Source organism: Henckelia pumila, chromosome 1, assembly GCF_033568475.1.
Source record: "Henckelia pumila isolate YLH828 chromosome 1, ASM3356847v2, whole genome shotgun sequence".
Lineage (NCBI taxonomy): Eukaryota > Viridiplantae > Streptophyta > Magnoliopsida > Lamiales > Gesneriaceae > Henckelia > Henckelia pumila.
Genome location: NC_133120.1, coordinates 76,859,717 through 76,931,805, shown reverse-complemented (window position 1 = coordinate 76,931,805; position 72,089 = coordinate 76,859,717). Strand labels below are relative to the sequence as shown.

Below are 72,089 nucleotides of genomic sequence, written 5' to 3'. Positions count from 1 at the left end.
CTTTATGGGTGTCGCATCAGCTCTGCATCAGAAAATAAAATTCCCGGTGGGTAATGAGGTCGGCGAAGTACAAGGTGATCAAGTTATTGCTCGCAATTGTTATTTGGAGAAAGTCAGAATAGAACAAAAGGTGGCCAGAACGGATAACGTTGGCCGACCTGGACTCTCTAACGTGGAACAAGTTAGCTTGATAGAAGACACATCCGTCACTACTGAAAAAGAAGTCGAGGAAATCATGATCTCTCCTCCTTTTGGGATGATAAAGGTTGCTCGCACCCTTGAAGCACAGCTGAAAAAACCCTTATTGGAATGCTTGGAAAAAAATAAAGATGTTTTTGCGTGGTCAGTTGCAGACCTGGTAGGGGTACTTCGGGAGGTAGCAGAGCATAAGCTCAATGTAATAAGGGACTGTCGTCAAATTATTCAAAAGAAGCGTCACTTTGGTCCTAAAAAAGATGCGGTAATAAAAGAGCAAGTAGACGAGTTACTCAGGGCTGGACACATTGAGGAAATCCATTTCCCGACCTGGTTATCTAACATAGTCCTAGTGCCAAAGTCTACGGGAAAATGACGCATGTGTGTAGATTTTCGAGATCTAAATAAAGCATGCCCTAAAGATTGCTACCCCTACCTAGAATCGATCAGCTGGTCGATTCAACTTCAGGACATGAGTTACTCAGCTTCTTGGATGCTTATCAAGGATATCATCAGATCCCTTTAGCAAAGGAAGACAAAGACAAGGTGAGTTTTGTGACCTCCACAGGAACTTATTGTTATGTGGTCATGCCGTTTGGGCTCAAAAATGCTGAGGCTACATATCAAAGACTGATGGATAAAATATTCAAGCACCAAATTTGCAAAAACATTGAAGTTTATGTGGATGACATCCTGGTCAAAACCCGAACTACTGACCAGTTCATTGCCGAACTAACTCAAACCTTTGAGACGCTAAAAAATTATCAACTGAAGTTAAACCCTAACAAGTGCACTTTTGGAGTCAGGACTGGCAAGTTCTTGGGTTACATGGTTACAAGAAGGGAAATCGAGGATAACCCTGAAAAAGTCCAGGCTACCATTTCTATGAGTTCTCCCAAGAATATACAGGAAGTACAGAGATTAACAGGAAGAATTACAGCATTAACCCGGTTTATAAGTAGATCGGCAGACAAAAGCCTCCCTTTCTTTAAAGCACTACGAAATACAAAAATTTTGAATGGAATGATGAAAGCGAAAAGGCTTTTCAGGATTTGAAAGCCTGCTTGAAGCAATTGCTCGTATTGAATAAGCCTACTCAAGGGGAAGAATTGTTCCTCTATCTGGTTGTTACTCCTCGAGCAACCAGTTCGGTCCTGGTCAAGAAAGAAGGAATAAATCATCAGCTAGTTTACTTTGTGATTCATGCCTTGAAGGGCGCCGAGCTCAATTACTTAACTCAGAAAAAACTTGCTCTAGCTTTGGTCATCACAACAAGAAAATTAAGACCTTATTTTCTCTCACATCCTATCACCGTATTCACAAATAGTGCTTTGGGAAAAATTGCAGCCAACCCGGACGTATCGGGCAGACTTGTCAGGTGGATTACAGAGTTGAGTGAATATGACATCAAATTTGAACCTCGAACAGCCATCAAAGCCCAAGCCCTAGCTGATTTCCTGGTAGAGACAGTTCAGTTAGAGCAAGAAGAGCTATGAAATTTTTTTGTAGACGGATCATCATGTCAATCCGGGAGCGGAGCGGGAATCGTGATCATATCTCCTTGTGGGGAAGAAACAAATATATCAATCAGATTGGGTTTTAGAGCCTCTAACAATGAAGCATAATATGAGGCATTATTACTTGGACTCAAGGCATCACGAAACTTGGGTATCTTCCAAGCTATTCTATATTCCGATTCCAAATTAGCCATTCAACAGAGCAATGGAAAGTTCGAGATTAAAGATGAGAAAATGTTGAAGTATACCAAAGCATTAGACAAAGCTCAGGCAGGTGTGGCACTCAAAGTCCACATCAGTGGCCCACATCAGTTGAACTCAAAGCCCAGGCAGGACTGGCACTCAAAGTCCACATCAGTGGCCCACATCAGTGGAACTCAAAGCCCAGGCAGGTCTGGCACTCAAAGTCCACATCAGTGAAACTCAAAGCCCAGGCAGGTCTGGCACTCAAAATCCACATCAGTGGAACTCAAAGCCCAGACAGGTCTGGTACTCAAAGTCCACATCAGTGGCCCACATCAGTGGAACTCAAAGCCCAGGCAGGTCTGGCACTTAAAGTCCACATAAGTGGCCCACATCAGTGGAACTCAAAGCCCAGACAGGTCTGTCACTCAAATTCCACATCAGTAGAACTCAAAGACCAGGCAGGTCTGACACTCAAAGTCCATGTCAGTGGCCCACATCAGTGGAACTCAGAGCCCAAACAGATCTGACACTCAAAGTCCACTTCAGTGGCCCACATCAGTGGAACTCAAAGCCCAGGCAGGTCTGGCACTCAAAGTCCACATCAGTTGAACTCAAAGCCTAGGTAGGTCTGGCACACAAAGTCCACATCAGTGGAACTCAATGCTCAGGCAGGTCTGGCACTCAAAAACCCACGTAGATGGTACTTAAAAATCCAAGTTTGGTTCGATCTCAAGGATGGGAGTAAGGCTTAAATAGCTTTATTTTGTGACTCAACTCTTCGTCGGACAGTCCGGGTACATGTAGGTCGGGCCCTCAATGATTTATACTTGATTGGTAGTCGGCCAATCCGGGTACATGTAGGTCGGGCCCTCAAGGATTTATACTTAATAAATTTTGTGGTTTGACTGTCATTCGCATTCATAATAGTAAATGCATGTTAGAATATGTATCATCGTAGAAACTCGATCCGGGTAAAAATATTCATTCAAGGAAAACAGTAACAAGAAATGTATCATCCCGACCTGGGCAACAACCAAAATCAATTACCACGCAGGGTCTATAATACGGATCATGTTTTCAAACATATTGTTCCTAAAACAAAAACAAAAAATAATCAAGGGGCGGAGGCATCATGCGGCGTGGAGCCCTGGTCGGGATTTGTTGTCTTCTCCTGATCGATCTCCTCCGAATCCTCATCGGGCATGTCATCAAGAGCCTTGGTACAGTCCAGGAAAAGGGCGGGGTACTCGGTCTCTGAGTACCCGTTAGCCCTGAACTGGGCTAGGCACCCCTTAAAACCCTCATCAAAGAAGGTAGCCGTCTTCTTAGCTACTGAGTTAGCAAAATCCGTGGAGTTCAGGAACTCCTTTTTCCCGACCTCCTTCGCAGCCTCTAGGTATTTGGTTAGGGCCCGCACTTGGCTCTATAACTCAATTTTTTCCACCTCCAGCTTGGAAATTTTAGTATTATCAGTTTCCAGGGCAGTACGGCACGACTCAACCTCCGCCTTCATCCCGGCCTGTTCTTCTTCGTATTCCTTCTTCATCTCACGGGTCTTCCGCGTGAGTTCAAAAATCCAAGCTACAAAGGCCTCCTGGTTCATGGTATGTTCCTCCCGGGCTTTGAAAGCTCGGCTGGTGATCTCCCCTCCCCAGGCTAGAGCCTGTGATAATATACAAGGATAAATACCAACTCGGTGTTCAAGTTAGGAATTGAAAAATAACAACATACATGCAGGAAAGCCAAAGCAAAGTTATGTTCAGCTTCCAGGTTGGGCATAACTTGTAGGATTTTTACGTCAGATTGGGAGATCAAGTTTTTCATTATGCCCAGGCTCCCTTGGGGGTCGGGCTGCGAAAAGAAGGACATATCGGGCATCCCGGGCTAGAACGCCATACCCCGAGGCACGGTGTCCGATAGAGATTCAAACTCCTCTATCGGGCCTTTTCCATGAGCTCGGGAGGGTAAAGTTGAAGGCTGTGGCGGGAGCTCGGGAGCCACAGTACGCCCTTGCTCTTTGGATTTAGAGGATTTCTTCTTGGAGTACTGGGCAGTGGTATCTTGCTCGGGGTGAGAGCTGACCTCCGCATCTTCAGGCTTCTTCCTTTTTAGGTTCTTTAACGCAGTTCTGAAATTGGCAGGCATGGTGGCAGATTTGATCCTGTCGTCTAAACAAACACATACAATAAATAAAATGCACAAGATCAAAGTAGTCTAGATAAAGGGTACCACGGGTACAGGGGTACTACCTACATCCCCTTCGATCTCTACTCCTTTCCCACTAAAGCCGTAATGGCAGAGAAAATCATCCCCGATCAGGTTCTCGATGTCAAAAACTTGAACGGACATGGTGTTGAGAAAGTTGGTAAAGTTATGGGATGGTAGAGCTGGGGGATCATGGGTGGTGAAGTTCATTGCCCAATTATTTCGGCACTCCCAGGACTTGTTAGGTTTAACAAAGAAATACCTACTGGTTCAACCCTTGTGTGAGCTTGGTTTTCCCTTCAAAAAAGGGTATTCGGGTCACATGGAAATGTAAAAATGGCCTGGGACAGTTTTATTAATCTGAAGAAATTGGATAAAATTTCCTATGTCTAATGGAATTTTGAAAAAGCAGAATAGGACAGCTAGGGATAAGATCGAACTAAAAGAGTTCGGGGACAATTGACTTGGACACACGCAAAAAATTGACACAGTTGTGATACACATCTTGGGATAGGAAACCTTAAACCCATTGTTACTTGATCTATCTAAAACTTAAAAATTCAAGGGGAGGCTTGTGAGCTCGGTCTTTCCGACGTGGGATTAGGAGGTCATAACCCTCGGGCATCCCCGATCTCTCTCTATTACTAGGATCCACGTCAGGGCTCAGATGAGAGGCCAAGACCTCATACCATTGTTTAGCCTTAGCAGATAAACGAGCCTCATCAAATCTGAGTCTATGAAGTCGTCTCAATTTTTCTTCACGAGTTTTTGAAAGATCTAGGTTGGTTTCGAAACTAGAGGAATCGGAGGGTTCGGGAACCTTAGGGGGAGATGAATGTGCTTCAATAAAGTCTAATATCTCCTTAAAGGGAAGTTTCATCAGGGTAAGACATATTAAGTTAACCTATGCAAAGGAGGTGAAACTTACAGATGGAAGGGCTGCGGTTGGGTAGCTCGGGATTGACACAAACAGGACGGGAGCAGCAGTCCGGGTCGGACGAGCTCTCAAAATTTTGACAGCGTAACCGTACAAGAGTGAAAGGTGAAAAACGAAATTTTTACTGACCTATTTATAGAGGAAGTGAATTGATATAGATCGTTGATTGTTACCTCGATCTACGGCTTGGGATGGGACAAGTCAAGGCCATCTCGCCTCGGGAGGTAAACCGTCAGAAGGCATCTAGGCCGTTCGTTGAAAGCACATCACACGGATCCTGATCTGGGCCGTCCAAAATAAGCACATAGCACGGATTCAAATCTGGACTGTCCAAAAGGAAGTACGAGGAGTTCGGGGTCTGGTCTGCATTATTAGTCTAAATTCGTTCTTCTTTTAGACCAGTTTGGGAGGTACTATTGTTACCCCGAGAAAATATTTTAACCCGAGCCCGTTTATAATGGGTCTACCCGACATGGCCCAACATGTTAAGATCCATCCCAGTTTGGGCCGTGTTGGACTTTGACCAGGGCTGGTCATTATGGGCCAACCTGGGTTGTTTCTAATGGGTCGCAGGTATCCTTTTCTAGTTCAAGTAGAACTCTGATATATATGAGATAAGCTTAAATCTTTTAAAATATTCACAAGATAGAGATAAAATTAAGAAGGATTCAATGGATGAAGAGTCCTAGTACATGACATGTTATAATTCGACTAGGTAACTTATTATATTTTTTCCTATAAATACAGGCATTGTTATGGTAATGTTCATTCGTTACTCACCATTCATTATTCATCAACACTCACTCTCACTTTTACATTCACGCACTCATATTTTCTTGTTTTTGCATTCATCATACTCTCTGCCTTCAAGACACTGACTTAGGCATCGGTGGATCACGCCGAAAATACCTTCGGCGTCCCCCTGACCTAGCTGTTGCTTGTGCAGAGTTCATTGGTACCCGACCCGACCTGCTTCATAAAGAAGTTGGAGGATCCATTCTACCAGATCGAACCCGAGGTAAAAAATCAACATCATCATATTCTAAAAAATATTAATAAGCTAATGCATCATTCATTTTTTTTTTAAAATCTAACATGTTTCATCTCTGTCGATGACGTGTAGCTCATTTGGTATCAAGGTCTCAAGTATGGGATGAGATTTCGAGTTCGAGACCCAATTTTGACAATTTTCCCCCAACTAAAAAAAACACATTTCATCCATATGTTCTAAAAACTCGGATACATTCAAGACTCAATTGTGACAATCTTCTCCGCCACTCAAAAAATAAAAAATAAAAATTAATCCATATGTTATAAAAAAAAATTGGTACATTTACCCCATCTAATATTATGCTTGATTTTTTGAAAAAATAGGCGTCTAACATGCTATGAATTTTACATAATGTATTTTTTATCTTTTCACAAGAAATGTTGATGTAATTAGCCCAATATAGTATAGATAATACAAATACACAAAATGTAATAACGTAAAAACATTTGAAAATTCATCATCGATTATTGAAAAATCTTATAAATTTTTGTATCCATCCATGCTAACACAAATCTTTTTAACAATGTGAAATCATGCATTTTTTAAATTTGTGTTTTATTTCCGAAAAATTATAGAAAATATATCTGGTGCGATTTCGAATTCCAGGAGTTTAAGAAGTTGTACGTACCCTAATATTAGTTTATGAAGTTGAAATTAAATTATTTAGTCATGTTCACTCTGGTAAGTTATAATAAGAGTGAATTGTGAATAAATCCCTAAACCCAAACCTAACTTTTTTATAAATCCCTACAATAAAAATTCTTTCTTAAAACTCTCTAGGACCACCAAACTTGGTCAAATCCTATGTTTAATTCTTGTACACAATTTATGCATTTATGTACTTCATTTATGCTATTTTTGTGCTCAATTATGGTACTTGAATCATCCGCAAAATTGGTATCAAAGCCTTAGGTTAATTATTCAGACTTTATATTATTCGTTAATTCATACTTTTCTTTGTTGAGGAGAAGATTTTCTACAAAAGATGACTTCAAACGAAGGTTTGAATCAAGAGAATTTTATTCATATAAAATCCTATAAACAAGTTAATCTACTCATAATAGATTACTTACAATAGGTTGTGATTAATGCTCTTAATTTTGAAGGGAGTAAGAAAGATGATCTCTAACTCTAAATTTTTAGAGATTACCCCAGATTCCTCTAAAATCTCCAGAGATCTTAGAGAAATTCAAAAGACGGTACAATATTACAGCAATCAGCTGTATGAAATACCTCGGCAAATTGAAGAAATCCTTAAGAAACAAGAAGAAATTCTTGGAACTCTAAAGGAGATTCAAAATAAAATCATAAATCTAGAACACACTTCTGGTTCTAGAAAAGGAAATACAGGAGGAAGGTTACCACTCTCATTTGGTACTGAACTTTTGTTACATCAGAAAGGTAAAACCAAAATGGTTCAAAAACCTTTAACTGATGATGAAAGGATGATTAATCTTATAAAAGCAGTATCAGAGAAAAACACTATCTGATAACTACTTTAGAAAGATTAAATCTCGAGGATCTACAAGATCTTGCAGATTCTTTTGCGAATCTCAAAGTAGTAGATCTAAAATTGAATTCCCCTGAGGGTGAACAACCCATAGGGAATCCCCCAAGATATGTGGTTAAAACAGAAAAACCACATAGTGAGTTTTAGGTTGGAGAAAATTCACATCCAGCAGGAACCAGAACAAGAAGGAGTAAAATCTCACTCCATCAAACTCCTTACGGAAAAACTGTTTTAGATCCAATACATCCTTACGGGGTTATGTTAAACCTTGATGTTTTTGGACTTCAAAAACAGAGAAGATCTTATAGATGATTGGACGTCAGCTATGAGAATTGCAGCAGGGACATTAGATCTCAATAAAGAATGATTCATTAAACTTCTAGAAATGAGTCTAATGGGATCTGTCAAGATTGCATGGGAGATGACTATGCCAGATACGAAGGAATCAATCTTAGCAGGAGAATCCCTCAGCGAGATTGGAGAAAGAATGACCACCCTATTTAAAGCACAATTCATAGGGTAGACTATTTCAATAATCAAGATACAGAGAAAAAGAGAAGATATACTCAAGCTCTGTATAGCCTCGAGTTACATGATATCTGTTTAGTTGATGAATATATTATGTTATTCACCAAATACAGATGGAATTCAGGAGTCGATGAAAAATGTAGCTATTCAGCTATTTTTGGCAAAAATGCCAAGTCCCTGGAGAGAAACGTTGATTAAAGAATACGTTCCAGGTCATCTTGATACATTGGCAAGACGTGTGTCCTTTTTGAAAGGAAAATTGGCAGAATGGTGCCATATGGCAGCATTACAGAAGAACTACAAGAAAATAAGGGGTATAGATAAACGTACACCTTTATGTTGTAGAGAAAATGATCTTCCAACGATCATTGGAAACAGATCACAGGGATTTAAAAGGAAGAAATTTAGAAATAATCCCTATAATAAAAGAATGAGAAGTTCTTGGAAACCAAGAACATTTTGGTCCAAACAAAAGGCCAAATCTTATAGATCAGGAAGAAGAAGAAGTGGACCTACAAGAACATCCCTAGTAACAAGCTCATCACAAAGCAGGAGAAGAACACCATCAAGAAGAACTTTCAGAAGAACTCATACAAGAGCAAGTGAAAGTTTCAAGGATTGCAACTGCTGGACATGTGGAGCAAGAGGACATATATTTACAAATTGTCCAGAAAACGAGAAAAAAGGAGTTAAACTCTTTGAAGCAACACCAGATATGGATGATGCGGTCTTCTTTCAAGATCTAGTCCAATTATATCAATTTGAGGATATCCCCTCAGATGAAAGCATACGAAGAAGAGATATTGTTTAGTCAAGAAGATTCTGAGGATGAATCAGAATCAGAATCAGAATAAAGAAGAAGTGTTTCGGCAGGAAACACATGAAAGTTTGGCTGGATTTTTTAGCCAAACCACGATATCTCATAATATGGTCCAAAGGATTATGAGAGAAAATCCAACGTTACAAAAGTACCAGGGATTTTCGGCAGGACAAGTAGAAAGAGTCTTAGGCAACCTAGGGCTTAGAAAAAGAAGACATAATTTGATTTACAAAGTATCCAGAAGGGAAATGGCAATCCCCATGAAGTTAACAAGTAATCAAATAGAGATGCAGTTAATTCCTTTTGAAGAAATAAGAGAGGAATTGCAAAAGTTGAAAAGTGAGGTAGCAAGGACGATGTCTTGAATTCATATTGGAGCAATCCAAATAATGATTAAGGCAACTTTTAAAGAAGGAATAGATTCACCTATAGATATTGTAGTATGCGATAAAAGAATGGGGAATATTCAAGATGTTGTTCTGGGTACTATCTCAGGAAATCTTTGTGCAGGAAAAATTGTAGGAGTTATTTATCCAAAAATAGCCTACAATTTAGCTGACAGGGACTTTAGTCGAGCCTTGACATTTCATCAAAATTTCAAGGAAAAAAGATTAATGAAGGAAGGTAATAGGCCATATTCTATTACATATCAAATTTCATATGCTCTTTCTAATACTCACCATTCTAAAGTATTTATTAGAAATGAGTTCATTGAAATTCCAGAGATCTTTGGGAAAGTTGCTCATGCGATATACCTAGAAAGAATCGAGTTTCCTTTAATTCAGGAAACAGACATTCAAATTCAAGACAGATCGGTTCTATACAGAGACCTTAAAATAGAACCTCGAAGGTTATCTTTTCAAGGAAACCGAATGACAAGTATGAGATGGGACAAATCTCATATTCAAGAAATTCCACCAGAAGAAAAAGAGTTTTCTATAATAGGAAAACTTAGATATCCAGAAGGATGGAAAGAAGTAAAAATAGTATTCAAAATTACAAGTCATCGGAACCAGTTCCCTTGTAACTCGATTTACTATTTGGAACAACAGGAAAAAGAAAATTACCAAGGATTGATAAATATTGGAGAATTGGAATTTCAAATCTATGGAATTCCAGGAAAAGAAGTGGATCAGCTCATTCTTGGCCTAGAGTTTCTGGAGGACCATAAACCATGGAAACGCCTTGAAAAAGGAATAGAGTTCATGGCAAAAGAAAAGACTTGGAGGATTCAATAAGAATTCTACGAAATGGAAAACCAAGAGAATTGGATAAGGGACAATCCCTTAATCAGATTCGAAAACTCTGTTTACAAACAGAGGAAGAAGCAATTGTTGAAATTAGTAAGTCATGAACATGATTTACTAGAACGCATTGAAGAGGTAGAAAGGAGTAACCATACTCTACCTTCTGAAGCCTTAGGAAGACTAAAGGCAAATAGTCTTAATCGGATTACTGAGTTACAACACATGCTGTTAAAAATGGCAGGGCCATTTAGTAATCCCTTTAAAAAATGACAACAAGTTCATTCTCCATATACATTCCGATAGAGATGTTGTATGAATAATATAAGGCTGAATACTTTGCAGCTTATATTGATTCGGGAGCAGGAATTTGTACAGCAAAAAGAGGAGTCTTCCCTAAAGAATGTGAAGAAGAATTACCAAAAATTGTTGGACGATATTTCTCTAGAAGAATTTTAATTCTTTGTAAAGGAATAAAACAAGCAGAGATCCTTATGGGAGGAGCAGGTCAGACACCTTGGTACAAGATAAAGACACCACCAATCTATTTCCATGATACAGGAGCTGATATCCTGTTGGAAAATAACTTCTTACAAATGTTTAAGAAGTACACACAAGACAATGAGTCAAAAAGGCCTATGTTCACTACAATTTGTGATCATAAAATTATCGTTCAAAGACTCAAGGTTGCTTTTTATCGACAATTGCCGATAATTTTTCGCATTCAGCGTGGTGATAAAGGACAACTTTTTCACCAAAAATGAAAGATCCAAGAAAGTTTGGAGAAACCATGTTGAAAATTACAACAGAACAAAAACTCCAAACAGAGGATATGGAGCTTCTCAAGGTAACTCTAAATCACAGAGATATAGAGTTAGAAAATAAAGTATCCCTTGAAGATGTCAAAAAAAGGCTCAAAAAAAGTTATAACGAACATCCTTTGGCATGGTGGGATAGAAATCAACTCAAAGCCAGTCTTACTCTAAAGGAAGGCAAAGAGTATGAATTCATCAGATATAAGCCTATCCCGATGAACTTAACAGATCAAAGGGATATGAGAATGATTATCAAGGAACATTTTGACCTTGGTCTAATCAAAGAAGGAGTTTCACCATATATCAGCCCAGGATTTCTGGTCAGAAATCATGGTGAAATAAAAAGAGGAAAACCCAGGTTAGTTATTAATTACCAAGGTATTAATAAAATCCTGGAGTTTGATGGGTACTTCATACCCAGTAGAGAACATCTAATTAGCTGTGTACGAAATGCTAGAGTGTTCTCAAAATTTGATTGTAAGTCTGGATTCTACCAGATAAGAATGGAAGAAGGCAGTAAGAAATTCACAACCTTCTCTACTCCACAAGGACACTATATTTGGGAAGTTATGCCTATGGGATTGGCTAATGCACCCCAGATATTTCAAAGAAAGATGGATAAATTTTTTAAGGATTATTTCAACTTTATGTTTGTTTATATTGATGATATTCTTATAGCATCAAAAAACATCGATGAACATGTTAAACATTTAGATATTTTCTCTAAAATTTTCAAACAAGAGGGATTGGTCTTATTTGAAAAGAAAGCAGTCATAACAACAAGGAAAATTGAATTTCTTGGTATTGAGATTGATAAATTCGGAATAATTCTACAACCCCATATTGTGAAAAAGGTAAAGAATTTTCCAGATAAACTCAAAGACGTAAAACAACTCCAGAGTTTTCTTGGAGTAGTTAATTTTGCAGGGATGTTCATTAACAACCTAGCAATGTACAGAAAGGTGTTCAGTCCTTTGTTAAAAAAGGATGCTAAGTTTATATGGACCGATGACCATACTAAAGGGATAAACCAATTAAAGGAGATATGTAAGAATCTCCCAAAAATGGCTATACCTGTAGATGAAGATGATCTGGTGTTATTCACGGATGCCAGTGACGAATGGTGGGCAACAGTCCTTACCAAGATCACCCCAGATGAAGAAATACCATGCAGATACTGTAGCGGTCTTTTTTCAGAATCAGAGGTCATCAGATGACATATCAACGAGAAGGAATTTTATGCAGTTAAAAGGGCTTTCGAAAAATGACCATTATTTTTACTTGCTAAAAAATTCACACTCAAGGTTGATAACACCCAGGTAAAAGCTTTCCTAAGAAATAAGATTGAATCTAAACCTAAGAAAGCTAGGTTATTAAGATGGCAAGCATTATGTCAAAATTATATTTTTGATATTGTTATTATTAAATCTCATGAAAATATTCTTGCAGATTTCTTAACAAGAGATGGAAGGCAGTGACGTGGATTCCATCATGAAAATGCAGAGGCATCTCAGGGAACACCTTGGGTTGCTTCAAACCGAGTTCAACCAGTTAGCCATTAATGCTGAAATGGCCGGCAGGTTACAACAAGCTGATCAGATCAAAGTATCTAATCGAATTACAGGATGTATGCAGACTCAAACACAACTTTGGGCTGCTATTCAAGGGCCAATTGTGAAGGCTATAGAGAAACCATTAGTTTCTCATAAACAAGATATGCTAAAACCACTGGTTTTACAAAAACAAAAAATACAACCACTGGTTGTGAAACAAGATATTGAGGGATCTAAAACTCAAGAAACAAGTGTGAATCTATCATCAGTCTTTGATGATTTGGATGAAGCAACAATTGATGAGGATAACTCATCAAGTCAACCCTCCGCCTCTGGAGTAAAAGAGGAAGAGATCAATCTTAGGCCCAACACAGACAAGGGCAAATCTAAGATCGATACTAACCCAGCTATTATTCCTCCATTTCAGGTTTATCAACAGAGGTGGGAGAAATTAAGTACAAGAAGTGAAATTAACCCTAACACTTGCAGGATTGATGTAGCAAGGATATATCCAAGGGCTTGGCTAAAAAACAATGTCAATCCTAAGGATGTAAAGCTTTAGTATGAATTTGAGGCTTTGGTCTCAGTTTATACAACGTCACCAAGCTTTCCGGAGATATCACAGTTATCAAAATGGATTCAGAAAGCAGTCCAAGAAACATGGGCAAATAACGACCATTTGTCCAGAAGAGATGTGCTTGAATTATATTTCTTTAGTGCAGCTCCAGAACCAACCGGGAAAGGATCACACGAGACCTTTCATTTCATCAAGCTGAGGAGACCTGACATGAATAATCAAAAATTCATCAAGGATCCCCTATATGAAGAAATACCATTAATGTCCACTTTTGGAGAAGATGAAATTTCAACCAGAAGGGCATGGGGTATTTGGGTTTGTCTCACCGAGATGGACAATGTCAAGTTTTCGTTCAAATTTTATCAGAATTATGTGAACGGATCATTCCTGTTAAACACAATGACATGAAAAACTACGACTTTTGCGGAAGAACTCTTCGAAAAGAAGAGAAATTTTTTGTGAAACAACAAGCTACCGGGGAGTAAAGAGACTCGCCGCAAATTTTGTAACATGGCTCATATCGGAAGATGGTCAGAAAACATCTGCCCAGAGTGTCCAAACCTGAAGGAGCCAGAATTCGAAAAAAACTTCAGACCCCGAACGGATCGAAAAGAATTTTCCGAGACAAGCAAAGATGGACAGGGACCACCAAAGATGCGTTTTTTCAGGGAACCATTGCAAAAGTAGAAGATGCCCCGACAACAATAAAAAAGGCATGTGAGGAAGATAGAGCCAAAAGAAAAAGGACAGCATGTGACTCCTTCACCAAAAGATGCCATCAATAATGGCATAACAGGATAAGGTGGATAACGGGTAACTCATCCACTAGCTAAAGATGCCATTAATAATGGCATAAAAGGACAATACAAAATAGCTGTAAGATTCCCTGAAGCTTCTCGGCGAAACGAGTGGAACCTCGGCTATAAATACAAGCGTTCAAGGAAGATGAAGACATCGAGCATTCCCTTCAGTTTTCTTACAAATAAATTGTTGTAATATTTCTCTTTCTATTGTAATAAGTTTTATGTTTATGTATTTCAAGAACAAAGCTACTATGAGTAGCTAAACAAGTTGTCTTCTCCTCTTCAAAGGAGTTGATTTATGTAATAATATTATGTCTGAATAATTTTTCTAAAGTCTCTTGTTCTTTCATGCTCATATTTTATAATTAAATTCATATACCATACGCCTTAAGGTAGAAAACGAATTAAGGTTGTGCTGGGTGTCGTTAAAGGAGCTTGTGCAGAAACCATCTGTTGCGACTGCGTGGTTGGAGTGTGAGGAGCACTTCGTAAAACTCGGCAGGTATGACCCGACGACACTATGGTCAAAGAGGTATTTGAATTTAATTCATCTTACGGAAGCATGTTGGACCCTAATCCATAGTATATCGGCTGGAAACCTTGTGTAACCGATAGTTCTGCTTGGCCTGAACGAGTTCAATAGGTAAAACAATGCAACGTACAAAGGATTAAATGCTAAACACTTTGTTAAGACAAATTTGGGGATCATTAGGGAGTTGAAACAAAAAAATTTGAGTGTAGGGAGTTAAGAGAAAGAAATGTTTGGGTTTGGGGATTTTAAAATAATTTGCCCTAATAATAACTTAAGTTAACTATTTTTAAATTTCGGTAAAACGAATATGTATACAAATTCATTGCAATAAAAGGCCCAGGACGTGACGTAAATATTTTACCAACATTAAAACATATGATATAAAGCCATACTTATAAATAATTATGGATAATGATGTTCATTAATTAATAGTATGTGATGCAATAAATGTTATTATTTTCAAGTGTGGTGGATTTGGATATTGATTATACCCATAGTATTGGGTACACATATATATGGTTAAAAAATAGATTTGAACTTAACTCAACCCCAAAAGCTAGCTCAAATGGGGTTGTCCTTGTCTATATCATGAACTATATCCAACCGATGTGATACATAAATATTAATGGGTGGCTCAACTATGGACAACCTAATTATGAGCAGTCCATCATATAACGACGGACATGATCTCTGATATCATGTTAAAAAATGGATTTTGATCTAACTCAGTCCCAAAAACTAGCTAAAAGGGCATAGTTGGGTCATCCGTAATTAGTATCTTTACGCTCCAAATGTTCATTCTTGAGTGTGTGAAGGATGTGTTGAAATATGTCTCACATTGATTGGATAAAGACAACCCTCTCCCCTTGAGCTAGTTTTTGGGGTTAAGTCAAATTTCATTTATTAACATATATGATGATCACTAAAAAAACAGGATAGGTACCTCCCACAAGTGGTAGAACACGAGTAACCTACTTGATGGGTTACACCTAAAAATTTCACTAGGTCTGGGCCCAATCATAAAGGTCCACTACAAATATTTTTGAGACTCAAGCTTATTTAAGTATTATTTATATTTAATTTAAGCAGACCCTGAATTCTACAAAAGCCCATAAGAGGCTCAAGCCCGTGAAAACTTTTCGAATATCTATAAATAGCTCAAGTCACCTCATTATTAAGGTACACACTTTCTTTAACACTATAACGTTCTACTCTCGATTATTATTCCTTGAGTAATCACTGACTTGAGTGTCGGAGTATCTTCGTCGAAAACTCTCCCGGCTCCTCTGACTTTGTTTTGTGACATAGGAACAACCCATTGAAGATCTCGACTGAGAACATACAAGGAACTGTTGGTACTCCGGATTTTTGCGAAAGCAACTTATCGGGTACAAACATTTTTTGGCTGCATCACTGCTAATTCTACCATTTTGGAAACACCTAAAATCACAAAAAATAGCATTATGAAGGGGCGTAGGCGAACTTCGTCATATCTTCTCCGATGCTTAAGTCAAGTTCAAGTTACCAAATGTCAAATGAGCACTTTTTTTAGCAAGTCATAGGGGCTTGTCCCTATGTTGGGAACCAAGCTCTCCCCATTTAATGTAGTAAAGCCTCATGTGTGATCTTTTTTTTCCGGAGGAGATGGAGAACACTGTATAGCCAACCTCGTGAACATTATGATATTTATACGAAACAAAACAAAAAAACAAAAAAACAAAAACAAAAACAAAAAAAATCACCCACTTTGGGTGCATGATATAGACATTCAAGGATCGTCTAGGAGGTATATAGGTCGGCAGCGCTGCACAAGACATGGGAGCTAGACGCAGGATGAGAAATAGGCCAAGACGTGAGAGCTCTGTACAAGGCATGTGAGCTAGGACAATGCACGAGAGCTAGACCAAGGCACGGGAGCTAAGGAGCTCGTGCGTACGGATAACACTACAAAATGACAATACATTCATTATTAATTGATCTTGCAGTAATCTATATATATATATATATATATATATATATTCTTATAAAAGTGTGGATATTGAAAAGTGTTTTTCAATTGTGTATTGACGGATTTAGCCTTCTACAAAAACTTTTATATTTACATTATTCACCCACTAAATTACCCATATTTTTCTCAACTAACTATTCCCACTAATATAATTACTTGTCATTAAAATATAAAAAATCAATATTATAAAAGTGTGGATATTGGAGAGTGTTTTTCAATTGTGTATTGACGGATTTAGCCTTCTACAAAAACTTCTATAGTTACATTATTCACCCACTAAATTACCCACATTTTTTTCAACTAAAAAGTGTGGATATTGGAGAGTGTTTTCCAATTGTGTATTGACGGATTTAGCCTTCTACAAAAACTTCTATAGTTACATTATTCACCCACTAAATTATCCACATTTTTCTCAACTAACTATTCCCACTAATATAATTACTTGTCATTAAAACATAAAAAATCAATATTATAAAAGTGTGGATATTGGAGAGTGTTTTTTAATTGTGTAATGACGGATTTAGCCTTCTACAAAAACTTCTATAGTTACATTATTCACCCACCAAATTACCCACATTTTTCTCAACTAACTATTCCCACTAATATAATTACTTGTCATTAAAACATAAAAAACAATATTCTTTATAAAATTTTCCAGTAATATAACTACTTATCATTAAAAAATCAATATTTTTATAAATTTTCCCACTAATATAATTACTTATCATTAATCATTAAAAAATCAAAAAATCAATATTGTTTATAAAATGAAAAAAATAATTAAAAATAAAAATTAAAAAATAAATATGACACAGTATGAATATAATTAATCGTCATTAGAATACGAAAAATCAAGAAAGGTTACCAATACATAATTTTCCATTAGAACACTATAATTTCAACAATTAGAAATAAATCATACGTATATGACGTAAAAATTTGAAAATTACTTTAAACTAAATTTCAAAACAATGAACCATTGACAAACGTTAGAATTAAATATAAATTTTTTGAAATCTAAAAGACATGAGAATTTATATCACCTCTTTCTCAAATTATCATGTATTCACACAATTATTAGCTCTCTTCGGAATAAATTCTTTTAAACCAAAGTATTTACTATATTCGGATAATATTTTTTAAAGAAAATCTTACATACATGAGATAAGTGATCTTGATTAATTACCATATTATTTACTATGTTCCAATCACATCTTTTAAAAAAAAATTAAATTTTTTTGATACCAAAGTATTTACTATATTCGGATTATATTTTTTAAAGAAAATCTTACATACATGAAATAAGTGATCATGATTAATTACCATATTATTTACTATGTTCCGATCACATATTTTAAAATTTTCTCAAATTAATTTAATTCATTATTTAAATTGGATTCCAAGAAAATTGTTAAAGATAGAAAAGTAAAGTTGAGTTATATTTAGACTCACTTCTTTCTAAATGACCCACATCTTTCTCAACTTCCTCACCCCCTTTTTCTCAACTTCACAAATTATTTTTCCAATATAATTTAAATATTGTTGCTCACCCAATAAAATTTGAATTACTATATTTTCTTTATCAGTTTAACATATATTAATTATTTTAAATATGTAAGAATAATCATTGTAGAAATTTTTTTTTGGGAATGCACTAAAATGGATACTAATTTATGCTAAATTTTAGTGTATTCATTATGTTTCTTATTATTAGTATTTTATTAAAATTCTACTACTGTCACTACTATAAATAATTTTTAAATCTTTATTATATATTATATAAAAAAATCAGAGTTTCATCAAATATTATTTCGTATTTATTCATATTTTTAATTATTATTTTTATTTTCATTCTAAATATGTCATATTAAATTAACATTTTGCTCTTTTTTTTACCAACAAAAAATTAAACATATCAAGTGTAAATAGATAATAGAAATGTTGTTTATAAACATTTAATTATTACTCATACATCTCTATTATATTTTTACTTTTATATGTATATCATTACACACATTATGACTATTTTTCCCACCAAATTATTCACCCCATTTTTCTCAACTTTCCAAAATTATTAACCCACTTTTTTCTCAACTTACCATAATTAATTTATTTACTTCAATTTAATATGAAAATATATATTACGTGTCCATTTCTTTAAATTCACTTACATATGACATCATTTATTTTGAATTTACAATCATATTATATACATATAAAATCAAGAGAACTTAGCAGTAGATCACTATAAATTATCCTGCCTCTCAAATTTAAAAAAAAAACTATTAATTATTCATTATTAATTAATCATTATTGAACTTATAATGCACAAAAAAAAAAAAAAAAGAATTACGTGTTCATTTCTTTAAATTCACTTACATATGACATCATATTTTGAATTTACAATCATATTATATGTTGAATCCGACATTTTGGTGATAACAAACAACAACTCATTGTATAGGAATGTGCTGCCAATCTTTTGTATTTCAGGAATCTACTACAACTCCTACCGCAACCGTCTAAACCCTTCAAGTTATCTACCGAAAGCTTGTCAACCGCCTTTGTCTCTCGACCGGTTGCAGTCACAAGCCTATCGACTGGTTATTCAAACCAGCAGAGGATAAATCTATCTACCGGTAGAATGCCAACTGCTTATCAAGATATCTCAAGATAAATACTTGAGACAAGACGTTCATTGCAAGATCTTTTATCAAAAGAAGAATCGGCGTATCAGAAGATCTATTGACTCTTGCATCGAGACAACAGGTTGCACTAAAATGGCAAAAACGCAGAATGGCTACAGATAAAGCATTCGACCGTTTATACCAGTTTTGGACCCTGGAAGTTGTCTGCATTTAAAGAAGTGTACGATCTTCATGCAGAATCATCAATGCATTTATGAAGCATTAAATGTGCATTCAATGCAGTATCAGAACGTTCAAAATAAAGACGTTGATGATTGACCTATATAAAGGGAAGATTGCTCAAGAAGTGACAAGAAGAAGTCAAGCAACACGAAAAATCTCAATCAACTCAATCACTTGAATACTATCAGAAGTCATCATCTGATATACTGAGGCAATACTTGAGCACACTTACAAGATCATTCACTTGCTGCTCAAATAAACCCTTGCCTACAGTTTACATATCTGATCTTCAAGGATCATCCTAGGGTTTCCAAGCCTCTCGACTGCTCTGCAGTTTGAGAAGCTCAACCGGACTGTATTCATTATTGAAGAGACTTGAAGCTACTCTGAAAGCTTCCACCAGTCTGATAAGAACTGAGAATCTTATTTGTGTAAATCTAGGAGTTTCGGATTAGGCATTGGATAAGTCCTAAGTCTGAAGTGGGTGTATTGCAAGACGTTGTAATAACCAAAGTATTCTAGTGAATTCCTTCCTAAGTGGAAGAAGGGGAGACGTAGAAGGATTAAGCCTTCGAACTTCCATAAATCGTGCCTTAGTCTTTACTGCATATTTATCTTATATATTGCTCATACATCGTGTTATAACTTGCCTTTGCATCACTAAAACCTCTGAACTATTTCCGCACTATTTAAGTTGTTCAAACCGTTTTAGAAGTTGAAAAAACAGATTAAGTGAACTAAACTTCACTTGATCATTTTGAAAAGAAAGAAAATAAGTTTCAGAGTGTATTCACCCCCCCTCTACCCTCTGAACCGATCCCAACAAGTGGTATCAGAGAGGGTTCCTTTCTCAACTGCTGATCTAAAGTTTTAAAATCATGACTTCTTTCAACAAAATTCCTATGTTTTCTAAAGAAGATTATGATGACTGGAAAATTCGCATGCAGGCACATCTCGCAGCACAGGACGATGACATGCTATATGTCATAACAGACGGTCCTATCAAAATCATGAAGGTCAACCCAGCTCTAACCGATGGTGCAGGACAAATGATTGAGAAACCAAGAGCTGAGTGGACTACTGAGGACAAAAAGAAGGCCAATCTTGACAATGTGGCCCGGGACATCCTATACAAAATACTGGATAAGAACATGTTCAGCAAAATCAAGTCATGCTCCACAGCAAAGGAGATTTGGGAGAAGCTCACTCAGCTGTGTGAAGGAAATGACCAGACCAAGGAAAACAAGCTCACCATGGCCATTCAAAAATATGACAATGCCAAAATGAAGCCAGGGGAAACCATGGCTGAATTTGATGAACGATTCAGTAGTATCATTTGTGATCTTATTGCTTTAGGAAAAACTTATACTAACCGTGAAATTGCTGTGAAAGTTATGAGAGCTTTGCCCAAAGAATGGGAGATCAAGACAGTGGCCATGAGGGAGTCAAAAGACTTAAGCAAGGTTGAACTGCATGATCTCTTTGCAGATCTCAAAGCCTACGAGTTCGAGCTCAACATGAGGACAGAAGATGAACCATCTACCTCTCAACCAACCAAGGCCTTAACCTCAACGGTGATACGTCCACCGGTCGAGGAAGCTCCAAAGAGATCAGCTGAGCAAATCAGCAACGAAGCCATGACACTCTTTGTCAAGAAATTTGGTAGATTTATGCGTAAAAACAATTCTAAATTTAAAAATTATCATAAATCGGACCATACAGACGATGGTCCTACTTGTTTTAACTGTGGCAAGCCAGGCCACTTCATTGCAGATTGCACCAAGCCTAAGAGCAATGATCAGAAGCAATTCTTCGAAAGAAGAAGGGGCAAGGAGGACAAGAGGACGTTTAGAAAAGGAAGAGACCAAAGGGTTCCAGTAGCAGACGAAAGCAAAAGCAAGTGGGCTGAGTCTGACTCTGACAACCCCAATACCGGAAGCTCTTCAGATGACAGGGATGATGAAAAGGTGGAATGCCTTATGGCTGACATCGAAGAAGAAGCTGAGGAGGTATTTGACTTTGGTTCACCTGAATTTACTCACAGTGATCTAGTTACTGCTTTACACGAAATGGCTAATGAATACAAATCATTATCCAAGGAATTCGAGGAGGTAAAGGCAGAAAGAGCTGACCTAAAAGATAAGTCAAGCGAATCAAGCTGCATGCAGCGAAAAGAGCTTGATGGTCTTAAGGTCAAGCTAAGTCTGCTGGCTACTGAGAATGACACCTTGAAAAGAGTGTTCCAAGCAACCTTGACTGAGAACAAAAAACTACTTGAAACAATTAAGGCTTGGAATAAATCTTCTGTAACCATTGACAAGATTCAAGAAATCCAAAGACCGGCACATGACAAAACCGGTCTAGGGTTTGGAACAAATGAACAGTCTATGGAATCTTGTATTCAGTCAAGCCTGGACAAAGGCAATCTTAACAAAATAAGATTTGTCAGGTCCAGCACGATATATGAACATGATGAGTGCAGCTTTGACAAAAATCAGAAAGTATCTAACGAACGAAGCTCTAAGCATAGAGGGCTGGGATATGTGGATCCCCAGATCTCTAATCAAAGAGGAACTTGGATTAAACCAAAACCTAATGAAAGAAGAAAGGGAAACCAATCTAATTTCAAAAGGCCATGGAATGAGTCTAACTACTCTAAGAGAAGATGGTCAAAGGAGAAGCCTTACCAGTACTTTAATTGCAGGCCAGTTCAAAAGAGGTACAGGCTAACTGATAAAGATCAAAAAGGCAAGCAGCACACAGCAACCTCACAAGCACACACATTTACTGCTTATCGACCGCACAGATTTCTGGACACACACACGGGCAAACCTGTAAGGGTGTTCCAGGTGTGGGTCCCAAAAGGGCTAATCCGACCTGGACCCTACTAGATATGGGTACCAAAAGTTCTTCACTTTTTGCAGGTACTAAAAGTCCAAACGGGCGAGAAGACCACTTCTATCAAGGACACTACCTGGTACTTAGATAGTGGTTGCTCACGGCACATGACAGGGAATCCAGAACTTCTAACAGAAGTTGTGCTGTGCAAAGGACCAAAGATCAGCTTTGGAGACAACTCCAAAGGTAAAACCGTGGGTAAGGGTAAGATTATCTATGGTAACATCATTATTAAAGATGTGTTGCTTGTTGACAAACTGTGCTATAATTTGATAAGTATTAGTCAACTATGTGACAATGATCATTCGGTCGAGTTTCACAAACACACTTGCATCATAAAAAATGACAAAGGTGAGACTCTTATGACCGGTGTAAGAGACCTAAACACCTACAAGGTAAACTGGTCTTGCTCACATATTTCTTCACCTACTTGTCTTACTGCTCATCATGATAAACATTGGTTGTGGCATAAGCGGTTAAATCATCTAAATTTTAAGTCCATCTCTAACTTGAGGAAGCATGATTTGGTTTCTGGTCTGCCTGAAGGAGATTTTATAAAAGACAAAGTTTGTCCTGCTTGTCAACTAGGAAAGCAGGTGAGAGCAACCTTTAAAAATAAAGGGTGTATGTCTTCTTTCAAATGCTTAGATTTACTTCACATGGACCTATTTGGTCCTATACCAGTAAGAAGCATAGGGGGAATGAGATATGCTCTTGTTGTTATAGATGACTTTTCTCGATTTACTTGGGTCATCTTTCTCTCTTCAAAAGATCAAACTGCACCTCACCTGATTAAGCTTTTTAAACGCTTGCAAAATGAACAATCTACTGTGATAGATAGAATCAGGAGTGATAGAGGGACTGAATTTTTAAACATCACTCTTATGACTTATCTAGATGATCAGGGAATCAAGCATGAGTTGTCAGCTGCTAGATCCCCACAGCAAAATGGGGTGGCTGAAAGAAGGAATCGTACTTTAAAAGAAGCAGCCAGAACTATGATTGCTGATTCAAATGTTTCTCAAAGGCTTGGGCAGAATCAGTTAACACAGCTTGCTATACTCAAAACAGATCTATGATTAATAAACGATTTAACAAAACTCCATATGAGATCTGGAATGGCACAAAACCTGATATTTCATACTTCAAAATTTTTGGGTGCAAATGCTTTATCCACAACAATGGCAAAAATCATTTGACAGCTTTCGATGCCAAAGCAGACGAAGGAACTTTTATTGGTTACTCAGCCGTTAGCATAGCTTATCGAGTGTTCAATCAAAGATCACTAACGGTCGAGGAAACCATTCATGTTGTTTTTGATGAATCTACTCTTTGTACAGAACAAACTCAAGGGAACATAAATGATCTGAGTCATAGACTGGAAAACACAAATCTACAGGAAGAGAGTGACAGTGATCCATATCCTCCAAAAAAGGATGATCCAGTTCCCTCTACCATGTGTGATCAAACAAGGCCAGAAGAGGATCCACCGGTTGATAACGATCCTCCTGCCAATGATGATCCAGTAAACGAGGACGTTCGTCAACCAATTGATGACAACCCTTTAGGGAATTATTTTAGGTGGAACAAAGATCATCCACCTGGGTTGGTCATAGGTGACCCTTCTGCTCCTCGAAAAACACGTGGTCAAATGATTAATGAATTCTTGCATGCAGCTTTTATATCTCAGGTAGAGCCCAAGAAGATAGATGAAGCTCTATCAGATGCCAGCTGGATTGAAGCTATGCAAGAAGAGTTGAATCAATTCACCCGCAACAATGTTTGGCATCTAGTTCCTCGACCGGAAAATCAAAATGTGATTGGAACTAGATGGGTGTTTCGTAACAAGCTCGATGAACATGGCACTGTTGTGCGTAACAAAGCTCGGCTTGTTGCACAAGGATTCAGACAAGAAGAAGGCATAGACTTTGAGGAATCCTTCGCGCCAGTTGCAAGACTAGAAGCAATCCGCATCTTTCTTGCCTATGCAGCTTTCAAGGACTTTAAAGTTTATCAAATGGATGTCAAGTCTGCATTCCTCAATGGTCTACTTCAAGAAGAGGTGTACGTTGAACAACCACCAGGTTTTGTCAATCCTACTCATCCTCAATATATCTATAAACTTGACAAAGCCCTCTATGGATTAAAACAAGCACCGCGTGCATGGTATGATACATTACTAAAATTTTTACTGGAACATGATTTCCAAATTGGAACGGTCGATAAGACCTTGTTTAAATTTGTAAAAGGTGATCATGTGTTACTAGTACAAATTTATGTTGATGACATTATATTTGGGTCAACTAACCCCAAGTTGTGCTCAAAGTTCTCTAAGATGATGCAGGAGAAATTTGAAATGAGCATGATGGGCGAGCTAAATTTCTTTCTTGGATTGCAAGTGAAGCAACTTGAAACTGGAATATTTATCAATCAATCCAAGTATGCCAAGGAATTGGTAAAGAAGTTTGGAATGGAACAGTGCTCAACTGTATCTACCCCTATGAGTACATCAATCAAGCTTGATAAAGATGAAGGGGGAATCCCGGTCGAGGTAACAATGTATCGAGGCCTTATTGGCTCATTGCTTTATTTGACTGCCAGTCGACCGGATATCATGTATTCAGTTTGTTTATGTGCTAGATTTCAAGCAGCACCTAAGCAATCTCATTTCATTGCCACCAAACGAATAATTAAATATATTAAAGGAACTACTAATGTGGGTCTTTGGTATCCCAAAGATTCAAATCTTAATCTTATTGGCTATTCAGATGCAGATTATGCAGGTTGTAGAATTGATCGCAAAAGTACAAGTGGCACATGTCAATTCCTTGGAGATAGACTAATTTCGTGGTCAAGTAAGAAGCAGACATCAATTGCTACCTCGACCGCCGAAGCAGAATACCTTGCTGCTGGCAGCTGTTGTGCTCAAATACTCTGGATTCAACAGCAGCTTAATGATTATGGAATCCGGTCGAGTGAAGCTCCAATCTACTGTGACAATACAAGTGCCATAGTCATCACTCACAATCCAGTGATGCACTCTAAGACAAAGCACATTGATGTCAGGCATCACTTTATCCGAGATCATGTCTTAAAGAAGAAAATCAGGCTGGAATACATCTCTACCGATCAGCAAGCAGCAGACATATTCACCAAGCCTTTACCGGATGCTAAGTTTTCATATTTTCGAAATATTCTTGGCTTAGTAGATCTAAGTTAGTATGCATGCTTTTAGGGGGAATGATTGCTAGTATGACTTTAATAGCTTAGCTGTTACATTGCCATAAATGTTGGCATATCATCCGCTCTGACAGGCTCCGTACTAACAGTTTTGTGCTTTGAACCAAATGACATTAATTGGGCGCGGTGATTATACTCTTCAAAACTTTTTGAATTTCAAAAATACTTTTCATGACATCACCATATGGCCCATAGGTTCCTATATATACTTCTTTACACTCGTATATCACCCTTTCACCGTTGCTAAAGCTTTCATATTGCATTAAAAGTTCTATCGTATTACTATCAAGCTTTTGCTTACTCTCTGCTCGAGTTCTTATCTACAGCTATCATGTCGATCCAGAAGACTTGCCTTGCAATCAACTTTGATTCCGTTATTGAGGCAAACAATGCAGGAATCACTGAGGTCTTCACCATGCTTGAAGCCTCTGGACTGAAGAAGTTTTTGGGAAGCAGCGCCATCTGCGATCTGCCTATATTGAAGGAGTTCTTTGCAACCGCTCAAATCGAGCATGGGACTGTCAAATGCTTGATCCGGACAGAGTCCTACTCCTTCAATCAAAAGTTATTCGCCAGCACATTTGATCTGCCCTCCAGGGGTTTGACAAAATGCGCGGATCTTCCCGATGGTAACTGCTCATACTGGTTGAAGGAATTCTCAACCATTGATGCTCCGATCAAACTGCCGGCTCAGAAGACATCTCTTAAAGCTCCATTCAGGCTATTGACCAACATCGTGGCCAAGAATCTTCTTGCCAAGGCTGGATCGTACGACAAGGTGACGATGGAGAAATTCCAATACATGGCTTGTATCGCCTCCAAAATCAACATCAACTGGTCAGACATATTGTTTACTACTTTATGTGAAATGATCAGGGGAAAAGGGCAATCCGAGGGATTTGCTCTGCAAATTTGCCACACCTTGAGCGTCCTTGGAGTAGACTTCTCCAAGACTGAGCCTCTGCATCCCACCAAATGGCTCAACAAGTCTACAATCTTCAAGTTTCTGAACAAGAAAGAGGTTGCGGTCGACACTCTGCCTTCAACCGCAAGTGTTGTTGCTGTCACTCAACCGCTTTCAATAGTCCCGGTAGCGGCCAAACCAGCCCATACCAAGAAATCTGCCAAGCGTCAACTTATCATAGAGTCTGACTCTGAAGAAGAATCATGTGAGAACGTTCCACTGATTCAAGCCTTCAGCAAGTCATCTCCATCTGTCTCCAAAGCAGCTGTGCCATCCACGCCTGCAGGAGAGAAGAAGAGGCAGCACAAGAGGTTAAAGTCTCTTTCTGGACTTGCTCCTACCATTCCAACACCAATTCTGCCAACGGTCGAGACTACTACCACTACTGCTACTACTGCTCCACGTCCTACCAAGGGTGTGATAATCAGGGAAGGTGCCTCATCAACTCCAAAGGTCACTCTCGCTGATCCCAAGGACAAAGGGAAAGGTGTGATGATCTACTCACCTAAGGCTCAACCAGCAGCTACTGTAGAGCTCAACTTGATCATATCTCACGTTCTCCGCACTGTCAAGCGTCACCTACAGCGCTTTGACAGATGGCATCATTCCCGTACTCACCTGACGCTTGCTCAAATATTTCCTAAGTGGAAAGCTCTGAACGTTATTGAGCAGAAGATGCTTCTTTTTGCTGACACTGAAGACATCGTGGAGGCTCTGGGAAGAAGACAGCTCATCGACTTGAAGCTTCGAGGAAGCCTGATATCTCTGTTGATTACTGAGCGTGTCAATAACTTCAAATCCAAGAGTCCTACCGCCGCCGATGACTTTGTGATTTTGACTGGACTACAGAATAGTCTACGTCAAATCACTCAACTACTTCAGCACTTCCAAGCTCTTAACAACGTAAAGACGACAGCTTCAGCAGCTTGTATACAGGCTTATGGACTGGAAGCACAGGTGATGATGAAGACTTTTCTTACCCAAGATCAGGGTGAAGAAGACGTCTCTGCTATTACTCTTTCAGATGGGATTTTGACCGGTCTCATCACTGCTGACCTGTTTCAATCATCCGCTCTAAGATCGAGTGTGGCAGCATCTTCATCGGTCGACCTCGCCTCAACCGCAGTCCAAGCAGTAATTCAACCGGAAGCAGCTGTGACTGCTCACTCATCTCCAGCGGCGACCGCTCACACCTCTCCCAGTCGTCTAAAAGATTTTTTAGAAGTGATTGAACAAGAAATTCCTGTCACCTCTGTGACAGAGGTTCCTTGCAGCAGTGAAGCAGTAGTGCCCCCAACCGAGATACCAAGCACTATTGTATCACTTGCACCTCCCGAACAGCCAGTGACTGATGCTGACCCAGCACTTCAACCGTCTCCATCTACTGAAAAATTTGTGGAAGATCTCCTAATGGATGAACCGAGTGCTGATCCTGCTACTCCACCAACCATCTTGGTTGCAGTAGAGACCCCTACATCTCCAACTGTACCACTATTGGAAGGTACATCAGCTAGCTCACCAGCCAGATCACCAGCACCACATCATCTTGAGTCTGGCCCGGCTTCACCAAGGAATGACACACAGAGTCAAATGCTTCAGACTGATGACTCATATATTGAAGCCATGGCAGCAACTCTGGATCACACATTGATAAATAGGCTTCATGAGCTCATGCAAACAGTTCGATCCTTTTCACAAGACATCACAAACACATCCTCATGGGTTGACAATTCACGCAAGACGATGATTCGGCATTTTGAGACCGTGTCTAGAGACCTTGCTCATCTGTCCAAAGAGATCACTGCCCATCATCGCACTCAAATCAAAACGCTCTCTACCGTCTCCGAACAAGTTGTCAGATCCGAAAACCGCCTTCATAGGCAGTTGAATGATCGGATGGACACTATGCAAGCTACTCTAATTGCTCAACTAGATGCAAAAATTGATACTATGCAAGCCTGCCTTGGCACTCAACTCACTGAGATCATCCTTCGACTCAACCAAGGTGATGCCAAAAAGGGGGAAGAAGAGCAACGAAGAGCAGCAGAGGTAAGAAGACGTGAAGAAGAATCCAGAAGAAAGGAAGAAACCGATAGAAGAAGAAGAAGAGAAGGCGATAGGTCAGGAGGAGCCAGTTGGTTCAAAAGATGAACAACTTGTCTCTTCTTTACTTATCGCAGCTGTATCTCATTTTGTTTTTCTTCAGTAGGTGTAATAAGAATGCTTATTGTAATTAATGAAATTCATTCTCTCAATGAAGTTCATTTTAATGCTTTCATATTGTTTTCGGAGCACTTAAGTTTTGTCATCACCAAAAAGGGGGAAATTGTTGAATCCGACATTTTGGTGATAACAAACAACAACTCATTGTATAGGAATGTGCTGCCAATCTTTTGTATTTCAGGAATCTACTACAACTCCTACCGCAACCGTCTAAACCCTTCAAGTTATCTACCGGAAGCTTGTCAACCGCCTTTGTCTCTCGACCGGTTGCAGTCACAAGCCTATAGACTGGTTATTCAAACCAGCAGAGGATAAATCTATCTACCGGTAGAATGTCAACTGCTTATCAAGATATCTCAAGACAAATACTTGAGACAAGACGTTCATTGCAAGATCTTTTATCAAAAGAAGAACCGGCGTATCAGAAGATCTATTGACTCTTGCATCGAGACAACAGGTTGCACTAAAATGGCAAAAACGCAGAATGGCTACAAATAAAGCATTCGACCGTTTATACCAGTTTTGGACCCTGGAAGTTGTCTGCATTTAAAGAAGTGTACGATCTTCATGCAGAATCATCAATGCATTTATGAAGCATTAAATGTGCATTCAATGCAGCATCAGAAAGTTCAAAATAAAGACGTTGATGATTGACCTATATAAAGGGAAGATTGCTCAAGAAATGACAAGAAGAAGTCAAGCAACACGAAAAATCTCAATCAACTCAATCACTTGAATACTATCAGAAGTCCTCATCTGATATACTGAGGCAATACTTGAGCACACTTACAAGATCATTCACTTGCTGCTCAAATAAACCCTTGCCTACAGTTTACATATCTGATCTTCAAGGATCATCCTAGGGTTTCCAAGCCTCTCGACTGCACTGCAGTTTGAGAAGCTCAACCGGACTGTATTCATTATTGAAGAGACTTGAAGCTACTCTGAAAGCTTCCACCAGTCTGATAAGAACTGAGAATCTTATCTGTGTAAATCTAGGAGTTTCGGATTAGGCATTGGATAAGTCCTAAGTCTGAAGTGGGTGTATTGCAAGACGTTGTAATAACCAAAATATTCTAGTGAATTCCTTCCTAAGTGGAAGAAGGGGAGACGTAGAAGAATTAAGCCTTCGAACTTCCATAAATCGTGCCTTAGTCTTTACTGCATATTTATCTTATATATTGCTCATACATCGTGTTATAACTTGTCTTTGCATCACTAAAACCTCTGAACTATCTCCGCACTATTTAAGTTGTTCAAACCGTTTTAGAAGTTGAGAAAACAGATTAAGTGAACTAAACTTCACTTGATCATTTTGAAAAGAAAGAAAATAAGTTTCAGAGTGTATTCACCCCCCCTCTACCCTCTGAACCGATCCCAACATTATATACATATAAATCAAGAGAACTTAGCAGTAGATCACTATAAATTCTCCTGTCATTTAGATTTTAAAAAATCTATTAATTATTCATTATTAATTAATCATTATTGAACTTATAATGTTTTAATTGTTTTAATGTATAATCCATTAAAAATCAAGAGAACTTGCAAGTAGAATTTATAAAAGTGTGGATGGGGGACATTATTTTTCAATTGTGTTTTGACAAAATTAGTCTTATATCCACAATTATATGTTTAAATATTAAGCATAATATGAGTATTGTTAGCTTGGCCCTCCAACTACTTACCACATGTTTCTCAACTTACCGTTGCCACTAATTAGTTGGAAATTATAATGCTCTAATTGATAAATAATTAACTATTGATAAAATGGAAAAAAAAAATTATCATTAAGCACAATATGGGTATTTATATATATATATATATATATATATATATATATATATATATATATACCTACAAAAGTGTTGATATACATTGTTTTTTAATTGTGTTTTGACAAAATTAGTCTTATATCCACAATTATATGTTTAAATATTAAGCACAATATGGGTATTGTTAGCTTGGCCCACCAACTACTTACCACATTTTCGTCAAACTTACCATTGCCACTAATTACTTGGAAATTATACTGCTCTAATGGATAAATAATTAACTAATGATAAAATAAAAAAAATTAATAATTAATAAAACTATTGCGATATTTTCAATGGTTTATTCTATTTTCACATTTTATAATTTATTATATCATATTAATTTGAGTGATATAATTATCCTAACTTAATTTTACCCACCATTATATATAGTTAATTTAATTTAGAATTTATTAAATGGAGTTCGTAAAATGCATCATGATTGTAGTTAGAAGAATACCATCTAATTAATTATATTATATAATCATTATCTAATCTAAAATTATAAAATCTGAAAATCAAGAAAAAAAACCTAAACTATAGGGATACTTTATATGGTTTATTCTATTTTTGCATTTATAATTTATTATATCATATAAATTTGAGATTTAATTGTGCTATCATAATTGTACCCAACAAAATATATAGTTAGTTTAATATAGAATTTATTAAATAGAGTTTGTAAAATGACATCATGATTAAAATTAGAAGAATACCATCTAATTATATTATGTAATCATTATCTAAATTTATACAATTTGAAAATCAAGAAAAAAATCTTAATTCTTAGTCAATTTTTTTTATTAATATTCTAATTCATTTGTAAAATTATACAATTTGAAAATCAAGAAAACAATCTTAATTCTTAGTCAATTTTTTTATTAAAATTCTAATTCATTTGTAATAAACCAAGTATCACGGTATACTAAAAGTTAAATTAAATTAAAGTAATAAAAAGATCGTTCAATATCAAATAGTTTCTATCTAAATAACATTAAGAACCAATAATTATGAAAAATTAAAAATAATTTATTTATCTCTTCCATATAAATATACCAAAGAAATTAACAAGATCGTAGATAATTTAACTTAATGTTATATGTTCAACTTCTTTGATAGACACACTTTATTAGTTAGTTATGAATATTATAGTTTGATACATATTAATGTGAGCATTAGTTTTTATAATTTATCTATCTAAATTGTTGATTTATTCTATTTTTTCACTCTTTTTTTATTGTATGATGTATGAGTGGATAAATTTTTTTAAAATATTTGTTTCAATCTATATTGTTCTGTATGTGTTATGTTTATTATATTATCATTTGCTAATAACACGCGCTTTAAAGATTGAATTTTTTAACTATATATATTTTTAATTCACATTATATTTAATTTGTGTAATTAACGTGCATCACACCTTTTTTTTTCTAGTTTAACAAAATGTTTGAAAAGTAGCCAAGTTAAATGTAAATATCGACCATTTAAAAATGGTAAGATAATAATGCCCAAAAAACAAAAACAAAAAACAGCAAAGAAAACACAATATGGTCAATTGCTATGTTGCATCAGCAACACAAGAATTAATCATTATACATAATAAATGTAATAAAAGTTTTTAATTAATCGCCCGAAACGAACTGCACGTCTGCACCGTACTATTTTTCCTTCCCCCCCTAAAATCGCGATTAAAAATAGTAATCACAAACTGTACCGCATAAATGGTTCGATTATTTTTTTTGTCAAGAACCGCACCAAACCGCACCGCCTAAACTGCTTACCATAGTTTTTTTGCCTAAGGTTATGATAATTTGTAAATAATATACTCAATTAAAGATATCGTCATGATTCAATATACATCAACTTTCTTGTAAAGTATTCCTCCTACAAAGAAAACTCATCTTCTTCTTAATATTCTTCAAATTAGTTTTTTTTTATTTGTTAGAGTATTTATTTGTTCACAAATGTTTTTTTTGAAGTATGAAAGTAAAATAAAAATGACAAGATATTGTAAATATCATTTTGTTGTGAGTGTCATGTTGTGTTCAACTATTAACTTAGTTTTGAATCTTGATTATGTTTCATCTGTTTTATTTATTTTTACCATTAAAGTTATATTTAGCACTTGAATAACACTATATTGTTTTGCTTTCGAATCAATTTGGATATATGTTCTAATATTTTTCATTAAAAAAATCGCAAACCGACTGCAACTATCAGAAATCGCTCATTAATTTTACATGTAAAATCACGATTATTTTTTCAAAATACTAACCAACTGCATATGACAATTCGGTTTGAATTTTTTTTAAAAAAAATCGCAAAATCGTACTGTGATCAACCTTACATATATAATAGAGCTCGATACAACGATGACTTGTTAGAAGAGATGTTTCATGACTAACTTGTTTGAACATTAACAATTAACAAATGAAAAATCTCTCAAAATCTATGGTGTCAATCAAGCTAATGGACTTTAATCCTAGTTGAAGAATACATGACTTGTAACTTAGCTGGTATGAAACGTTTCGAATTTAGACCAAATATTGTGTTCGACACGAGTGTTTGCAAGAGTTTCTAATTCTTTTAAAGTGGTGTTTTGTAAGATTATAAAGAGGTAGGTAATAAACAAAAGTTGTGAGTGTTTGGAATAAAAGTTCAAAACTAGCTAATACAAGCTAAACTTTGATTGTTTGGAAAAAAAATTTGATTCAAAGCTTAATTTTTAATAAAATGACAACAATATCCTTTCCCTAACCTATAAAACACTTGTCACTTTTAATTATCTAAACTTTGGTGCTCACACTATCAACTATGTATCTTTACTACATTATAATAGCTAAACTCATTAGAGAAATTATATTTGATCATTTTAATAAATTTTTAAATTTACTCTTATTATTCTTTCAACATATTCAATAATTAAGAGGCAAAAAAGTAATATATCATTCAAAAACTTCCCACATCATCTCCCCATTATCTCATTATCCTAATTTATAATTACCACTATCTCTTTAGCCATTATCCTAATTTATAAATAAATTTAAATTTATAAAATTATATTGTGTGCACATGCAACATATATGCTTCGGTGTACTAGTTTATATAATTATTGTTACATTTTGAATATTTGCGTGTGAAAATTAATTATATAATATAAGTTCTTGAAAATTTATTTGATATTAATAAAAAGAATTAAAATCAAATCAAATGACAAAAATCGTATAAATGCATAAAATATATTTTAAAAAAATTGGAAATGAAAATTTGAAAAAATTCAGATATTTTTTAAAAATAAAATATGCTTGTGATAAAATATGATTTGAATTTTATGAATTCCATTTAAAACTCTTAAAAACTCATATATAAATAAAATTAAAAATTAAAAAAATTCCAAAATAATATTTATAAAAAAGGAAGTGAAAAAAATATGGTAAGAACAAATGAGGACAATTATGAAATATGATAAGTTTTTGGGAGTTGATATTTACACTCCATTTTTTGTTATTTGCACTTCACTTCATGTGCAAAATATGTTTCAAATTTATTCACAAATGGAGTGCAAATAACAAAAAATGGAGTGTAAATATCAATTCCTTAAGTTTTTTTGAAGGATATAAATGTCAAAATTATATTTAAAAAAGTTAACAAAAAAATATCACAACTTTGCTTCTAAATTTTGATTAAAAATTATAAAAGTTGAAGCAAAAGCAGGTATGAACAAACATCTTATACACTTCCACCATACGATAATATAGGAAGTGCTTCCTTTTAGCTTTCCAAAACAATATTTTAATATTTGTAAGAAAAATATCCTCTCCCCCAACTCAAATTTTTTTTAAAAAAAGCTATATATATAGTTGAAAAAAAATGAAGTTGCACTTAATTTATTGTTAAATAAAATGTTTGAGTTATTTGCACAAACCACCCCTGTAAAATATTAAAAATGCACGTTTATTTCCTGTGAAATTTTAATCGGCATCTTCAACCCTGAACTTTTAAAAAATTAGCACACTCGCCCCTTCAGATGAGTGATTGTTGCGCGCGCCCCTCATGCGACTGGACAAAGATTTGATATTTTTTTTGCACCAAATACCCCTGTGAAATATTAAAAATGCACATTTGATCCATGTGAAAATAATTTTTAAATCTATTCAACCCATAATACACAATTTTTATTAAAATCTAATTATAAAATATTTAACAAACATTTTTCGTTTAATTAATTTTATTTTTAATTTTAAATTTATTATGATTATATAATTGTTTTTTTAAAAAATATTATTATTTTATCTTGTTATCATTATTTTATTAAACTTTCTTCTTGTTTCCAACTTTTCCATTAAAAATGCATTCATAAACGAGATTTAAATACCTAAAAGTACCAAAATATTAAATCAAAATGATAAGTGAATGATAAGTACCAAACATTTTTAATTTTATTTATTTTTAATTTTTAATTAATTTATTTTTTAAAAAAACTATTATTTTATCTCGTTATCATTATTTTATCAAATCACTTCGTGTTTTCAACTTCTCCATTAAACATAATTCATAAATAGGGATTTAAATATCTAAAAATACCAAAATATTGAACCAAATGATAAGTTAATGAATGTTATTTTTTCGATTTATAATTATATAAGCATGTTATTTTTGTATTATTTATTACAAATTGTGCAATGCATATTCTCGAAAAATTTAAATTTTGGTTCAATAATATATAGTTCTAAATCGAAAAAACAATATGTTTGAACTTATCAGTTTAGTTCAATATTTTGGTACTTGAAATTATTTAAATACTTGTTTATGAATGCATGTTTAATTTAAAAGTTGAAAATACGATGTGAATTTAATAAAATAATGATAACAGAATAAAGTAATAATATTTTTTAGAAAATAATTAATTAATGATAATACATTTAAAATAAAAAATAATAAAACAAAAAATGTTTTCTAAATATTTATAATTGGATTTTATTAAAAATTGTGTATTATGAGTTGAATAGATTTAAAAATTATTTTCACAGGGGTTAAATATGCATTTTTAATATTTCACAGGGGTATTTGGTGCAAAAAAATATCAAAATATTTGCCAGTCGCATGAGGGGCGCATGCGCAACAATCACTCATCTGAAGGGGCGAGTGTGCTAATTTGTTAAAAGGTCAGAGTTGAAGATGCATATTAAAATTTCACAGAAAAGGAGTGTGCATTTTCAATATTTCACAGGGGTGGTTGGTGACTTGGTGCAAATAACTCTAAAATGTTTGTTTCAAAATTGAACCACACGAAGAAATTGGGCGGCCAAAAGTAGTTCAAACACCTTCTACATGTTAAACCAGAAGTTGTAGCTAGTAATCCTGCGGTTAGTATATATCTTTGATGAATTATCCAGAGTCGATAAAATACAATATATATACACGGAGAACTTTTCAGTTGTCCAACAATATTTTTTTACCTCGTCCTCGACCACTAAAACCCGGTACCGAATTTTATTTTTTTTTAATTTTTCGCATAACTAAAATACGGTACCGGGTTTTAATGGTCGAAGACGAGTTGGACATCATTGGTTGAACAACTGAAAATTTCTATATATACATATACACACACACACACACACATATATATATAGAGTTTTATTATGCTGCCCAACAATTATTCCCAACTCCGTGCCCACCAGGTACAAGTCAACTCACTTATTATACTGATCAACTCACTTATTGTACATGGTGGGCACGGAGTTGGACATAGTTGTTGGACAACATAATAAAACTTTTTATATATACTAGTAAAAAATGCACACACTTTGTGTGTGTAGAAAAAGTTTTTTTTTTTAAAAAAACAAATCATGGAGTTAGTGGGAAGTTTTTAGTAAAATAATGGTTAGAAAAGGGTAATTTTGGAATAAATTATTTTGGTGTCCCCAAGGTAGTTACTCTAACCTACACATATTTTATAATATAGAATAGATATATATATATATATATATATATATATATATATGCATACACACACACACACTAAAACATAATGGTTAAGGTAAAATAATGAATTTAATGTTTTTTGAACTTATTATGATCTAGTACTGAGCATATAAATATATAATAACAAGCTCGTCGTATTTTTGCCATTGAGAGAGAGGTGATTTTTTTTGGAAGTAGAAGGTGATGTTTTTTTTTTGAAACAAAAGTAGGAGATGTTTATTTTATAGAATGTTGCTCTTTTATACGTGGCTGGATTTTTTTTAAAGAATTATAAGTACATTGATTATTATCAAGATCCTTGAATCAATTAAGATTTCAGATTTCATTGCATTCATATTTCGTTTTTTTCCATCATGCCACGTTTCTTGTAACATTCCGTGTTACTAATAATTAGTTGCCACGTGTATTTAATTTCAATTATTTTTTTAATTACATCATAATTATAAATTTGTTACACCAATAAAAACTCTATACGTGACAATGTTAAAAACATATTACAAGAAATCAAGAAATGTTTTAGAGGATTTTACAGAGACACAAGTACATTACATTGAAATTAAAAAAAAACTACTCTAAATACACTTTTTAAAAAAAATCCCTTTTTAATTAAAATATATTTGAGACAATATTTCCATTCAAAGATAATATCCTAGCTCTTCTACCGAACCCTCTAATGGGCCTCCAATATATCGGGTCTAATCGAATATCGAATTGGGTCTACCCGATAACCCGATTTCAAAGTGGTTATATTTTGAACATTGGTCAGTTTGACCCGCGCGCTATCTGCCGCGTCTATATATAGTCCATTGCGAATCAAATATTTAGGGCTCTCTCGGTCGCCAACTCCTTCGCGCGGCCGCCTCCGCCGTCTCCACTGGCCTCGGGTAGCTGATTTCCTCTCAATAAGCATCATTTTTTATATTTTATTCTCCGGAAATTCTGACACGACTCTGAACGGGGAATTCATTTTTTTGTTGTTTTTACATTTCAGCTCGAGGTAGCTGGGAACAAGAGTGATTCATGGCTCTTCGTTTCGAGGTAGCTGTTATATTTATAGGAATTCTCTGTGCAGGATTTGTCGAGAGTCCAGTTAATCTTGGTTTTGGGCTGTCATAATATGGATTAAAGCAATAACATAACATGCAGTGGGGGGAAACTAGGAAGATTATGTTCTACTTTCACACAGGCGTAGTTTGCCCAATTTGCTGATAGGCAATATCAATGCAGAATGGATTATCTTTTTTTGCAAATCAGTCGACTTTAGCAAATCGGTCGACATGGAATGTCTACCATCTGCCATTGTGATTCAGTGAGAGAAATGAAATTTTACCTCAAAAACTTGAAATATTATTCCCATTTTTGTCAGGCCTAACATTTTAATTGCTAGTTAAATATAAAATGTCCGGGGATTTATAGGTCCTCTATGGAATTTTATTCTAAAGACAGGTATGCATCCACAATCCCTAACATGGTTTTGTCCTTGATTGCCAAAATAGATTAGAAAAAAAAAAACTTTATGATGAAATAAACAGAGAAACAAGTATATGTGCCTTGAGTTCATATCTGAAAATTTCCTGTGTTTTTCATTAGAAGCACCTAGTACATTTTTCCCTCAAAATGGGTTCTGTGAAAGAAGAAACGAGCTGTCGATTTTCACCTACATGTGTTTTATTCGTTTGAATTTATTTGTACTTTAGCTACTTTAGTATGGCGAAACCTAGTTGAATTTTTACTAAGATTTGGAGCTTACTGCACTCTGCGTTATTTTACAGAAGCTCCTTTGTTTCATTGTCCTCTGAAAATCAAATTCAACCTGATTTTGAATTCAATGGAAGTTCAAATATTCAATCGATATATGAATGCAAAACATCATGCAATGTTTTATATGCATGAGAAGATATCGTAATAATACTCTTATCAATATTTGTTGTCAATATAAGTTAACTTCGACCCCAGAACATGCATAGACCGACGGTAGGAAAGAATTGGGTTAAATACTTCAATTTCACGTTACAGCTATATTCAAGCTTAAGGAAAAATACAGAGCTTGTGCCATATTTCACATTTCATATATAGCGTCAACAACCAATGTTCTACAAAGCGTAAAAAAATGCGGATTAAGCGCGAAGAGTGAAGAAAAAGTTTCATTGCGAAAAAACTATCAACCCTTTTTGTTAATTGGAGAAAACACAGAAAAGCGTTAGTTTTTTAAATGAAATTTCAAGTTAGCTTTTAGCCTTAGTTTGGAAGTTGGAAGAGAAAAGAAAGGAAGGGGAAAAAAGGAAGGGAGGTGAAAAGTTTCCCAGCGCACAATTTGTGATTTTGAATGCGAAAGCGATGGCCCACATGTATTGTATGCCCGAATTGGTGTGCGCTATGTCGGAAAGAGATGGAGACTCAAGACCACATGCTTCTTTGTTGTCCTATCATGAGTTGTTTGTGGGCTAGAGCATTGGAGGAAATGAGATTAGTCTGGGTAGTTCCAAGATCCACGCAAGAACTATTCACCACAGATCTTGGACATCTTCTTGGCAAGAGGGGTAGAATTTTTTGGACAGTGGTAGTAAACGGCATTTGTTGGCTAGTTTGGTTGGAGCGGGATAGGAGAATTTTGACAATCTTGAAGAGTCGATAGACGAGTGCTGGAATAAGATCAAGATTTGAACATCTACTTGGATTGGAACCATTTAGATTTTTAGAATGTCTCAGTATCAAATTTATTAAGAGATTGGACTTTTGTATGTTGTTGATAATGTTAATCCTTTTATCTTGCTCGGATTGCTTGTCCGTTTCTTGTAATTAACAGTTCTTATGTATTAATAAATTATCGTTTCTTATAAAAAAAATCGTGATTTTGAAACTTTTATGTGTTTGAGAATTTGAAAATTTATGCATCTATTCTTAATTTTTGTATGTTTATGCGTTATTTGATTAGTTGATTGACTTGAGATAATTAAAATTATAATAAAAGCTAAAAATGTTTTTTCACTTTTAATCTCATACTAAACTTGCTTAAGCTCCTAAAACTATGAGCTTGACCGTGACGTTTCGCGTTTTTTAGAACCTTGTCAATATGAAAAAATCACATAAGCTAGTCCGTGGTGGAAAAACAGCTCATTATGACCATTAGTTCTCAATAAATTTTCATTTCTATATGCCACTTCTAATTCAATTCACTTCGATGAATGATTATATGGAATTGTTTCACCTGTATTTCTGAATTCTTGTTTTTTCACTCAGTTAGAGTACTTGTCTTATGTTTATCATACTAGATTCTTGGGAGATTCAATCGTGCTCGTGCTGCTCGGCTGACACTTCCTCATTTTGTTTCTCAAACACCTTTATTTATGCCCGTGGGTACACAAGGTTGGAAATCTAGCATTCATTTATCGCTTAGCTTATTTGTAGAAGCCACCCATAAAATATTAATTATGGATGTATCCATGGGTGATTAAGATGCTACGCCGTCTTGTATTTGCATTATAAATGTGGAAAGCGATAATCTATTTTGTTGCACTAAATCATGTACTTTGTCCTGGATTGTAGAGAAATGTTATACTGAAATTCTGAAATGGTATTTCTAAGTTTCACATTTACCACGTCCAGCATTTTTAACTGAATATAGGGTGCTCTGAGTATTGCCATGTCTGACGTGGAGCCTACATTATTTTAGATTGCTCTTGTATTATCTACCAGTAAATACCCCTAATTTTTTGATGTGGTGACTTGGATCTTCTTGCTTATAGGGACGATTAAAGGGTTAACGACTAGTCAGCTTGAGGAAATTGGATGCCAAATAATTCTGGGAAACACTTACCATTTGGCTCTCCGTCCCACCTCTGAGCTCATTGATGAGTTGGGCGGGCTTCATAAATTTATGAACTGGCCTAGGGCATTGCTTACTGACTCTGGTGGCTTTCAAATGGTAACCCGTTGCTGTTAATATTTTTCATGTCTTTTTATGTTACCTACTTACCTTACCCCTACCTTTTCTGAGGTCAACCACCCAGCCCCAAGTTTGTTATTTTGAAATTTGAATAGTGCTTGCATGTGTCCTCTGGGAATATTACTAAACAAATCCTATGATGCTTAAAATCTTCCACCAATTTCTAAAACTTTTAAGCGCCTTCTAATTCTAACTTACAAGTTTTCACTGTAATATTTGCAGAAACAGTTGCTTTAAAATTTTATATATTATAATGATTTCTAGTGACATTCTAATGAAGCAATTCATGGTTGTCGGATCTACTATCCGATTTCACTCCATGGCATGTATGATCAAGAACATTTTGGTTCTTATAACTTATTTGAAATATTTTATAAAATGTTAGGAACTATCTAGATGTAAGCGTTTGTTAAACATTTTTAGAAATTTTTTTTAGCATGTTTAAAATTAAGCTGTTAACTTTGAGTTAAAATAAGATGATTTCAAACTTATGTTTTAAGATCATGTATGGTTTATTCGAAATTACCAAAATAACCTCAATATTTGTCCACGTGTATCCAATTATTCTCCTATCTTTTTTCCCGCGCCATGTTTTGTTTCTTTCTTTTTCTGATAATTTTTCATTCATTTTTTTAAGAGTTTAATTTTAACATCATATGTAATATTTTATAAACCACTAAAGCATTTATAATCTCTAAAAGTTTATATGATGTTAAAGATAATCTTAGCTAAACATGCTCTAAAAACTTTATAAGTTACCTTTTATTCCTGTAAGCGAGATATTTTGTTCGTAATGTCTTCTTGAGGCATCACCTTATGTCGAATGCAAGTGGTCTTAAGGAAAGTAAGAGTGCGTTTGATTAAAAAAGCCAACTGAAGAAAAATCATTTTTTTTAAAAATGTTTTTCTTAAAAAATGAAATGCTTGGTTAAAAAAGTTGTTTTAAAAATCATTTAAAAAAGTGTTGTTTTAAAAGCTAGAATTTCTGGCGTTTTGGCTCCTGCTTCTACTTGTATTTAAAGTTTTAAGGAAAAACAATTTTCAACATTTATCCAAACGCCAAACTGTTTCTGCTTTTTCAATAAAAACACTTAAAAAAGCTGAGTTTATTTAGAGGGTGTTTGACTGAGCTTATTAAAAACAGTTTATAAGCTCTATAAGCTGTTTTAGGAGCTTATAAGCTGTCAGGTCTTATTTTAAAAATAAGTTGTTAAAGTGTTTGGATGAACTTATTTTAAACAACTTAAAGATGTTGACGTGTTTGGTATTATAAGATATTTTTATTGTCGAAATTACCAAAATGGGTAAAATACTATGAAAGTAATTTAAATAGTAATATACATAAATTTTTTTTAAATTTATCATAAATGTTAAATATATATTAAAAAATAAAACTATTTTTAATTTTAATTTAGAAAAAAATTTGAGAAATTATGTACAAAAAATGGAAGATGGCGTGGTGAGAATTTAATAAAATATATAGGGATAATATGGAGAAGTAAAATATCAAAATAAGATTTTTTTTTAAAAAGTAAGGGTGAACTTACTTTTTAAAAACAGTTTATAAGCTGTTAAATAACTTATTTTGATATCATATAAACTGTTTGACAAAAAATTTGCCAAACAAATTTAAAAAACTTATAAGCTCTGAAACAGCTTATAAGCTGTTTTCAAGAAGCTCTCCCAAACACCCTCTTAAGCTCTTTTGTTACAGCTTCTGTATCTAAACTGGCCCAACATTCTTCTTACTGTTGATAAAGGAAATCACTAAATAAAATTAACTTTACTGGCGGCACCCAGTTCTGAAATTTACTAGCTCAACGAGTTCTAATTTTAATATGATGCGAGATTTTTTTGTCTATACAAAACTTAATGGTAAATTGCAATTTCTCACAAGTTCTTACCATTGCTATTGGTTCTGTAAGAAGTATTTATCTCGTTTCCTTTTCATATTCCCTTTCATCTGATCTATTGTGGACAACAAGCTCTTGCTAGGCAATGTGGTCTCTCTTTCTCTCTCTCTCTCTCTCGCTTGCTGTTCTTCCATGATCTCCTTCAATCAACTTGTTCACTCCTTTAGTTGAAATGATCTCTATTGTCCTCTATATGAAATTAACTGCTGCTTTTATATCCTAGCTGATCCTGTTTATGGATCACCTCATTCATTTCTTAATAGTAGAGATGATTTGCTCCAGAAAAATGATCACTTCTTAATGCCGGCAGGTATCCTTATTACACTTGGCTGACATTACAGAACAGGGTGTCACATTTCAGGTACTCTTTTAGCAATTTGTTGTTGCATAGAAATTCTACTATGTCTTCAGAAATTGTTACAGTTAATAGAATGTTGACCTGCTGATTTACGAAGCTAATTATTCTGTGTTACACAAAATTCTTTGTTTGTATCTTTGCATTGGTCAAATTATCCAATATTGTTTGTGTTGCTGTTTTGATTTTGGAAAACATTTTCTCAGAGGCATATTTTTTACAAGCTTTAATAAAGGAAAAGGAAAACCACAAGCACTGGTTGCATCATAAGTCTCACCCTAACTGATATCTAGCGTCCAAAAATTTGTTGAAACAAGAAGGCGTGGAAATGAGCCTAAAAGTATTGGTTAATGAAGATACTTGCCCGCGAGTGTGTTATGGAAGCTTAATCTGTAACACCTGCTCCTACATACATAATTATACTATAATCGTATTCAACTTAATACGTAATATAAAATTAAACCATAATAAACTAATATAAGGGAAAATGCCATTAAACATTTTCTTCGTTCTATAAAACTTTCGACTGAGTTTCCCCTTATTTTGGAATATCCAGAAGCACAAGGAGCAGTTTAAAAAGGATTACAACCTAATACTCTTTCCAAGAACACATGTAATCACGTTGCACGTAAAACCAACAACCATTTCATCATGACAAGAAAATCCATGCCACCCTAACTTTAAAAAAACATAAGTTTTCATTTGAACTACATGTCAGTCTTTCAACAGATATTACATATAAACATATCAGCTGAAGCTATATCAATTCCATGTCTGTGTTCTCATCGAGGCAAGACACGTGTCAAACATCCATTGATGAACCGGCATCTTAGTTATCCTCATTACCTGACCCTGCCATACATGAGCTACATGAGTTTATAAACTCAGCAAGTTGAACCTTATACTTAACAATATGCATAGAAAGAAGCTAATATTCAATACGTGATCAAACTAATAAATTCTTTGAAACATAGTAGGATTATATCGTGAAAACAATAGCCAAGTTATATGGCGTTCATAAGCAAACTATGAGTGATCACACATGTTCAGATTCAATATTGGCCAATAGCGTAGTTTTGGTGGTGTTTCCATCTTTCAGGTATTTACCACTCATTCATAGTAATTGTGAGTCTGTGACACGTCACCTTAGTCAATGTGGTACAACTACCACCATAGTCATTTTGCTTATTTTTCCATATAACTCGCATAGTTCATATCATATTCTTTCATTTCCATATTATCATAGTATCTTGACAAAGTGCTTTGACATTTATATACAATAACAATAACAATACTTGTACTGTGAAATCCTAAGATAAAAGCATACCATAGCTACACATATCATGATGTAGCAAGAGTTCCTTCAAACCATTGATAAAAATCAGACTAACGCGTGTATGATTTCAAGGAACAAGACCAACTTACAATCAAAGCTTAAGAACAATGGTTGAAACAATTTTTCTTGATTCTTAGCTGAATGTAATAACCTCAATCAATATCATCATTTTCAAGCTATAATTCGAAGTACCCATATTTCATGGTGTACCTATCAAGAGCTCATGAATTGAATGAAAATTCACATGCCTAGGTTGCAAATTCCGTGTAGAATTCGATTAGGCCTTCAATTAGAATTTAAAGGTGAAGATGGATGTTAGTAGGTGATTATAGGAAGATAAATGCAGAACCCTAGCTTTTCTCTCTATGTTTCGAAGTCTGGAAGTGATGAAATGCTTTAAACCCTGCCCCTCGCGTATTTCTAAGTCTGTACTTTGTTTTTCTGCAGACCAGGCGTTGGGGCGCCAGCCTTCTTTCCTCACGGGTGCCGAGGCGCCCGAAATGCCCAAGTTACTGTTTTTGCATCTTTGTAAAATTCTCTTCGGCGCTAGGGCGCGCCATTTCAGGCGCTGGGGTTCCCGACCTTCGAATTTTCATGTCTTTACTTTGTTTTATGTCTTCCAAAATCATTCCTATGTCATTTGTTTTTCTTCTTTCTATCATATTAATCAATCCCACCTATATCACTGAAACATGTCCCTAACATTCATCATCACAACCATCAACATCCACCAACCAAATTCAACATATTCATCACCTCCATTTCCGTCAATATCACAATAGGTTTATACATTTCAATTTCAATACCAATGCATTCCAATATCATAAGAGTGATATCTCTTCATTTCCATAGTCTGAATAATCATATTTCATATCATAAGCAATATTAAATTTACCCTATAAAATATTCTAAACATATTGTAATCTCGTAATGATAAACATAACAAGGTAATTAACAATTACATAATTTGTAGGGACGACTGGGCATCACATAATCAATTAACGCGATGCATGAATAATTAAATTCAGCTTGCTATTTCATTTATCTATTTATGTTTACATTCCATTTTAAATGAAGATTGGGTCAAGAGTCAATTACTGTAATTAAATCCTTCTGCAAAATGAATCGATATAGTCTTTGCCAAGTGTTCCTTGTAAATTACATATCAAATAGTATAGAAGTTTAATCTCTTTCACTTTAGATCATCAGTAAGAGAATTTTCTTGCAAGTTTTGCAACTTTAAAGGCGAGATTCAGTTTATCATCTACAGAGAGATCCCTTGGATAATTTTTGTTTCAATCTTCTAATTCCTTTTTTTTATAATCTTAATATTATTTTTAACCTTTGAATATTTTTTGGATGACCTGAAAAATTCAATTCAAGTACCACCTCAATCACTGGCACACAACACCAAATGCTACACACATAGGAAAGAAGTAACATAAAGAAATGAAGATGCACACACAAATACACTTACTCAAACAAGTGCTGCAGTAAGAAAATTATCAGTCAAAAATTGTTTTTTATATCTTTATGTCATTTATTATTTTCTTTTGATTGGCCTAGTTTTTTGTTACTTCCGACTGCTCAGGTTTTTGTTACCTCAGATTGTTTCAACTACTAGAAGCAGAGAGTGACCTTGCACTTTAAGACTGTCTATGGTTAGTGACTATGTACTTATTTTGCCTTTTACAGTCTCCTGTTGATGGGAAACCTATGCTACTTACTCCGGAAGAATCAATACAGATACAAGTAATTTCCTTCATTTACTTACAAATTCACTTGTGGCAATTAAATTATCGTATGTTTGACAGACGGGTGTGAATGTACTTTAAATATCACCATAGCTGTTTGATTCTTGTTTTATGATGTTTTATTTTCCACAGTCCTTATTAATTATAATTATTTTTATTTAACATTCAGAAAGCACCATCATTAAATTACTTCACCCAAATTTTCTATCTCATTAGATGTATATGATAAGTAATTCCCAGTAAATGTCAAATTTTTGTTAGCTGTAGTTAAATGGTGGTTCTGTTCAGCTACATTGGCATGAAATCAAGGAAACCGAACAAATATGTTGTGTTGGTTCTACATTTATGTACAAGGATGAAAATGGGTACACATTCTATTACTCATACTGAGTCTTGCTTGCGAATCCTGCCTTTTTGGGGTGCAGTGTGAGGAACAAATTAATTTCCTGTTCCAGGATAGCGCATCTATTCCATTATGTTCTATGAAATAAATGTTAGTTGATCTGTTGCATGCTGTAGAAATAAGCAAAAATAGAGGGAGAAGTAGGAATGACCAGAAATGATGCAATCCAGTTGATCTGTTTCTCAATGATCTTGGACAGTAGAGGTTAGATATCAAAGATCTAAAACTGACTGTACATGATACCTGGAATTTTTTTCAATCTGTTCGAATATGAATCAAGAACCTAAACTGGGGAAGATCACATGAAGCCCTTCTTGTATCCCTTGTGAAGTATTTACTTCTTCAACGACGTGACGAACAAGGCCTTTGTGTACCCTTGATTGCTTTCAAGACTAATCATGCTAAAGATTAATATAAGAACAGTGTTATCAATACTTGTTCAAAATTTAATGTGATATTGTTGGGTGGATCCATGATTTCTTTACGACTCTCTGTTTCTCTATTGTTGCAGAACAGAATTGGAGCTGATATTATCATGGCTCTTGATGATGTTGTGAGAACCACAATCACTGGTCCACGGATTGAAGAGGCTATGTATCGCACTCTTCGTTGGATTGATAGGTGCATAGCAGGTCATTGGTCCAGTAGTACTTTGATAGCTTAAGAATTACCTACTTGAATGTGTCATATGGCGTTTTGCTATGTTATACAATGCCTTCCAGCAGTATAGCGACTGAATGCAAATGTAAATATGACCTTGATGTTGTAAACTTTTATTCCATTCTCGGTGTTTCTGCTTTGCCATTTTTCCTCGGCGAAGGACTGAGTGGAAAATGAAAGAAAGGGAGAACTTCGAGTTAATATATGTTCAATTCTCCTTTTCCCATCTAGAAAGTAATATACACCTCGTGATTGACATTATTAATGCCATATACAGCTCACAAGAGACCGCATGAGCAGAATTTATTTGGCATTGTGCAAGGTGGCTTAGATCCAGTTTTAAGGTTAGACAGAAATTCAGTCTTACTTTTTTACTATTAATTTATGTGGTACTTCTTGTTTTGCGCTTAAAATGATTTGTTAACCGGAGCAATTTATTGCTGACAGGGATATATGTGTCAAAGGTTTAGTGGAGCGTAATTTGCCTGGGTATGTCACAATAATTATGTTTAACAATTATCTTGCATAAAATTAGGTAATTTAGACTCCATTTGTGTTGGGTTGGCGAGTGTTAAAATCAAATTTTAAAGCCTTTGGTTTAATTCGGCTCCTTTTAATCCAAAATCTTGTTGACTCAAAAGAATCTCAACCTATCATTTTTATGCATCTCCTTGAGCAAATGAATGATCCAATTGAGAAAGATCTAGTAATGGAGTACAAGCCTTTTGTTTTCATTGCAGATTCTGTGGAGATGTTAGTGTGTGGATGGGATCAAATCCACGTATTTTGAAAATTGTTGAAATTATAATGGGTGAAAATTTTGTCTATTGCAAGGTCTGTCCCAAGATTTCTGGCTACACGTTTTTGCTCGGAAGGCTAGAAGGCCGTAACTACTCTAACTTACCTGATACCTCACTTATCATTCGGAATACAACCAAAAATAAAGAAAGATTGATCACCACTAGCCAGAGATGTATCTTGTATTCACAAGTCTATAATCCTCTACCTCACGCTCGATGATGCATTTCCAGCCACCTCCCCTGCTTCTTTGACCCCGCTGCCACTAATACTCTATACTCATTATCCCGGCATTGGAATTTTTGTTAATTGCTATCAAGATTTAGCTGAGAGATCACTGCTCAATATGAAAGAACGATGCTAGCAGTGCCCCTCCTCAACAATAAATGTCTTAAAATAACTACTTATTCTTTTGACAGCTATGCTATTGGTGGCCTTGCAGGAGGTGAAGATAAAGATTCATTTTGGCGTGTTGTTGCTCAGTGCACGGCTGCTTTACCTGAGGATAAACCACGATATGTGATGGTATAAATTACTTAAACAATGAAGTAGCTGCATCCGCAGTTTTCACCTCTTGGATCTGTTCCATTATGATTCATCGTATTTTCTTGGTCACTTTCAGGGTGTTGGCTATCCTCTTGATATTGTAGTTTGCAGTGCTTTAGGTGCTGACATGTATGATTGTGTCTATCCAACGCGTACTGCTCGCTTTGGAACTGCTCTTGTACCTGAGGTATCCATTCCTGCCTTTTGAAAATCTTGATAGATTTATTTATTTAGCCTATAGATTTGCACATCATCTAAACATTAGTGACTTTTGCTCGTCAATTCTGATGTTAAAATAATCTCCATATGGACATGCACAATCTTTTTTGAGTTTGGATCTCAAAATGTGAGCATTGTATGCCAAATGCGGGGCATTATTAGAATCCCCAGGGAAAACTTTTCTGCATCTCTTGGTTCCAAATGTAAACACATGACCTTCATTTGTCAATTATAATGTGAAAATAATTGCTAAATGGACATGTGCAAAAAAATTAGATGAGTTTGGATCTCAAGTTGTGAGCATTGTATGTCAATTGTGGAAATATTATGAGAATGTCCGGGAACAACATTCCTGCATCTCTTGATTCCAAAATTACCAATTTGATCAAGATGACTAAAAATCTAACAGGTGCAACAAAAATTATGGTAGTACCTCGTATTAATTTTCTTACCTTTCCTGATTGCTTAGGATGTTTTTATTGTACATGATCCCCCATAAACGAGGTCGATTGTGTTTGAAATCTAAGTATTGTTGATATTTAACTTGAAAACTTGATAACCAACACTCAGACTTATCAGTCACACGCACAACACGACATACACTGGCTCTCATGACAGTGGCATCATTGCAGTTTTCAACAACTTTAACCCTTTGTACCACCTCTATCTATCTACAACCTCACCAGCATTAGCACATAGCAGAGCAGGCGCCACTCTATCACACAAACTTTTACACCCTCACACAGTAGAATTATACTTGCAGCTGCTCATGGCTATGCCATTGCCTTTTCCTACTGTCACGCTCGGTATGATCTCCTTCAGTCACACCCATACGCAGCATCTCTTCCGCCATTTCCTGCACGAATACACTTCTGAATTAAAACTGGCCCTGTTCCCCAAAATTTTAGTCGATGCCCAACAACCAAAAAATGTATGAGAATATATTTATTTATAAACCATCTATTGACAACAAAAGGATTCGTGGTTCAACGCACACACAAACCCAAATTGATTTTCCTCTTGATTGATGTATCCACTTTTTCTTCAATATTTGTACGTTCTTTGAATTGTTGCTGTATAATTGCACGGATATAAACTTTCTATCCCCTAGGTGGATAACTAGGAACGAATACAAATGGATGAGGATGCAATGAGATACCTCCTCTTTGACCTTTCTTGGCTACGGATTAGAATTTATAATTATCTGAATTCGACTTTGCTGCTTCGCATTTCTTCTTTAATAGTTTATATTGCTACAAAATAAACACTCAAGACATTCTCGTTCAATGTTTTCTCAAAAGGATGGATAAAATTACTATGTCACTGTTAGGATCTAAATCTCCTAACACACTTAACAAGAATAATAACTCCTTGCCCCTAGCATAAGCTAGTAACAACCCTAGCACAAGCTAGTAAGAACCAAATACAATAAGCGTGAATAATCTAACTAACTATCTCTTCTCTATTTATTCTTTTCTCCCCATCTAGATCCTTCTGATGAGTCTTAAGATAAGGGCTTGGGCCTTTGGTATATTGGGCCTAACAGTCACCTACCTATTACCTACTAATTTTAGCGGGTTGAATCACATTGTTTCCGAGATTATTGCAATCAAGTCCAAATTAAAAATGAGAAGCATTTAGTTTCAATTTCGTTACCTATCAAAATAAGAATGGAATTAACTTGGGGGTCTCTCAATTGCACCGTCATGTCTTCCCAGAGTGGCATTTCCAGAGTCCAGGCATGCTGTGAATTTGGCATCTTCATTAGCCTGTAGGTTTGTTCGCTTTATTAGCAAGAAAATATCTGTGTGCTTATTGCACTGCCGTGGTTTTTTCTTGATTTGGAAACAAATGTTTGCTTGCAATTCTTGGTGGAAGGCCATTTACTACACTGTTTAATTGTTTTAAAAGCTGTAACGTTAGAAGCTGTACTCTGGGCCTATAAACATTGAAGTCAATTGATTCATATGTTTACTTGTCGGCGTGAGTGATGTACGCTCCTGTATTTTCATGCAGGGAGTTTTAAAACTAAAGAACAAAGCGATGGCTGATGATACTCGTCCTATTGATAGTACGTGTGAGTGCATGGTATGGTGTTCGTTTAGTTTTGAAGTTAAAGTAGAGTTGTCGTCATCAGATTTTATTATTATTCTTATTTTTCCAAATGTTTCGGCAGGTGTGCAAAAGTTACTCGAGGGCATACATTCATTGTCTTGTCACTAAAGATGCCATGGGCTCTCAACTTCTGTCTTACCACAATTTATTTTACATGATGAAGGTATTAATCCATCTGTTGTTGTTTTGCTACACTCTTTAGATTTACAATCTGTTACATCATTGTTGCAGCTTAGCAGAAATTTACATGCATCAATCATTGAAGGCCGGTTTCCAGAGTATGTATGCATTGTTTTTTTTTAAAAATAGTTTAATCCTATTAAATGCTACGATCAACACATAAGTTGAAATGCTTGGTTTTGCTTCTTTTTGTTATTTACGAACTCTATCCTCAAATTTTCCTCGTTTTTTTGTCATAGGTTTGTTCGCGAGTTTCTGCTACAAATGGTAACTTGTCTAAGAATGCTCTTCATACATCATTGCACGTTTTAAGTAGTTCTCTATCCTTTTCTACGTGTTGTGTTATTGAGTTTTCACAGCATGTGATTTTCGCAGAACCCATTTTCCTTCAGATTTGTGGGATCAATTTCAGACCCTATGAAAAATGACTTATTACCTCTAATCTCTCGATAATATAAAGCTTTGAGATTCCAGGAGGACTTGGGGGTTACATAACCTTTTTGGTCGAATAGTTTTCCTCCTTTCCCTCTTAATATCAATGTTATTGATTTTGTTATGTTCTGTTTTTCCTTAACTTGTCATGGCTTCAACAACACTGGTGGCATGAACTGCTTGCACTCTCTTCATTTTCATTGTATGTTGGAATACGTTATCCGAACACATTCAAAGTCCTCTTGTGTTTCGTGTGTTGATCTTGTAGTTCCCAAAAGGAGACGTTCCTCAATGGGTTTGCAATGCCATGGAAGTTGCCGGGATTGACATATCATCATGCTGTGCTCCATTCCTGTCGTCGGAGGATTTGTGAGAAAGTATGCAAACCTGCTCCGCTAGGATTTAGAAAATGACCCTTGAGAGATTTAGGAATCTAAATGGACTCTTGGAGATTAGGAAACTGTGATACTAGTTTTGGCGGTAGATTTTTTCATATACTCGTCCACAACTGAGAAAAGGACTGGGATAGGTTTTCGAAGGAAATGGAAAAAAGCCTAAAATGTTTCCGGATGTGTTCCAATATGGTGGATATTTTTCTGGTGGTGTTTATTTTTCTTTTGCTCGATACGAATTAGATGTGGTTAAATTAATTCATGTAAGCTACATTACTTTATTTATATAAATTTTGTTCAAACCTTTTTATATTTCCAGTTTTTCTTCTTTAGAAAATATTGTAACCATCATCATGCTATAAAATATAATGCACATTTTGCTAGACAAAAAACCCCAACATGCGTCAGTTGACACAATGTATGTCACGTTTGGGAGATTAAATGCAGTTGAAAATGATTCGAGTTTAGTAAGATACGAAATTTGACCCGTTACAATTTGAAGGACATTCAACCCTTTAAATTTTAAACCTAATCTCATATCTATCTCGATCCATACTCGAAAGTTAACGGGTTTTATATGTCAAAGACGTTGGACCATGCAATATATTTGTGCTATTTTTTTTATATTTTAAAATTAGAACATCTACATTTATAACATAAATAAATTGGAAAAAAGAAAAACATCTATACTAAGTCTGTCACACATTTTTAACCAAATATCAAAGACTAACAATTTTATACAAAATCCAACAAAATATTAATTGGATAAAGTATATTTAAACCATAAACTCCATATAAAAGAGTTTTTGGAAAAAAAAGAGGAGAGAAGTGTATGTTTATAATTAAGAAGATGCATTTACCCCAATAAAAACCTAAATGGGTCGAGTATTATAAAATCCATAAAGAGAACGCACATAGACCATGCATATGTATCTACTTGCCGGATAATTTCATCCTACTTTTATAGGCATTATCTCAATAATGTATTTAAGGGTAAAAATGATCCACTGAAATCCCCCCTGATAAATCTCAACATGAGATCCCCCTGATAAATCTCAACATAAGGTTGAGTCAAGTTGAGAAATACCTGTATAAGTAAGATATCATTTATCCAAAATACAAAAGTTGAATACTCGTACCCAACCCATACTCATTCCACATTACCCAGACCCGATCCAAAAGGTCTGGGTTCGATCGAATATCCATTCTATCTATATTCATGGTCATCCTTACTTCGAACTTGACATAGGTTAAAGGCAACACTGAAGCACCCAAAATTCGGGAAGGAATCGAGCATGCACGATGCATGTGCGCTTCAGATGTCAACGTGCATAATTCTGAATAATTGATTCATTTGTGGTATCCATTGGTAAACACGTTGGCACTAGTACTTTTGAGGATTATGCTTGTGGACTCAGATTTGATATCACTGAATGCGACGAGATGTGTTGCGAGATACATCACAAAAGATGTTATAACGTCATGAATTGTATATCGCAAAGGATGTTATATAAAGATTATACTTAAAAATAATATAACGAAAAAGGCAATGCATAAAAGGACGAAATATTATCTCTAAATTTGTAAGAAAACAATCTGGTTTATGGGGATGCCGCGATACAGTTTGTGCTTGAATTGCTCCGAAAAGACAAGCCTCAATACTTATTTTTAGCTGCTTCAAAGAAAAAACTCTATGTGGAAGAAAGCAACCGTTGGAACTTAATGAGCGGACACTATTTACAGAGGACCTGGAAAAGTGCCATTTTCCCTTTGCTCATTCCATCTATCAATCTGCAACCAAAATGACCCAACAAAACTTACAGGTTAACATTATGAAATATCTCCTCACATGGTGCCACAAGGCTGTTTAAAGCTAAAGAAAGGGGGAAAAAAATTGGCAGAATTTACCCAAGGGCCTAAGAAACACGAGTATTGCGACCCTTTAACATGAACTAATTTTCACAAGGTCGTCTCTCATAATAATAATAAAGGGATATATTTGTTTGAAATCATGTTCCTATTTTGGCAAACACTCCACCAGTAGTCCCTTTGCTCCCAAGTCTCATCCTTTAATTCTCTCAGATTTAATGTCGTCAACATATAGGTGGAAGAAAAAAGAGTCCATTCTGTTTGCACGCACTTTGAAGTAGATGATAAACATACCCATTCACCGGGACAAAGGGAGCGATAGTATTTGGCAAACTTGTCACACTCTGGAGCACCTTCACCTTTAGCAGCAACACACCTGGCTTGTAAAACAATTGAGATTATGCACCACTGAGCACAAAAGGCTTGTCAATTGTCACAATTAAAATTGAAGACGAGTAGCAACAAACTTTCATTACCCACCTATGATACTCAATATATCTAGTGAAGCAGTGCCTGGTTTGATTAGTTGTTGGGAAACGAAAATCTGCTGGTGCAGTCTCAATCTGCGAATCCAAGTGTAAAATGAGAAGAGAGATATGAGTGAACCAATACAGAGGATTGAGATCACTCAAGCTGTACCTTGATCTCTGGAGTCTCTTCGGCTTCTTGATCGACTGAGTTCTCAGATTCAGGACTTTCATTGCTTTCTTCACTGGCCGGATTGGCATCATCAGTCTTTTCACTCGCAGGACTGGATTCCGTACTTTCTCCTGCGGAGGCTTCACTACCCTCTTCAGCATTTGCAGGAGGGTCTTCACTATCAACAGCAGCTGGGGCTTCCTCATTTTTCTGAACACTTTCCTCAGCAGGAGCTCCTATCATGGGATTAACCTCAGATCCTCCTCCAGCATTTGCAGCCATTTCTGGCTTCTGTTCTTTCTCCTTCAATAAATATTGCTATGGTCCAAAGAATCAGATATATAGTATGTCATTACAGATTAAAGTATAACCCATGCAATGAAAGAGAATAAAGCATCTCCAGGGTTTACCTTTTTTGCTTTGGATAGTTTACTATTTTCTCAACATTAAATTTGCATTTAACACCAACATCCACAAGCAACAAGATTATTCAATATTCACAAATGAGTTAGGAGAAAATCCCCAAATATTATCAATGACAGGTCTATGAGTCACAAAACAAGGGCCTAAAGAAATAAGGGAACGGGAACAGGAGTGATGAACAAAACATCAGCAAATTCTGCTAGGTTCCACATTGCCGAAGCCTTTCATAATCAATATCAACTCCAAGGGAAAGTCAGACGCCAGCTCTCAGGCAGCGATGCGAAATTCTTAACTGACTGCATCACTTTGCTTACTTCTGAATACTCACACATTTGTTGCCACCCAATTATTTATTTATAACTCTGTTCTTCATGTTCTGTTTTCTCTTCACCCTTTCAGTAAATTAATATAATTAAACCCTTTCCCGGATGGGCCATTGAATAATTTGCAAAACTCAGTGGCAAATCGCAATAGGATTCCCGTCAGAACTTATTTTTACCGAAAACCCAAAAGAACTAAAGCTAACAAAAAACAAAGGGCTTTTGCCCGAATTGCATTTCTAAAACCATTAGATTGTAAGGGGGAAAAAAAAAGGTTTTTTGTACACACAAGTAATTGACATTACTATTTTTTTTTTATTTTTATGAGAATTCACATTACTAAAATTTGATACGGGATGTCAGTGCCAAATACATAAATTATAGCCCAGGTGAATGCAAAAAACCCTAAGAAAAAAGATCGAGTTGTTTAATCATATTGTGATTGAAATTCGAATTAGACCAGCAATTATCTCCATTAATCATGAACAAATTTCGTTCCCAATTTTGCATCGAGTGTATGTCCAGATCCAGGTTTTTCACCTAGTGGACTTAATTAATGTACTTAGACACGTGAAATTTGAATCATTTCCCGTATCGGAAACAGCCACAGCTCAACTAATGCCCCAATCCGATCACGTCCCCCCTCCAACCAACCATCCCATCACTGAAAAAAAAACCTAAAAAAGACATCGGAAACAACAGGATCTAGCTTAAATCGAAAACTCGGAGCTAGTATATAAATTTCATCGCACTTAGCCGAATTCCGAAACACAAAATAAAAACCACGATAAAATATACCAAAAAAATACATAGAATAAGAAAAATGGAAATCAGAACAAAGAATAACCTCAGCTAAAGATGGGGGACTGGAGGCGTCAGCTTCGGCCATGGATATTACGGCGGCGGAGAATCGGTGGTCTGGCTTCGTTACCAGAGGCCCAAAACACAGAGGAAATTGTAGAGGTTTCGGGTGAGAGATGAGTTTTGGGCTTAAATGTATGGGCCGGGTCAGTCGGGTACAAGGAATGTCACTAAATAAAATTTTAAATTTACATAAAATTGTTCATGTTCTTATCACATCCTTACCATTGTCGGAATTAGTTAGATTCATCGAATTGATCCGTCTCGTTATATAAAATAGATAGGTTGAATTAGTAATTTTTTAACCCACCAAATGATTGGACAGTCCGACCCGTTTGCTGATGAGTTGCGGGTCGCTTGTCCAATCCATCAAATTACACGTAAATCCGTCGGATTGACCCGTCCCACCAACTAAAATATATAGGTTGGTATTTTTCAACCTGCCTAAAAGATGGATCATCCTATCTCAGCCCACCAAATGGTGGACTCTGACGGGTAACTCGTTTTAACATATCTAGTTCTTATACATAAAATTAAAATATTATATGTATAAATAAATAAAATCTCTTGCACTGTTGACATGTTTGAAAAGCAGTGAGAAGTTTATGGACTCAAGAATATAGTGTTTTGCCACTTGCATATGAATTCCATGAACAACATGAAAGATAATTGTATATTGACGTGATCCGATCTGTACATGTAAATCATTTACTTTTTTCATGCTTTGTGAAATTAAATCTATTGCTTGATGTGTGAATTGTCTATCAATGTAAAGTGTAAACCACATATACATCGTTGAATCGGCATAAGAATAATAATTACGTGTATATTAGATTCCAAAGTGTATTTAACTGAAATATTCCTTATCTACGTTGTTGTTAAAAAAATTAACAAATAATTTCATTCACAATTAAACTTTTTCCATTGTTATTATAGAAAAATTCTATTAATATAGAGCTCCAAAGAATATAGCGTTTTGCCATAAGTTGATGAATTCTTTAAATAATATGACCGTTAATTTTACGATGATATTATCTGATTCAATATCTGAACGTAAATTATATACTTATTACGTCTTGTAAAATTGAATCGACTGTCTAATGTAAAAATTGTCTATCAATGTGAAGTATATATCTTATAATTGAATCAGTGTAACATAACGACAACAATTTTGTGTATATTACGGAATTTATTTTACCCGATATTTTCCTTATCTACAATGTTGTTAAACAACTGACAAATAATTTCATTCACAAGTAAAGTGTTTCCCTTGTTATTATGGTAAAATGATGTCAAAATAGAGCTATAGAGAGTATTATAATTATTATGTAATAGTAATTGTTTTTATTATTAAAGTTTGTTAGCTAATATAATATCAAGTATAATATCTACATATAAAGACCTATTTTCATGAGTCGTGTTAAATCGAATATCTGTATCATAAAATTAACATGTGAAAGCAGTTTGATATAAATTTTTGTGTTAATATTTTTAAGTATGGATATGATATTCTAAATCTTAAATTGTAATATAATTTACACAATTATGCAAATCTTAAAATACAACATAACAACGAACCTTGTACAGTTGTACTTAGTACATGCTAAAAATATCACATATATTTTTATCACCGCATAAATTTAAATAGTAAAAATAGTATTATGTTATTAACACTAGATATTTTATTGCACATAATATAATTCACATATAAAGTAGAATACATGTAATAAAAATGAATTACAAAATAACGTTTGCCTTGTGAAAAATAATTCATCGACGTATGTGGACTCCTTCTAGACCATATCCAAACATCCTAAGTTTTATTATAATTATTATATATATGTGCACATAAATAATATTATATGTATCAGTAGATAAAATAAGAGAAATAAGAGAAATAAGATTAAATAAATATTGTTATTATTATATCATATAATATATGTGTGTGTGTGTGTTATATATAAAATTTAAGAGTCATAATTGAATGAAAAATGTGGTACCCCACTTGAGGCGCACCGTACAATCATTCGAAAAGGGAAAAGCCCTAATTCCCAAATCTAGAATGACGTTTCACCACTCCTTTTAAGAGGGGAGAGGGGAGAGGGGAGAGGTGGACTGGTCAGAGATTTGCTTACAGTAGATCTTGATTGTGTTGTTGGAGAAGCGATTGAGCTCTGTATGTCTGAGAATGGATAAAGGATTTAGTAGTGTGTCATCTTCAACTAGTAGTAGTAATGGCGGCGGCGGTGGAGGCGGCGGGAGCAGCAGCGAAATGTACTTGAAACAAGTGAACAAGAATTCTCAGAAGATATCGAAGCCTGTTCGGAAGCCTCTACCTACAGTAGCTGCGGCGGCGCCGATTCTTGAACCCAGTACGCAGCCGCAGTCGCAGTCGCAGCAGCCACCGGTGTATAACATCAACAAGAACGACTTCCGCGACGTCGTTCAGAAGCTCACGGGTTCGCCGTCTCATGAGCGTTTTCCTACGCCGCCGCCAGTCTCCCAACCGAGGCCATCCAGCTCCCGACTACAGAGGATCCGTCCCCCACCTTTGGTCCAAATTGGCAACCGCCCTCCGCAGATGACTCAGGTGGTTCCTCGTCCTCCTAACGATTTCGATCAACGGGCGGTGGGACTGCCCTTACCGCCGCTGCCGCCTTTGCCATCTGTGCATCCGGCGGCGGAGTCACCTATTTCTGCCTACATGCGTTTTATCCAGAACTCTTCTATCCCCTCTGCTCCGTCGCCTTTGTGGAATGGTGTGGCCGCAGCTGGACCTCGCGCCGATTCTCTCCTGCCTCAAAACGAAGTCGGTCAGCGGGGAGCTCATCCTCAATCCTTATCGCAGCTACAGCCGATAGAATCCCCGATCTCTACTTACATGCGTGTTCTTCAGGGCTCGGTAAACTCCACGTCTGCTGCTTTGCCACGGTGGAACAGTGTCGGCCCACCATTGCCTCACCCTCCACCTACCCACACACAGCAACACCCGCCGCCTGTGCCATCATCGTCTGCTTGGCCATCACCTTTTCCAGTGCTTCCTCTCTCTCCGCTGCCATTTGGATGCGTTCCAGCGCCTATGTCTCCTTACGCTATGCTCTCTCCGAGTTTGCTGTTTTCACCGACCGGTCAACTGGGGTTGCCACAGTTACCCTTATCACCGACGGTGCCTCTTCCTAGCCCAAGGTGGAAGGGCATGTAAGCTTTCAGCTAAGGTATCAGAAAGGTAAGTCATTTTAGCGTTTCTACAGATTTGTATTTCTTTCCCTTTTATTTTATAGTGGTGATACTGTAATTTAAATATGTATATGGTTTTGGGAGATTATAGTGAATTATAGTGGAAAAGGAGATGAAGGCCAGCTGTTCAATTAGTGTTTGTTTTGTACATGAATGGTGGAGACAATGATCTAAAACCTTAAGTTACTTCTTCACTAGTTCTCATATTTGTTGAATCTATTGTATGTTTTGACAGTGAACTCTAAATCTCTCTTGATGATATTGATTTACTTCTGTTGATCTCTTATTTGTTCCATCTTTATTCATTTTCAATTTTTGTGCCATTTGGAATGATGTTTTTCTCGATTATTTATTCTTGGATATCAGATAGTCTGGTGAGTGATTGGAGAACGAATGTTTATGTTGGTGAAAAATGAATATCCTGTCACATTTCTTTTTGATTGATCATACACTCCATGTTAGAAAAACAAATCCCTTCAACAATATCCATTCTATTTTAAATTTCTATAGATTTTATGACCCTGCAGTGGATTGTCTTGAGCTAATTGGGAGCAGATCTTTTTTTTGCTAAGGCACAAAACGAATGATAGTTAATCCATTAACCAATATTCTGCCAAATGTTCTTCAACATCCTCATGTGGCCTTATACATTATCCCTGATAAGATGTTCGAACACATCTATTATAGGTGTAGCATTCAGTTGAAAGACAAGGCTCTGCACAGAAAATGTTTTGAAATAGAAAGCTGTGTGTTGCTTAAGCATGAAGGAAGCTATGGAAAATTCCATTTTCAGTGACACAATGTATGTAGATACAATACAGATTACATTCCACCATAAAAGTACTAAAAGTATGAATGAATTGGTGATTTGTGAGGATTATGATCTTCTGTTGGGTCGTTAGCCCGTTCTCGAATTTAAATTGGGTTTGGTATGCGATAATTAACGCAACATGGATTAACCTAACTATGTCTACTAAGAGGAGTGAAAGATCAAGATGGAGCATCCTTGACTTTGTTCAGCTCTTGATCTCACATTGGTTGGTGACTTATAGAGCATTGTAACTAAATGAATTTATCTAATGACCAAATAATTCATTTGTGGAAAATAAATAAATCAATAAAATTCATTTGTAGATTGATATTCTGCGTAATCTGCTCATCACATAGTGTGAGTAATGTTTCAACAACAAATTATAAGAATTAAGTTAAGTTGGTATAATTTTAAAAACAGACATTTCAAGTTTTATACTTTCCAGAAGAGATGCTCTAGGCAGGTGCACACATGATGGAATCAGTTCTCGTTTTCCTTCATATCTCTTACATATATATGGCCAATTTTCTCCGGGAAATGATTTGCTTATGTGGTTGTGAAAGTGTCAAGTGTTCGATCACAGGGAATAGACCTTCGTAGAAGGTCATTCGTGTTAGTTTGAGAAACTAGCTGTGGGGGGTAATACATATGGGCCTTAAGAGCTGTGTTCATTTGGAGAGGAGAGCAGGGGTTAGTGGTTAGCTGGTGATAGATAGGATGGCAGTGTGGGTGGGAAAAGGGTACAGATCGACCGGCTCCTAGAGTCTTGTATTGTTGCTGCATGGCTTAGAGTTAAGGGCAGCGACTCATAATGCATGCAAGGGGAGCTCCATAAATATTAATGTAGGATCGAGCGCTTGACGCTTTATCAAAAGTTATAGGTGATGGTAATTGTGCAACTCATCAATGGGAATCGAACCCATTAACTTGGATCTGATACCAATTGTAGGACCGAGCGCTTGCCATTTTACCAAAAGCTATATCTGGTGGTAATGATGCAATTCAAATCTTTAAAACCGCATAGCAGCCCAAATGTCATGATTCGATCGTTCTACCAGCATGAACAATTGACAGTCTACTAGCCTTTTTTTATATATAAACAACACACACATGGTACAGAGAAATCACACATCCACTTTAAAAGTCATGATAACCTTTGGGTTTTTTTTCAAGATAAGATAAGGTACGACGTTTGCGCTATCTGTTTAAAATATATATATATATATATATATATATATATATATATGTATATATATGGAGTTTTTTTATGGTTCCCAACACACCATAAAAAAACACACCATACAAAAACTATATATATATATATATATTTGTTAAGGCAAGATTTTACATTTCGTTTGGACAAGATTTTACATTTCGTTTGGACAAGATTTATTAAACTTTTTTATAAAAGTCTTCTTTACAAAATTATATAAAATATTTTAAAATTTATTTTAAGAATAAATGTGTAATTGAATATTCAAGGACCACTTGGTCTAATGGGTCTTCCTTTCCCAAATTTGGGATATGTAAAGGGTTTCTAAACCCACAACCACGCTCTTTAGTAAAAAAGTTAAAATTAAAAATAAAAAAATAAATATAGTGGAAATTTTTTTATAAAAATGTTTTTAAAATTAAAAAAATAATATGTTTTTATAAAATTAAAAATTAGTATGTACTGATTTTCATCGTTGCTTCAATTCTAAAGTCGTAAAAAAATATTTGCACAAAATTTTTAATCAAATATATATATTTAAGTTTTTAAATTATAAAATATTAAAGACATTTTTAAAGTATTTACCCAAATAAAGCTATATTTATTGAAATTGTTCAATGCTCACTTTTTTCTTTTCCAATTTGTAGTGTTTGCGAACATCTCGCGAATGTCTCAAAACATCGCAGTCCCACATGTAGACATTGTTTATTTAGAAAATACATATTTTTCCTGCACTCATTTAAGTTACTTTTTTTTTCCATCAAACTCAAATATATAGTCTAATTTTCTCTCCTATTTTTTTTATTGGTATCAATTTACGACTATTAAATTAATATTATTAACTACTTATACAATTATTTTATTTTATTAAAATTCTCATTAAATTAAGATAAAATAAAAAATTCATTTCCAAAATTTACTTTCCCAAATTGATATGAGGAGGAAATATCAACTTATTTTCTCTTCGCATGATAAAAACACTAAACCTTCTCATAATCTAAAGAGAAAAACATTATTATAAATAATTTGTTATTGTTCATAAAATAATTATAAATAGCACCATCCTATTTCTGCTATTCACAAATGAAATTTATTGCAAGAGAAAGCAAAAAACCCTAACATAAATTTCCCCAAAAAAAATAAATAAATAAAAAACACGTAACCAAGGAAGGCCAATTGCCACCACCAACGCGCACAACTCATATTTCCATCTAAATTGTGGCCATTCGAATTCACAATCGTCCCAGTTTCTTGACAAGATTATTCTCAATCTCCATTCTCTTCTTCATCAACAAAGCATACTTAGTAACAAGCTCTTCATCTCCAGAAGTAGCCGCGAGCTTGCAGTTTAGAGACGTCTGTTCCAACTTGTCCATGTACATGCTAGATATAGGAACGAAACCGCCCTTCTTGTTGCACAGCCATCCATGAGCAGCTCTTAGTGCAGCACCCATTGAAGCCGAGTCTGTAAAAACGAATATACGAAATTTTCACCAAAAAGAGGTCTAAGATGAACAACACATTGCGCGAAAGAAAATATGGCTTGCCTGAGCTTTGAATTGTATAGATATTGCACCCAAATATGGAAGATATTAAAGCGAGAATGCATTTGTTTGCTGATGCTCCGCCGGTAGCAATTATACGGTTGGGAGGTGAAGGGAGCCCGAACCGTTCTGCGTGTGCTCGCATCGAGAGCAACTGGCCCTCCACTAATGCTCGGACCTGCAAGAACTTTGTTTAAGCGAGAGTATGTAACCATTGATGCATATAGAAGGCGGGTTGAGGCATACAAACCTCAGAAGTAGGGTCAAATGCATCAACTTCACGTTCTTTTACTCCATCTAACGAGTCTCCATTAAAATTTTCGAGAACGTAACGATGGAATCCAACTGCAATCATAGCAAGCCCAGAACAAGTGATTATGTTTTGATCGATAACATCCATGAGTGCATACAAGTGATCAAAATTTATGTAGCATTTTTACCTGGGAGGGGAGGAAGAATTTCATGTTCCTTGTAATAAAAGCCTATCTTTCCACCTGTACCTTAAAACATTTAAACCAGGGAGAGGCGAAGAAACATGGAACAATATGTCCAAAAAAAAAGTTTAGAACAGATGCACTAACCATTTAGAGGTTGTGTTTCCTGTAAACATGAATTAAAAACATCCCAAGATTTATCTGCACATTGGTTGCGTATATCTGCCGAGTTTGGAATAAGAAATTAACAAACTTTAGACGCTAAGTTATAAGATCCAAATCACTGTTTTTAACAGTTTGTTATGTACCTTCACGTGTCAGAGACCCGTTCTTGTAGCACAGCATTACCATGTAACCTTTTTCATCCACGGGATTCGGAAAGACGTGCCCTTCTAAGCATGGCTTGTGCTCGTTGGTGATCCCAAAGACCTATTTTCAAAGTCGGGTTCATCATATTGAACTAACACCACGCAGCAGAAAACAGAAGATGTTGCAAAAGAAGACAACTTACAGTGTCACTGGTTCCAAGACTTATGGCTAGATCCCCAGGACTGCTGAGGGTTAAACCTAAAACATTTAAGCACCTCAGTTAGCATCAGCATGAGTTACTGCAAAGTTTACTAAAACTGTAAGCTAGCATTAGCATCGTGGCGAAGGAAATAGATTAACTTTCATGGCTTGTTCATCACTCAGATAACACTGGCATTGGAGGCCGAGCTCCCTCACCATAGAAGAACCAACTCTCGTTGTCTTCTGGATGGAACCGGACAAGTCGTTGATAGCAATAACTATACCATAATGCCCTAGATATATTGGCTTTAAATTGATTTATGAATGGCTGTGCCTTAATGAACTGTATTTTGAGGAAGACCTAAAGTTCAGTATATAAATACAAGTTTTCTTGTACTAATGGAATGAGCAGGCCATACAATAAAGCCATGCATTCATATAATGCAGGTGGAACCAAAGAATGCAGGTATTCTCTTCTTCATATAATTGGTGGCCAAAATGCTCCGGAATAAATGCATAAAAGTTCAAACTTAATCATTTACAAATAACACAAGGCTCGATAAGAAAAAAAAACACAATGTAACATAGAAACAGTTACCAGCTAGGCTGTTGGGGTTATCGCCAGACCACTGAATGATCAAACAGTTCTTGTCAAATTTATACCTGAAACATTTTATGACAAATCTTAAAAGAAATACAACAAATTACACAAACATGAAATCCATTAACAGAGAAAGAGAAACAACTGTATCCGAGGTTTCAAGATTTTATAATCATTCTGCATTCAAGGGCAAAAATGCTTATCATGCTAATCACCATGTCTTGGTTCAAAATTGCTTTTATTAAAGGAAAAACTCATCCATATTTACCATTGGTTCACTGCCATCTACTGAGAAGTTCAAATATGCACACAAAATTTACAACGAAACACCATACACATACACGGAAAAGATTATGATGCCACTGACCTCTGCACAAAATAAGGAGCGATCAAACCAGCTACAGCGTGCGCAGGAGCTAATTTCCCAAGTTTTTCCTCCAAGCCTGGAGCAGTGGCCTACAACAAACGTGCGACACGAATCTATTCAGTACAATGAACCTCTACTGAAATAGAAATACTGGCTCGACCAAGAAATCAAAAAACAATAACGGAGTATAAACTATAAACAAACCTCCAATATTAATTCTGACCAAGCCCTCTTTTTGATGTCCATCAAATTCATCCCCGCCCCATCCGTTTGATCAATACAAGCATATTTCCCGATAAAAAGAGATGCCATAAATGAGCTAACTAGAGAGATTCTCTCAGTATTCTTATAAGCCTCTGGCTGTGTCTCAAATATTCTCCGAATTTGCGGACCCGTAAATCTTTCATAAGCTCGAGAACCAGTGAGCTTTGACAACTCCAGTCCACCACCAACAGATTTCTCAATCTCCTTACATTGTTCAGTAGTGCTACTATCCATCCATATAGGCGATTCATTGACCGAAAATGCATCACCAAACTGATCCACCAACGCCTTCTTTGAGTCCAATGACGAAAGAATAAAAGAACTCCCATTTTTCCAATACACACTACCGTGTTGCTGTCCGCTACCGGAAATGGCAGCAATTTTTCCGAAATCTAATTTCGACTTTTCGAGCCTCTGAAGTAACACATCCAATGCTTCAACCCACATTATGGTGGGTGAAACAATCCTCCCATTGACAGAAGGATCCCTATAAACACCATCTTTGGTTTTGTAATGGCTTAATTCGGAATCAAAATTAATTATATCAGAAGCTACGATATTGAGATTTGCATCCAAAACAGTTGCCTTCAATGACCTACACGAAAAACGATCATACTTTTTATTAACAAATTTTCAATCTTGAACCACAATCACGGAAAAAACATGAATTAAACAAAAACCCAGAAACATTTAGCAGAAATTCAATCGAATAACCATTACAAATTGTTCTAAATAAGCATCTTCTCATCACACAAAAATCTAATATTTGTCATTATATAATTTTTTTTTTTAAAAAAAACTATTGATCCCATTAAATATCTAAGGAAAACTTACTGCGTAGAGCTATCAAATCCAAGAAAGTAAGAATCTTTTGGGAGAGAGAAATCCTCCATTAGAGAAAATTCAAGCAAGCAACGGAGCTGGTGGTCTTCAAAGATTCAAACCAAAAAGGTAAAAGGGGTAAATAATTTTGACTGAATTTTTTTTTTACAGAAGTGTTATTATATATATTTACGAATGTAAAGAGACTGATGGGTATTAATTTTGGATAAGAATCAGATTTGTTCCAAAAGGATAAGAGTCAATCCGCCGTTGATAAACCTGAAATTACGCTTAGAATCCGAGTTGACTAATCATTCAATATCTTGACAATTCCAGTTTTTTTTTTTAAGGTAACAATAATTTTGGAGTGTGATTTAAAATTAAATCCAGATTATTTTATGATAACAACATAAATTAATTTTGTTAAACGAATATGTTCTATAAAAATATATTAAATTTTATTTGGAAGTATTATAAAAAACGAAGCAGAGTGATAAGACTCCAATAAAATTTTTGAATTCTAGTCAATAACAGAAACAATGGATGCAAGAAGATATGCCTTAAAAAATTTATAAGAAAAAATAAAAATCTTACCTTGATATCTCAATCTTATTTCAAATTAACAAAGATGATTGTTTCCATATTATCCAATTTTAAATTATTATAAAATCTCTAAAATTTTTACACGACAGAAAAAAAAAACATTATACACAAACCAGCTATCTATTTTTAAAAGTACTTTAATTTTTTTTTTTTAATGTTTATAATTGAGAAGAAACTTTTAAAGTATGTGTTTGGACATTAATATTTTTGTAAAATAATTCGACAAAGCAATTATCATAAACAAAACATACTACTTTTTAATTGTAAAAATATTTTATAAATATTGTCCTAACAAATATTTATTCATAGAACAACTTTTTAAATATTTTATAAAAATTTTATTAAAAAAAACCTTTGATGAAAATGTTTTATAATTACGGAACTTGGTTAATTAACACATAATACACACGCAAAAAAGCAACCTTCCCCACATGCATTTGGATAAAGAATTATGTTAAATATACGGTGATTGTTACACACATCATTATAATATGTTATTTTTGAAATTATAAAATCATTACAATGAATATATCTTTTCATTAATTTCATCGAGATAATTTTATAATTTCAAAGGAAGCGTGTAACCGTGAGTCTAATATTCTCATTTAGAATTACTAGTAGTAATCATCCTATAATAATACACGTACCAATTTAAAAAAAAAAAAAAAGATAAAAGAACGTTTACAAAAATTATTTATACTCTTTGAGTTCAAAAACGATCGTTACAATTAGTCACGAATTCGATGTCTGATCCCAAACTTGAGAAACCTCGTCGTTGGAAATTGTTTTTAAAACTTAGGTGCACATCAAGTCACACTTCATAATAATTTCTCTAATTTTTCAAAAAATAATATATATATATATATTTATATATATTTTGAACTAATAGTAATTTCTATATGTGTTAAATAAAATATGCATTTTGTGAAGTGGTGTTGGGCCCAATTTCAATGGAGTTGATAGTTTGGTTGGGCTGAGCCGCTGAGGGTTTCCATTTTCTCTGGGCTTTTAAAGTTGTAAAATTCATAGTGTTTTTTAAAAAAATTAATTCAACTTTTAAGTTATAATTTTGTTTTGTTAAAAGAAAATAAATTGAAATTAGTCCATTATTACAAATTCTAGACATATTTCACGAAAACTGCCTGAATTTGATTAAACGTTTGAATATTTTTAAATTTTTACATGAGTGACGATGTAATTTACCCCGTCTGGATGATAACATCGATATAATCTAATAATGCCTTGGTGAATTTATATTGGTAAAATATTTTTCGAACATCAAATACTATATATATATATATATATATATGAGTTTTGTTATGCTGCCCACTAACCATGCCCATCATGTACAAGTCATGAGTTGACCCGTACAATAGGTGAGTTGACTTGTACATGGTGGACACAAAGTTGGGCATAGTTGATGGGCAACATAACAAAACTATATATACTATTAATTAAGGGAGAATGGTAAATAATAAATAACTTTTGGTGAGGCTTTTTTTAATATGCCAATAATACCCTTAATTAGTTTTTTTTTTGTTTTCTAAATTTGTATTTGCCTGTTTTTTACAAATCTTTTTATTTTATAATTTTATTAAAAATATTTAGAAAACCAAAATAAATTAAAAAATAAAATTATAATTGTACGAGCACGTTACGTGTACTCCGAGATGCTAGTATTTAATTTATATACGTGTGTCTATAAAAGATTGATTATGTTAAAACAAACGATGACAACAAAATTTAAACTCTAATTAACACTCTTATATAGTCATATTAAAAGTTATTCAGCAATATCTATCCAATGCATGGTTAAAGTGTGCTTGATTTTGTTTTTTTTTAAAAAAAAAACGAAAGATATATTGACTTATTAATTTTAATTTTTTTACGGAGTTTTTATACTTTTTAGGCTTTTCAGAAGATCTGATGTAATTAGCTAAGTCCAGATGTTATTACAACAAATTTTATAATTCGATGAGCTAACTTGTCCAATCTATATATATATATACATTCACATGTGTATGGGGTGACATACCGTATCAAAAAATGTACACCGTATATCATACCAAAAATTGTTGTATAAAAAATTTTATATCGATACTATACAGATAACTAGCACATCGATTATACCAAAATTTTACGATGTACTGAGATTTCGACGCGGTATCAATATATATATACCATTTTATACTGAAAACAACCTTATATTTCTTAAAATTTATAAAGTTAATGTTTAAAATTAATATATATTTTAAAATTTTATATATATATATATATATATACCATTTTATATGAAAACAACCTTATATTTTTTAAAATTTATAAAGTTAATGTTTAAAATTAATATATATTTTAAATTTTATATAATATTTCGATCGGTATATCGGTACACCAATATATAATGAAATTTTCAAATTATATATAAAAAACAACACTAGCAAAAAAAATTCACTTGTCATAACGTGAGTCTCAAGCTGAGTGCGCATCGCAAATCGATCTCAAGGTTTCAATCAATTTTGGCTTTATTTATTTGGCTTCGTTACTTCAACTTAAAAGTAACTTTGAAACTTCTGGTAAAGCACAAGTACAAGACATGGAGTCCCCCATGTACCTGATTGGATGTAAAATGTGGGCAAAAAGGTGTTCTTCGTGACAAAAAATTATAATAGTGGACTTGTCTTGTTGTTTATGGAGTCATCGATCGATTAAGTCTTCACAATAATTCAAATTGTTGTGTAGCATTCAAGAGTTCGCGCGTGTTCTACTGTCAAGAGTCGAGACGTATTAATCATTGCGTTTGAAAATGTAGTTCAAGTTGGTAAAGTAAGTGAGTGTTTGATCATGATTTGACATTTGATTTCTCATACTAATATTTTTTTAGACGAGTATGTCGCACGTAGTTTATTAAGTATGGTCTGACATTTGATTTCCCAAATTAATATTTTTCTTAAACGAGTATATCACACGGAGTTTACCAAGTATGGTCTGCCTAGCTAACATGATTTGCATACTATTGTGTGAGTCCGAAAGTTCACCTAAAATACATTAAAAGATAATGGTTGCAGATTGCATTAGGAAAAAAAAAACAAGAGAGAGAGAGAAAAAAAAATATAGAGCCAATAATTATCAAGTTTGATTCACATTGTGACCAAATTTTCGAGTTCATATCTAATCAAAATACTTCGGTTTTTGTTCATAAATATTGAAACTATATTTGATTTTTAGAAACTGAAAATCGGAATAAGGTGCAACCAAAAATCAAAATCGTTATTGCATCTTAATTTCTCGAAACCCTAAGAGCATGTTCAATAGTGAAATGAAGTTAGTGTGATGAAACTGGTAACTTTATTGCATGATGATGTCAGCGATGATAACTTCATTGCTTGGTTTTGCGTTGGTTTTCTGAGAATAAGATGATGTTGTAGAGAGGATGTTGAAATACTAAATTTTTATTTTATTAAATATAATTTATTTAAACACAAAATAAATGCACATAATTAAAAAAATTAGAATTACTCATAATTAAATTTTTAATATTACAAAAAATTAATAAACTTTTCTAAATTAAATTTTTTTAAAAAATTACAAATAATTAAAATAGATTACCAACAACAAAATAAATTATTTTTCAAATCAAATTAATTTTTTTATCATTAATTTTATAATTTTAAAATTATTTTTTATAATTTAAAAGATCAAATTAATCTGGACCGTTTGATCTCCAACTATCCAGATTAATCTGACCATTTAAAGTTTTAAAAACAAAATAATAAATAAAAAAAAGAAAAAAAGATTGCAGACAGGTCATCGCGCGGAGGGTCATCGTGCGGACCCCGCCTACATCATCGCACGAGGAGCTTTCCTCGTGCGATGTCCTCGGGGCTTCCTCGCCCCTTGTATATACCCTAACATATATTAATACATCTTCGTATGAGATATGACATATGTGCATCAGTGCACGCATATTAAAAAAATTTGTGTTCGATAATTTATTTTTTGATATTCGAGAGATTATTTTAAGAGCAAATTGTTGATAAATTTTCAAACTTAAACTTGACTTTGCCCAAGCTCTCTACCCATAAGATTTTTTGCAATAGCTTTCTAGGACCACCAAACTTGAATAATTAAATTTTTAATTCTTGTACTTGATTTATGATTATTTATTCTTAAAATCTAAAGACTTTATGCTAAAATCTAAAGATTTTGTGCTTAATTATGGTACAAAGAATTATCCGCAAAATGGTATCAGAGCTTTAGGTTAATTATTCAAACGTAATATTATTCGTTAATTCATACTTTTCTTTGTTGAGAAGAATATTTTTACTAAAGATGACTTCAAACGAAGGTTTAAATCAAGAGGATTTTATTTATATGAAATCCTGTAAACAAGTTAATCTATTCACAATAGATTCCTTACAACAGGTTTTGATTAATAATGCTCTCGATTTTGAAGGGATGAAGAAAGATGATTTCTAACTCTCAATTTTTAGAGATCACCCTAGATTTCTCTAAACTCTTAGAGAAATTCAAAAGACGGTACAATATTACAGCAACCAGCTGTATGAAATACCTCGACAAATTGGAGAAATCCTTAAAAAACAAGAAGAAATTCTTGTAACTTTAAGGGAACTTCAAATGAAAATCCAAAATCTAGAACAAACATCGAGTTCTAGGAAATGAGGAAGATTATCACTCTCGTTTAGTACTGAACCTTTGTTACATCAGAAAGATAAAACCAAAAGTGTACAAAAACCTTTAACTGATGAAGAGATGATGATTAATCTTATAAAAGCAGTATCAGAAAAGAATATGATCTGATGACTACTTTAAAAAGATTAAATCTTGAGGATCTACAAGATCTTGCAGATTCATTTGTGAATCTTAAAGTTGTAGACCTAAAGATGAATTCCCATGAAGGTAAGATACCTACTGGGAATCCTCCGAGATATGTTGTTAAAACAGAAGAACCACCTAGTGAATTCCAGGTTGGAGAAAATTCACATCCAGCAGGAACAAGGACAAGACGGGGTCAAATCCCACTCCATCAACTCCTTACGGAAAAACTGTTTTAGATCCAATACATCCTTACGGGGTTATATTAAATCTTAATGTGCTGGATTTCAAAAACAGAGAAGATCTTATAGATGATTGGACGTCAGTTATGAGAATTGCAGCAGAAACAAAAGATCTCAATAAAGAAGGATTCATTAAACTTCTAGAAATGAGTCTAATGAGATCTGTTAAGATCGCTTGGAAGATGTCTATGCCAGAAACTAAGGAATCAATCTTAGCAGAAGAATCCCTGAGCGAGATTGGAGGAAGAATGACCACCTATTTAAAGCACAATTTATAGAGGTGGACTATTTCAATAATCAAGATACAGAGAAAAAGAGAAGATATACTCAAGCTCTATATAGCCTCGAGTTACATGATATTTGTTTAGTTGATGAATACATTATGTTATTCACTAAATATAGATGGAATTCGGAGTCGAGGAAAATGTAGCTATTCAGCTATTTTTCGCAAAAAGGCCAAGCCCCTGGAGAGAAATGCTGATAAAAGAATACGTTCCAGGTAATCTTTGAAACGACCCTAACTCTATAATTAATAAATAAATATGCGGAAATTTTTTTTTTATTTTAAAATATGTACATACATGCCCATACATATATGCACAGAATAAATAGATTTAAAAATAATTAACTTGAATAAAAATAATGCAACAACTCGAAAACTTAACATTTCATAATTTAAATATCTGAGTCATGCGTTAAATAAAATACGGACAAAAGTGAAATAAATTAAAGTTTTGCATGCACTGAAAATTACTCAAATAAAATATCCCGAATCACAACCACTGAAAATAATTAAAATGTAACATGCTAAAAATTCGAGACATGCATAAAGACTCAGACAACGATCACGGGGATCACTGCCAGTCTGCTCATACGTCCTCGCCTCCGGTGGGTACTGCGTCCTCTACGTACTCACCTGCACCATACCAGTGTAGTGAGCCTAGAAGCCCAACATGCTAACATAACAAGGAT

General features: G+C 34.9%; 4 protein-coding genes across 6 annotated transcripts; 2 read left to right on the top strand and 2 right to left on the bottom strand.

Annotated features, from left to right (window-relative positions):
- The first annotated feature begins 37,270 nt into the window (after positions 1–37,270).
- Positions 37,271–51,836, top strand: LOC140892665 (uncharacterized). 3 transcript variants are annotated; one of them, XM_073301623.1, is made up of 16 exons: positions 37,271–37,359; positions 37,467–37,513; positions 39,748–39,841; positions 40,222–40,400; positions 42,645–42,695; positions 45,721–45,777; positions 46,694–46,814; positions 47,120–47,186; positions 47,290–47,331; positions 48,060–48,165; positions 48,263–48,373; positions 50,422–50,493; positions 50,582–50,683; positions 50,752–50,798; positions 50,940–50,967; positions 51,401–51,836. In XM_073301623.1, the coding sequence occupies exons 2-16, from the start codon at positions 37,496–37,498 to the stop codon at positions 51,503–51,505; spliced, it is 1,200 nt and encodes a 399-aa protein (XP_073157724.1). In that variant the 5' UTR covers positions 37,271–37,359; positions 37,467–37,495; the 3' UTR covers positions 51,506–51,836. The 3 variants fall into 3 exon arrangements, 2 of the variants coding, with proteins under 2 accessions (XP_073157724.1, XP_073157716.1); XM_073301615.1 differs by having other exon boundaries at positions 37,294–37,513; XR_012152881.1 differs by lacking the exon at positions 51,401–51,836 and having other exon boundaries at positions 37,292–37,513; positions 50,422–50,482.
- Positions 51,837–53,078: 1,242 nt separating this feature from the next.
- On the bottom strand, positions 53,079–55,776 carry LOC140889091 (uncharacterized). The gene is made up of 5 exons (XM_073296797.1): positions 55,623–55,776; positions 54,033–54,350; positions 53,874–53,956; positions 53,688–53,769; positions 53,079–53,315 (listed from the first exon to the last, which is right to left on the bottom strand). Exons 1-5 carry the CDS (start codon positions 55,662–55,664, stop codon positions 53,262–53,264), a joined length of 579 nt encoding a protein of 192 aa, XP_073152898.1. The 5' UTR covers positions 55,665–55,776; the 3' UTR covers positions 53,079–53,261.
- A 1,860-nt stretch (positions 55,777–57,636) lies between these two features.
- On the top strand, positions 57,637–59,157 carry LOC140875072 (VQ motif-containing protein 9). Its single transcript, XM_073278616.1, has one exon. The coding sequence runs from the start codon at positions 57,825–57,827 to the stop codon at positions 58,836–58,838; it is 1,014 nt and encodes a 337-aa protein (XP_073134717.1). The 5' UTR covers positions 57,637–57,824; the 3' UTR covers positions 58,839–59,157.
- Positions 59,158–61,916: 2,759 nt separating this feature from the next.
- Positions 61,917–65,626, bottom strand: LOC140890535 (xylulose kinase 2). Its single transcript, XM_073298394.1, has 11 exons — positions 65,452–65,626; positions 64,558–65,212; positions 64,354–64,442; positions 63,984–64,048; positions 63,387–63,442; positions 63,184–63,304; positions 63,023–63,097; positions 62,882–62,935; positions 62,692–62,786; positions 62,445–62,619; positions 61,917–62,362 (listed from the first exon to the last, which is right to left on the bottom strand). The coding sequence occupies exons 1-11, from the start codon at positions 65,508–65,510 to the stop codon at positions 62,130–62,132; spliced, it is 1,677 nt and encodes a 558-aa protein (XP_073154495.1). The 5' UTR covers positions 65,511–65,626; the 3' UTR covers positions 61,917–62,129.
- Between the last annotated feature and the right edge of the window lie 6,463 nt (positions 65,627–72,089).

Bases quoted from the DNA above. Each gene is read 5' to 3' on its own strand.
- LOC140875072 (XM_073278616.1), top strand. From the start codon at position 57,825: ATGGATAAAGGATTTAGTAGTGTGTCATCTTCAACTAGTAGTAGTAAT.
- LOC140892665 (XM_073301623.1), top strand. The intron at 47,332-48,059 runs GTATGTCACAAT...TTCTTTTGACAG, and splicing joins GTGGAGCGTAATTTGCCTGG to CTATGCTATTGGTGGCCTTG. The intron at 50,494-50,581 runs GTATGGTGTTCG...ATGTTTCGGCAG, and splicing joins ATAGTACGTGTGAGTGCATG to GTGTGCAAAAGTTACTCGAG.
- LOC140890535 (XM_073298394.1), bottom strand. From the start codon at position 65,510: ATGGAGGATTTCTCTCTCCCAAAAGATTCTTACTTTCTTGGATTTGAT. The intron at 64,049-64,353 runs GTCAGTGGCATC...AAAATGTTTCAG, and splicing joins GCTCCTTATTTTGTGCAGAG to GTATAAATTTGACAAGAACT. The intron at 62,787-62,881 runs GTAAAAATGCTA...CTATGATTGCAG, and splicing joins AATTCTTCCTCCCCTCCCAG to TTGGATTCCATCGTTACGTT.
- LOC140889091 (XM_073296797.1), bottom strand. From the start codon at position 55,664: ATGGCCGAAGCTGACGCCTCCAGTCCCCCATCTTTAGCTGAG. The intron at 53,770-53,873 runs GTGGGTAATGAA...TTTACAAGCCAG, and splicing joins AGATATATTGAGTATCATAG to GTGTGTTGCTGCTAAAGGTG. The intron at 53,316-53,687 runs GTATGTTTATCA...TTTTGGTTGCAG, and splicing joins CCCTTTGTCCCGGTGAATGG to ATTGATAGATGGAATGAGCA.